General features: G+C 45.9%; 3 protein-coding genes, 1 long non-coding RNA gene and 1 pseudogene across 11 annotated transcripts; 4 read left to right on the top strand and 1 right to left on the bottom strand.

The window, feature by feature from the left end:
* Nucleotides 1-2,230: 2,230 nt before the first annotated feature.
* Nucleotides 2,231-20,389, top strand: LOC149915680 (uncharacterized). Of its 8 annotated transcripts, none has more exons than XR_016471626.1 (9): nucleotides 2,231-2,481; nucleotides 2,582-3,164; nucleotides 3,956-4,101; nucleotides 4,606-5,818; nucleotides 8,835-9,952; nucleotides 10,047-10,182; nucleotides 10,255-10,346; nucleotides 18,132-18,226; nucleotides 18,798-20,389. It is a non-coding gene; the product is annotated as an uncharacterized LOC149915680 (long non-coding RNA). The 8 variants fall into 8 exon arrangements; XR_016471621.1 differs by having other exon boundaries at nucleotides 8,835-10,182; nucleotides 18,798-18,868; nucleotides 18,969-20,389; XR_016471625.1 differs by having other exon boundaries at nucleotides 8,835-10,182; nucleotides 19,860-20,389.
* A 3,643-nt stretch (nucleotides 20,390-24,032) lies between these two features.
* Nucleotides 24,033-26,245, top strand: LOC149915679 (uncharacterized). The gene is made up of 2 exons (XM_090151364.1): nucleotides 24,033-24,425; nucleotides 25,098-26,245. Exon 2 carries the CDS (start codon nucleotides 25,103-25,105, stop codon nucleotides 25,907-25,909), a length of 807 nt encoding a protein of 268 aa, XP_090007490.1. The 5' UTR covers nucleotides 24,033-24,425; nucleotides 25,098-25,102; the 3' UTR covers nucleotides 25,910-26,245.
* A 4-nt stretch (nucleotides 26,246-26,249) lies between these two features.
* Nucleotides 26,250-28,874, top strand: LOC149915678 (olfactory receptor 14J1-like; annotated as a pseudogene).
* A 7,418-nt stretch (nucleotides 28,875-36,292) lies between these two features.
* LOC149915677 (olfactory receptor 14J1-like) lies at nucleotides 36,293-37,252 on the bottom strand. Its single transcript, XM_090151750.1, has one exon. It carries the CDS (start codon nucleotides 37,250-37,252, stop codon nucleotides 36,293-36,295), a length of 960 nt encoding a protein of 319 aa, XP_090007876.1.
* An 8,157-nt stretch (nucleotides 37,253-45,409) lies between these two features.
* On the top strand, nucleotides 45,410-46,024 carry LOC116241167 (olfactory receptor 14J1-like). The gene has a single exon (XM_031611782.2). The coding sequence runs from the start codon at nucleotides 45,410-45,412 to the stop codon at nucleotides 46,022-46,024; it is 615 nt and encodes a 204-aa protein (XP_031467642.2).
* The last annotated feature ends 7,337 nt before the right edge of the window (nucleotides 46,025-53,361 follow it).

Raw genomic sequence — 53,361 nt, 5'->3', positions numbered from 1 at the left:
GTGCGCTCGATCCCGCTGGTGATGTCACTGACGAAGATATCGAAAAATCTCAGCCCCGGCACGGACCCCTTTGAGATGCCATTCATCACCGATCGCCATCCGGACACGGAGCCATCGGCTCCTGCACTCCCTCCTGCAGCCGGGTCTTTGTCCATTGAACAGTCCACCCATCGAATCCGTGTCCTTCCAATTTGGAAAAAAGGATGTTGCGGGGTATTGTGTCAAAGGCCTTACTGAAGTCCTGGTAGATGATATCAGTGGCTCTTCGCTTGTCTATTGATGTCTAGGGACACCATCACAGACAGCCAATGGATTAGTCAAGCAGGATTTACCCTTGGTCCTCTGGATGCTCCAACAGGTCCATGTCTTTTCTGCACTAAGGACTCTACATCTGGACACGATCCCTAGATATGGGATTATGTAGAATATGGTCTCAGATAAGGGAAACCACTTTACTTCAAGTCCTACAAGAGCTAATGAGAACTTTAGAAATCAAGTGGGAGTTCCATACTTGCTGGCACCCTCCTTCTTCAGGGAAAGTAGAATGAATCAATCAGATGCTGACAAAGCACTTGTCAAAATGCATTTTAGAGACCAAATGACCATGGACAAAGCGTTTACCTTTAGCCCTTCTCAGAATACGAACCGCTCCCAGAAAAGACTTAGGAGTATCACCATATAACATGCTGTTTGGGTTGCCATACTTGAGAGGGAGGGGTGAGATGCTCACTCTCAAGACCAAGGATAAGTTTCTTAAGAACTCTTGGAAATCTGGCCCTCGTATCTCCATGGAGAAGTACAAAACATACCGAAAAACAACAGGTTGGTAATGGACCTCATTGGAAATGTATCATAGCAACAGCATCGGGGAGATTGCAAGCCTGAGATGCTCAACCAGTGAGCGAGTGCCAGGAGAGCATTACCTGCGTTCAGTTTAGAGTATAGAACGGAATGAATTTCGCTGACTGGTGCACAGTTTCTCCCTTGCTAATGGGGCATATGAGCCCAGTATTGCAATAACAAATAAACTTTGCTGCTATCATTAAGTTTCTTGCCTAACCCGAAATTTTTGAGTATTTCTCACATGGTCTTGTTCAATATGTTTGTCAGCTCCCTTGCTGAGGGGGATAGTGTCCACCCGTAGTAAGTACACTGATGAGACAAAGCGGGTGAAGTGGTTGGCACGCCAAAAGGCTGTGCTGCTAGACCTGGACAGGCTGGAGAGCTGGGTAGTATCAAACCAGATGAGCTGTAACGAAAGCAAGTGGTGAGTCTTGCACCTGGGAAGGAATATCCACAAGTATCAGTACAGGCTGGGATATGACATGCTGGAGAGGAGCTCTGCAGAGAAGAATCTGGGTGTCCTGGTGGATGACAGGTTGGCCATGAGTCAGCAGTGTGCCTTGGCAGCCAAGAAGGCCAATGGAATCCTGGGGTGCATTAAAAAGAGCAAGGGAGCTGATCCTCCCCTTTTGCTCCTCTCTGGTCAGGCCTCACCTGGAGTACTGCATCCAGTTGTGGGTTCCCTGATACAAAAATGACAGGGTTCTCCTTGAGAGAGTCGAGCAGAAGGCCACGAAGGTGATAAAGGGCCTGGAGCATCTCCCCAATGTGGAAAGGCTGAGTGACCTGGGTCTGTTCAGCCTTGAGGAAAGAAGACTAAAAGGGGATCTGGATTAATGCTTATTATATTAAGTGTGGGAGTCAAAAGGACGTGGCCAACCACTTTTTAGAGGTCTCTGGGGACAGAAGAAGGGGATATGGCCATAAACTGGAACACAAGAAGTTCCGCACCAAAACGAAAGGAACTTCTTCACAGTAAGGATGATGGAGCACTGGAGCAGGGAGGCTGTAGATTTTCCTTCTCTGGAGATATTTCGCCTGGATGCCCACCTGTGCAGCCTGTGGTAGGGAACCCATTTTGCAGGGGGGGTTGGACTCAGTGATCTCTGGAGCTCCCTTGCAACCCCAGTTTTGTGATTCTGTGATTTTATTCATTGCTTCTTGCAGCAATGCAGCGTTTCAGAAGAGAGAAAAGCACGGCGGGCGTAAACTGGGTTTCTGTGGTTGGTAAAGCTGTGCTGAGAACTGGGCTGACTACTGCACCTGGAAATGTGTGCAAAGTCTGCAGACACAGAAGAATTACTTTTCCTTGCAGGTTGAGCTTGTCTAAGGTAGGTGATTGCTAGGTGAGCTTGTGCTTTAAAGCATCAAGTTGTATAAATAAGGAAACTTTAAAAGCAAGTTTGCCAGTTCTTTTTTACCTAGGTGATTTTTTGCAAGGAGAGATTTGAAATGCTGCTTGCTAATGGAAGATGGAGAGAGGAGAATCAAGTCAAAGGCATGCTGTGCATAGCCACCACGTAGCATCTGCGCCGCTCTCCCCCTGCACAAAGGAGGAGCAGCTCAGCAAGCTTGGCCTGGGCCATGGAAGGGAGCATACAAACATCTGGACCAACCCCAACGGAGCGGGTTCTGCAGGTTGGTTGTCTTCTGCTGTTTGTCTCCCATCCTGTTGCTCAGGGGTAGATGTGTTCTTGATCAGTGCTAATAGGAAACTTTCATGACATTTTTGTTTCAGCTGTCCCAATGCTTTGATCCCTTGCTGCTGGGATGGGGCGTTTGCAGAATGACAATGTCCAGTCAGATTCTGGGGATGAGTCTACGCACCGGGGTATGTCTGGCAGGACTGAGGCTTGGGGACCAGGCCAGGTCCTATGAATTTGAGATCTGAGTTCAAGCCTGTGGGCATCGTCCAGGAGTTGGGGAAGAGTACGAGGCAAGGAAAGTTGGGTAAGAGGATGAGGCTTCGGACCAGGAACCTCTTCCATCGGTATTAAATCTTGTTGTTCTCTTTTTGGATTAGGAATCCATGTGGGTCTTTTTATGAAGAATAGCCTCGTTGTGCAGCTTATGAATTAATTCATTCACACCTGTTAGCTGGTTTTCTTTCCTACATGAAGCTGCAATTGAAATGGACACTTTGTGATCTGATCCCCTCTGGCATGCTCAGATCAGCCAAGTTGGCAAGGTCTGGCACAGGCTCATAGGCGAGGCCACAGCAGCTCTTCCGTTGTGACACAGAGCAGGGACATAGAAGTGGAAGAAGGCCCCACAGCTGTACAGGGGAAATTCCACACAATCATCAACTTTCCATCTGAAAGGTAAAGAGGACTTTGTTTTCCAGCAACCATCATCATTGTTTGGGTGGGTTGTGTTGTTGTTTTTTTTTCCCCCATTATTTCTTGCGCCAAAACATGCGGAAACTAAATTAAAGTAATGGTGCCTGAAGTGAATTGTTGCAGTGAATCTCCGCTCCCTTTGGACTCTGAGATTCAACTAACATATTCGGTTTAGCCACACGAGGCTGCCATTCCTTCCTTGCTGGGCACGCAGTCACGAGATGTATAAAGCCATGCTGACGTCTACCCTGGCCTGAGCTGGCTCTACCTTGAAACGTTGGGGTTTTCCAGCTGTCGGGGCCACATGCCTGAAACCAGTTCCGGTTCTCCTCTAAGCAGAGCTGTTGGTCAGACCTGCTGGCACTAGAAACTAAACTTGGCGGTGAGATGGGGCCGACGAGGTGTTGATGTCAGAGTCAGAGGTGCTTTTGAATTTCCTTTATGGCTGCACGGTTCCTCAGAAAGCAGTTACGCCTGCTGGCTCCAGAAGAGCCATCCCTTAGATGCTGTCCTGTACAGCCGCGGAGCCTTTGCTCACGTGCTCTGCATCTTGCTTGACACAGTTTAGGGGAATTTAGCCAGCAAGACTTCAGGGCTGAGCTATAGGAGCGGAACCATCCTCAACTGCTTGAAAGAGAGCGAGTTTCTAAGTTGTGCTTCAGCAGAAACCAGGCGGTGCCAGGAACAAGCAACTGTTGGCAAGAGCTCAGTGCAGCTCTTCCCTCACCCCGCACCACGCACGACTCACACCAGTCACTGTTTTCTCTCTCCAGACAACGTCCACCCAGCAAGACGAAGGAATCACCAGCTGGCAGTTGGCGTTCCTGCTTCAGCCTGCGGAAACCATCCTCTGTGGCCAAACGCCGACTGCAGCGCAGTCCCAGGGAGCCCTCAGAGACAGAAGTCGTGGTGCTGGCAGGTAAGGGTGCGAATCCAGCTTTCAAAGCCTTGCTTTTCAGCAACATAGAATTCATGCAATACAAGTGGACTTGTACCTCCTTCTAGCATTCAAGCCCGTGCCTAACAACAACTTCGGTTAACTCCTGTCTTTCCCAAATGAGTCTCTTGTTAAGTCAAGATCTGGACCTGCACAAGGATTGCTGTCAAGACAGTGGCACTGTTGCTGGAAGCCTATTTGCTTCTTTCCGCCATCACTACCTAACCAAATGTCAACGACCGCTTTCATAATTCAGCCTGTCAGTGTCTCGGTTTTGTTTCCCTAGGGGGGACGAGGAGACCACGGGATTCTTTGCTCAGCTGACAGCGCAGACTTAATTAACAGCTATTGCTAACTCCATTCTTTGTTGTTGTTGTTTAGAGCTGGCCAGGGAGCATCTAGCATGCTGCTTAAAGCTACCTGACAGACAACACCAAGACATTGGACAGTGAAAGTTTGACACTAACCCTTGTGTATCCTTCCTAGGTGAATCGAGCCCTTGTCTACCCAGAAGAGCCAGGGCAAGCAGCGATGATGCGCTGTGTGCTTCCATCAATGGAGAGCTCTTAGGAAGCACAAACTGCTGCTGTTCAGATGACAGCCTTCCACATAACAACAGCGATGGAGAGAAGGAGCTCATCTGAGTTCATGCCCTCATTTTTCCCGGCTGTGCTGAAGATGCTGACCTGAGCCTGCCAGACACCAGCCTGGTCACCAGCCTGGACTGTGACCCAGTGCCTTTGCAGAGCAGCCCAGCCCAAGCACAGTCCGAGTGCCCCAGCAGCAGCACCTCCATGCAGGAGCAGGTCAGCATCGCTGAGGAGAAGCCGAGCCTCTTGGAGGGGGACTTAGAATCACGCCTCCAGCTCCAGGCACCAGGCAGCAGCACTGAGAGCTCTGAGCCACTCTCTCTGTGACAAGAGAGGATGAGTCCCATCTTTACCCTGGACCTCTCATGCCCTCCTGTCTTTTACATAATAATAAAAGCACGCTCGTGCTCAATCAACGCCTTGACTGCCTTCCGAGTCTTCATTCACAGAGACTGGGACGAATGCAACGAAGAGCAAGGCACTCCAGCTTGCAACGCGATGGCTGTGGGGTGCGCGCAGCAGAGCTTTGGGTTTGTTCCCGTTCTGTCTGGCTTTGGGACGTCTGCAGCGAGAGCTCAGCTACCATCTGGTATGGTAGCAAATGATGTTTAGCATCCTGGATGCTGCTCGTGATAATCCCGAGCTTCCTGGCTGTGGCTTTGTGATGCTTTTCAGGGCTTTTTGATGCATTTCGAAGCCTCGGCTGCTCCCTAACGCCTCTCTCCTCCTGCCGTGTCCATTCCTGGCTCCCGACCTAGGAGCTGGCCGTGCAGACCTGTCGTCATCACGCTGCGGCAGGAGGAGCTCACCTTGAGCAGCATCTCCCTTGCCCCGCCCCCTGCCTCTGATTGGGCAGCGGCGGCGCCGCCCCGCCCCCGGGGTCTCCTTGGTCCGCGGTAGCTCCGCCGGCTGCCGTTGGCCGAGCCGCCGTGCGCGGGAGCGAGCGTTGGGAGCCGGCTGTCGGAGGCGCGGCTCTCCTCGCAGTGCGCCGCTCCTGCCGCCTGGGCCGCCCCGCAGGACAGCGCGGCGGCAGCCGGAGCTGTCCGGGCAGCACCGAGAGGGAAGCCGCGGCGCGACGGGAGCGAGTGCTGAGGACAGCTGTGCCGGAGGTGTGCGGGAGAACGGTCCCGGGACGGGGAGGGGGGCCGTGCGGGGCTCCAGGAAGCTGCAGGGAGGCGACGGGGGGGGCTCTAGCGAGATCCGAGGCTGTAGGCGGCTGCGAGGGGGTGTGGGGGTTCTGGGGAGCTGGATGATCGTTGTGGTCCTTTTCTGCCCCCCTGCCGTTCTGTGGTTCTGGTAAATGCTGTGGAAAGTGAAAGTGGTGTTTCTGCATTGGATATTGAAAGGGGCAGTTGATCTAAAGAATGAAGCTGTAGCATGTCCTTAGAAATAGCTGATGTGAAAAGTAAGATTACCATATACGTATTAGTGACATATTTTAGAGACATAGTTACCGAATTACGTGACAAATTCTTTCTCCCAAAGCTGCAACAGACTTCAAATGTTCTAAACAATGTGGGTATAGTATTCTGACCTGGGAAACGTACTGTAACGTTGTTCATTAGGCCAGCAGAAGTGAAGTCCATTGAACAGACTCTCAAGGAGTCGGGGCCTTTACACAAAGCAGAACTGTCCCACTCTGTGGGAACGTTAGGATGCCGTAGGCAGGCTCCAAGATACTGCCCTCTGTCCTCTTTCCAAGCTTATCTCTAAGCAAGGACAGACGGATGACCTGAACAATGACCCAGTGTAAACGGCACAAATGCTAGGGGGTAATGAAGCAGTTAAGAGGTTATGTTTATGTTGTAAAGTAGACATCCAAAACTTACGACCAGATGTTTGTTAAGAAAGCAGTTGTTAGAAGGCAATTGATCAACTAAGATATTTGTGGTTGGGTGGTAAGGATTTGTGCTTTCTTGGTATTCGTACAATTAGTGAAGTGTCGCGAAAGAGTGTGAACCTGCAGTACTCAGCCAGTGAGGAGCCGGGGAGAAAGAGATAAGGGTCGGGCAGTAGGGGATAAAAGACGTAACACTGTTTTCTCTGCGCTCTCCTGCTTGCAGGAGGCCCGCCATTGCAGTTGGGAATAAAGATAGATATAACGATCAGAGATACTGTCCTGGAAAATTATTTGGCTATTTCCAACAATGCTTATAAATATCTTAGAGAAAGCCTATTGCATACTTGTCCAAGGTACTAGACCCTGTATCTCGAGGTTGGCCTGAATGTGTCCAGGTGGTAGCAGCAAGTGCCCTATTGGTAGAAGAGAGTATGTGTGTACACTTTGGGGGTGTAAGGAGTAAATTGTTGGGACTTTGATAGTATGTGTTTGTCCCCCCCAAAGAGATTGCTCCTCATTTTGAGGCATGATCATTAACAAAAAAAAAAAAAAAAAAAAAAAAAGCAAATTAAAAAAAAAAAAAAGGAATGAGGGCAGGAATCCACTCCTTGACCTCTTAGAAAAGCACGGTGCCAAATTCTCCCCCACGGAGATGAATTGGGCACAGAATAATTGGCCCAACTTAGAGGGAGTTGTGGATCATATAGATTCCCTCCACAAGCAAACTCGTATGGTGGAGGAAAAGGGAAAATCAATCACTTGTGCAGTTTCAGGAGCTGCTCTTACTGCTGCCGTAGAGATCCACAATGAACAGCACACGGCAGAAACCCAAATTATTCAGTCCTTGCAGGAATTGGTTACAAAGACAAATCAGAAAACCTGGTGATCCTTCTCTGCCTTCCGATAGAAACTGGGCATGCATATGAAGAGACTGAAAGTGGGTATTCTGATGTTCATATCGAGGAGGTCTCCCTATTCTGCTACAGAACTAGCCAAATAAAGGAATGTTTTTGGTTACACACCTAGGAAATCAGTATGTGTGGAAAGTGCCACTAACAGCGGGAGATGAGATCCTGTTGATTGAAAAGGAATCAGAGGGTTACTGGGGACCACCACTGGCAACCACTGTGCCCCGTGGTCCCTTACTCAAAGAGCTGATTATTGGGATGATTACTCCCCAGGACAACTAGTGTTGATTGATTTGCCCCACCCTGGTCCTGTCCCTTTAACCCTCAGGGAGACTCTTAACAAATACATCTGAAAGGCTCAAGATGATCAGGAGGAAATGTACAAAATTAGCTATCTGGATTTCACCTACCTTCTAACTTTGGTTCACTTGGGACCAGGAAGTTTTATGTTTGTTTTGTTTTCTTTTCCAGTTATGCTTCCTCTAACCTTGGTTCCTTTGGAACCGGGAAGTTCTCTCTTGTTTTCCAAATGCTAATGAATGCTGATCCTATTTCTGTGCCTCACATGTTCCCTTCTCGCTCTGTTCCTTTCTCTGGGATCCCCATGGTATCATTAGTCACTGTTTTGGACAGGAATCTTCTTCAGATTAATTTTTGTAATTGCTTATGATGACCTTACCACAGTCACTGGCTGCTCATGGAGCCATGCCCATATTGGCCGTACTGGGCATATGGGACTGAATTCTAATTCTAACAGAGGCTTAACCCTTTCAACCATGGTTAAACACAGTGATTAAATGCATTCAGGAAATGAATAGGGCCAGGATAGCACTGGCCGATTGCCCCCAACTCCGGAGAGATGCAGGATAAAGAATAAAACTAGGGTGTCAGATTAACAAGTGATCTTGTGCATTGCTACACCCCTGCAGTTTTCCCTATCAGCACTGGGAACAAATCAGCAGTTATTATGTAGTGTATTATCTCAGTGGGAAAGAACTAATATAAAAAGTCCACCAGTTAATTGTAGATGCACTTGCCATAATTCAAATAATGTCTCCCTAGCTCTAAGTTGTGGAAGGTAAAAGAAATGCTTTACCCACTGAATTTTGAAAGGTGATTTGGGACAATGCATACAAATTTCAAAGAGAATTTTAATCTTGGTGACATCTAGTTAATTTTACTTGTGATCCTCTCACTAACTATGCCACAGCTTTTGTCCTAACAATATGCAATGCTTTGGTACATATCATATACCTAATAATTGTGCTGGGACTGAATCACAATGGGGTTGGGTTTTTTTTCCTGCAAAGAAGAAAGAATCCCAAATGCTTGTGGAGAAAGAAGATTCAGGGATTTCCTTTTCTTTCTCGCTAGCAGATCTTGACGCTCTCCTGTTCCTGCCTGTGGGCTGCTTGTCATGCCAGAGTCCTGCAGTCTCCAGAAGCTACCCCACATGGTACCAAAAGAGATCATGGACCTGGATTCAGGCATTCCTCATTCTCCCACTGCATGAGCTCTCATGGAGCAGCATGCTCCTCAAAAGTGGTCATGGTCATTTTGTGCAATTACACAGTGTTTGTGTACTTATGTAGGAATGGAATGTTGTTTCTGCATTAGAACTAATAACGTGAGTATTTTATGTCGTTGTTTCTGCTCCCATCTTGTGTTGTTTGTCAGTACTAATAGCTCTTCTGTCTCTCCCAAATAGCATGGGTTTGTTCTTTTCTTTTTGGGTTCAGTATCATTTCTTGCCATTATGGAGTGTTTCTCTTCCTTTCCTTTGTTTTCCATGCTGTTAATTGACGCCTCATTGGAGCTACAATGACCCAAACACAGACTACTATGCACTGACCAAGTGAGATGCAAAAAGAAGAGGTAGGCTCCAAAACAGGCTTCGGGTGAGTGCTGTGTATGACTTGTGGTTTCTAGAATGACACCTAAGTCTTACTAACCCGTGTTGTTTAGTATCTCGTGTGGAGGTTTCTTTTCTCCTTCCAGGACTGGAGACTCCAGATGCTATTGCCCTTCCTGATCTCTTTGGGTTGCAGTGTTAGACATGCCCACATGCTTGGAAAGGGGTGATTCCTTCATCCTTATTAGAAAATCTTGTCTTGTGTTCAACAGGTGGCATTGGAGAACTGTGGCCCTCTGAGCCGTGCGAGGACGGTACTGAGGCTCTTGGTGGTTACAGCAGGAAACCAGAGCCATAGATGGGTGCCAAGATGCACTCCTTATTTTGTCCGACAAGCTATGTTGACCCCTGAGGCCACTCCCATGCTTGTAGAGGTCCTATATTCATGGCATTGGTTGTCCCTCGTGCTCACTTTGTGTTCACCAGATGTTCTTATTTTACACCATCTTCCCCACCATATACTTACAAGCAAGTGTTCCTCTTGGTCTCCATATCTCGCTCTGGCCAGGCAGATGCGGTGTGCCAACAAAACAAAGCATGCAGACCCTGAGAAGAAAAAAAAACAGGAGAGAAGCTGTCCTGGGTGAGACAGGAGAAGTGTCCCTTGAAGGGATGCTCCACTGGCACTGCCTCTCACATCCGCCGCCTGCACGTTCCTTCTCTCTCTTGTCTTCTAGGGCTCACAAAGTTCAAATGTACCCTGATGGAGTTCAACTCTAGCTTGACCAACACTCACCACGTCCACAGTAGCTGGCTTAGGCTCCCAATTACCAATGGGATGTCTGCGGCTTCTGTCACTCCTACCAAACACAGGTTTGTTCTTTTCTTTTTGGGTTCAATATCATTTCTTGCCATTATGCAATGTTTCTTGTTTCTCTTTCCTAGTGTTTCATGTTGTCAATCTGTGCCTCATTGGAGCTACAGCGACCCAAATGCTGACTGCTCTGCTTTGACCAAGTGAGATGCAAAAAGAAGAGGTAGGCTCCAAAACAGGCTTCCAGTGAGGGCCATGTATGACTTGGGGTTTCTAGAGTTAACTTCTTCTTTTTCAGTTCCCTTTCCAGTTCTCTTTTGTTTCTTTTTTTTTATTTCCCCCCCTTTTTCTAATTTATTTTCATTTTCTAATTCACTTTCTAATTGTAATGCTTTCCTTTTCTCCGATTCCTTTTCCAGTTCCTTTTATTTTTTTCATTGCTGTTTCTGAATAATTTTCTAATCTGTTTTTTCCCTTTCTTTTCCTTTTTACCTTTTTCTTTTTTCTCCTTTTCATTTTCTAATTCTTTTACATCCTTTTCTACTTCCTTTTATTTTTCTTTCTAATTTATTTTAAAAGTCTTTTTCCAATTCTTTTTTGTTTTGAATTCTTTTTCTACTCCTCTAATTCTTTCTTTTGCTAATTCTGTTTCCAATTCTGTTTCCGTTTCCAATTGTTTCTTTCTCTTTTTCTTCATTATGTTCCTTTTCTTTGTCATATTCCTTTCCATATTTTTTTCTTCATCATATTACAATTCCCATTCCAATTCTCATTCAATTTCTTTTTCCTTTACCAATTATTTTTCCATTCCTTTTTCTAAATCTCTCTTTTTCTCTTTCTAAATCTGTTTTTTCTTTCCTGTTTCTAATCTATTTTGTTTTTCTATTTTTTTTCTAATTCTTTTCCTATTTCTTTTTCCTGTTGCAAGTCTTTTTCCTTTTTCTATTTCCTTTTTTTTCTTTTTTGAATCCCAGTTCTTTTTCTAATTGTAGTTCTTGTGTTCTCTTTTTCTGGATAATTTTCCATTTTTTTTTTTTCCTATTTCTTTGTCTAATTCTAATTATTTGTCTAATTTTTTTTTTAATTTTCATTTTTTTTCATTGTTTTTCCAATTCCTTTTCGTTTCCTTTTTCCACTTCTCATTCTAACTTTAATTCTTCGTTTTCTTTTTATAATACTTTCTGTTTTTTCTAATACTTGTTTCATTTTCTTTTTTCCTTTTCTAATGATTTCTCTAATTCTTTTTCTAATTCTTATTCTACTCTTGTTTTTTTCTTTTTCTAATTCTTTTTCCAAGTCTTTTTTTCTTTTTTTCTATTTCGTTTTTTTTTCTAACTCCAACTCTTTTTCTAATTGTAGTTCTTTTTCTTTTCCCCATTCCAAATCTTTTCCCCAATCCACATCCTTTTCATTTTTTCTATTTCAGTTTTTTTCTTTTACATTTTCTAATTCTTTTCTGATTCTTCTTTTTAATTCGTTTTCGATTTTTTTCTGTCCTTTTTCTGAATCAGTTTCTTTTCTTTTTCTGATTCTAAATCTTTTTCTACTTCTCATTGTAATTCTTGATACTTTTCTATTTTTTTTCTTTATATTTTTCCTTTTTCTAATTCATTTTATTTTTTCTCAATCTTTTTCTAATTATTTTTGTTTCCAGGTTTTTCTTTTTGCATTTTTAGTTTTTGCAGTTTTTTCCTTTTCCAATTATCATTCTAATTCTTTTTCTTTATCCATTGGTTTTTCTTTTTCTAATTCCTTTTCTTTTCATATTCTTTCTCTTGCTCTAGTGCTTTTGTTTCCTTTCTCTTCTTTTTCATTTTCCAATTCTTTTTTCAGTTTTGATTCCATTTCCAGTTCTGTTTCCAATTCTTCATCTATTTTGTTTTCCACTTATTTTCTCAGTTCATTTTGTCCAATTCCTTTTCTTTTCATTTTCTTTTCCATATTCTTGTTTTTCTAATTCTATTTTTTCTAATTCTTTTCTTTTTTCTTACTCTTTTATTTTTCATGTTCTATTTTTATCTTTTTCTAGACTTTTTCTCACTCATTTTCTAATGGTTTTTTATTTTTTCACTCTTTTTTCATTTTCTAATTCTAGTTCTTTTTCCAATTCTTTTTCTAATATTTTTTTCTAATTTTTTCTCATTTCCCAATTCTTTTTCCAGTTTTTTCTTTTTCCAATTCTAATCCTAATTCTTCTTCATTTTTCTTTTTCTAATTATTTTTCTCTTTCGTTTTCTAATTCTAATTATTTTCTTTTTCTGTTTCTAATTCTAATAATTTTTATAATTAGAATTCATTCTTTCCCCTTTTCTTGTTTTTTTTTTCTATTTCTTACTCTAATTCTTTTTCATTCTTTTACTTTTTATCTTTTTCTAATTCTTAATTGTTATCCTTTTCTAATGCTTTTTTCCCTAATTAGTTTTCTTTTCCTTTTTCTTTTTGTAATTCTAATTCCAGTTCTTTTTTTCCTAATTCCAGTTCTTTTTCCACAGCCTTTCCCAATTCTTCTTCTAGTTTATTTCCAATTCGTTTTCTATTTATTTTCCTAATTCCAATTATTTTGTCTTTTTCCTATTCCCGTTCTAATTTAATTCTTCTTTTTTCTTTTTCTAATAATTTTTCTTTTTATAATTCTAATTATTTCATTTTCTATTTCCTCTTATTATTCTTTTTCTATTTCTTTTTCTACATCTTTCTTTTACTCTTTCCTTTTCCCTTTTTTCTTTTTTTTTCCCCCTATTTTCTTTTTTTTGTTGTTTCATTTTCGTCTTTTGTGAACCTGAAGTACTCAGGCAATGAGAAACCAGGGGAGGAGAAGGTAAGAGTCAGGTAATAGGGCATGAACAATGTCCTACTGATTCAGATTTCATTATTTGTGAAGAAAATACTACCAGTCTACAAGGGACTTATCCAGTTGGGTTGCATTGCCAGAATTCCAAACCCAAATAAACCAAAGGATGCCCAATTTTGTGGGTTTTCACTTGGTGTACTTGTATTGTCTGTGCGGATTCATGGTATTTTTGTACAGGTTTGTGGGTCTTCACTGGGCTTTGCAGAAGTCCGCCCTGGTTCACTGAAGACTTTTCAGGATCACTGGTCTTCACTGAGGTTCCATGAAGTTCACGTGGTTTTGTAAAATTTTGCATGGCTTCACTTCTGTTCACACTAGTTCACATATCTTCACTTTGGTTCAGTCAAGTCTGCACAATTTTGCTGGTCTTTGCTGCCTTAAAATTTTACTTCTTTTCTTAGTCCCTGACAGTTTGCAGGTGGAATCTCAATTTCTGAGTCATCTAGTGCTGCTGCCACTTCCCCCACCTTTCCAGGGTATGTGCCTGCAATTAAAATATCTACACACGGATACAATTTCACATTCTAAGGCAGTGAAACTTTCTGTCAAAGTTCAGTGAGGTGGCTTGAACAACAGTGGGAGTCTGCTGAAGGTATATCGTATCCCCTCCTGTGTAAAAGCAGAGTTTCTTTATCCTCTTCCTGCAAGGAAACTGTAAAGAACATGTTTTTTACATTGAAAACTGCCATCCAAATAGGCTCCAAAGCCTATTTCACCTCATACTCCAGCCCCAAACCATCAGTATTTCAGACCAAACTCCAGGTTCAAGTCCTTGCTAATTCACCCCAAATTGAGCTCCCAAAACCTCATTATTTCATCCCAAGTATCAGCCCCAAATCCTTACTATTTTCCCCCAAACTCTACTCCCAAGCCCTACCTATTTCACCCCAAACATCAGCCCCCAACACCCCCTGATGTCACCCCCCAAGGATGCTCCAGAATAACTCCCCCAGCGTTATTCCTTAATATCATCCCCCTATCATCCCAACGTCACCCACCAGCATCAACCCAACAGTGTCACCCCCCAACATCACCACAGTATCAACCCTCAGTGTCACTCCAACATTGTCATACCCCAACGCTCTCACCCCAGCATCAGTCATTCATGTTAAATCCCAGTGGTACTCCAACATCACCCCAATGGTGTCACCCCAGTGCTACTTGCTGATGTCAACCCTATTGATATCCCAACATCACTTCACCACAACCACAGTGTCACTTCCTCCAGTGTCGCTCTCTGAAATGTTAGATAATTCCATTAAGTGGGAAGCAGAATCTCCCTAAGCAAGTGTGCTATTACTATCTGACCCTTGAGAGATGGCAAGCCACCGAAGAGGAGAGAGAAGGAACATGCCAGAGGTAGATTCGATTGGCAGCACCAACACAGCATCCCCCACTTCAAAGTGCACTTCCGTGCTTTCTCCCGCTTTCATTCTCCCCAGGGTCTGTAGGGTTTGTTCTACTTGCATGCTGTACTCATGCGGTCAGCGTGTGATACAGAGCCCAAGTGGAACATCAACTTGCAAAACAAGTCTTTGCAAGAACAAGACCAAATACCAAGGACAGCTCTCTCCACAAAACATTTGCAGCCACAGCCACAAATATCAACTCTGTTAAAACTGCCAAAATACCTTATTCAATTCCAGGATCATTCTTCAGTCAGGGGCCTTTAGATCCCCAACAGTATCACCACCCAGCATTCACTCCCTGATGTCACTCCCTCCAGAAAAGCCCCAACATCACCCTTGTCACTAGAATGACACACCAGAATCATTCTCCAGTATCCCCAATGTCAGCCCCCAGTAATACTACAACATCACCCCAGTGTCACCCCCCTGTTGAACCCCCCCAGCAATAACCCAACCTCATCCCCCCAACATTACTCCCTAATATCACCCCACTGTCACAGCAGTGCCACCCCAGTGTCATTCCTTGTATCACCCCAACAATGTTCCCCCAGCATCACCCCCTGATGTCACCCCCAGTCATACTCATTACCTCTCAGTGTCACTCCCCAAAATAAACCCAGTGTCACCCCAACAATTTCACCCCAGTAATGTCTCCCCCAATGTCACACTTAACATCACCCCAGTGTCACCCCCACGTTCCCCCCAAAACATCACTCCTTGATGTTAAACCCTAGTAATACCCCAACATCAACCCACAACTTCATTCCCCGACATCAACCCAACATCACTTCCTCCAGTGATAACCCAACATCGCCCCCAGTGTCACCCCCTAATATCACCCCTGTATCACCCCAATTTCACTCCAGTGTCACCCCCCAGCTTCACTTCCTGATGTCAATCCCAGCCACACCCCACCAGGACTCCCCAGAGTCATTTCCAAACATCACCGCAGCGTCACTCCCTGTTGAAACCCCCTTAAGATAGGGATAGCCCAATATCCTTCCTAGTAACATCACCCCAACAATATCATTCCTTGATGTTACCCCAAGCGATAGCCCAACGTCACCACCCAATGTCTCTTCCTTGTCACCCCAACGTCATTTCCTGATTCCTCCCTCAGTGATACCCCAACATCACTTCCCTTCCAGCATCACCTCAATAATATCACCCCCCCAACAACATCACTCCTTCATCTCATCCCCCAGAGAAACTCCAACATCACCCTACAGCATCACTGCACAACCTCGACCCAGTTTCACCCCAGTATCACACCAGTGTGCCCCCATCAGTGTCACCCCAACAATGTAACCCCAATATCACTCCCTGATGTTACCCCCTAGTGAAACTCCAGCAGCATCCTAGTCTTATCTCAGTGTAACCTCCCAGCTTCACTCCAACAATGCTACTCAAAAAAAAACCCCAACATCACCCCCACCAGTAATTACCGCCTGTAATACTGCAATGTGGTGGAAAATGCAACAACAATAGCATTAATAGGTTGCAATAAGTGAGGACTTGCTCAAACACAGCAGCTGTGAACACAAAAACAAGGAACAAAATCTGCTTAACTTTAGAAGATCTCAAGCAAGCAGGGACCTCTAGCAAAAGCCTCCCATTCCCACTGCCAACACTTAAATAAGGCCTGGGAGGAGGGTGGAGCCAGGATCCACCCCTTCCATCACTCAGGTGCGTTTCATGAACCTGAGCTCCTCTGGTTTGTCCCTTCTCAATCATTGTTTCAAGCCACAACTTAGGGTTTCCACTACATTCCCCCCAACAATATCACTCCAACATCACTCCCTGATGTCCCCCCCTGTGATAGTCCAACATCACCCCCCAGCATCACCCCCCCACATCATCCCAGCCCAATGTCAGCCCTATGTCACCCCAGTGTCACCCGCAGAGTCACCAATTTTAGAAAGTCAGGCAATTTTACCAATTGCCTTTGAGGACAGACTTGAATCAAAATATGTGTGCCATTGTTGCTCATCCACTGATAACACTCCCCTTGCCGGACAGGCAGATCCAATCGCCTGCTTGTTATTTGTCTTTTTTTTTTTGCTTCAGGCCTTATAGGAACTGTTAGGTTACAGTCAGAAGCAGTGATTGAGCACGTGGTGAGGGGTGTAGCCAGCCCTGTGAGCACAGGTGGAAGCAATTCACCTATGGGAGCGGATAGGGCTGACCTTGGCTCCACCCCCTCCCTGACCACATTTAAGGGCTGGGAACAGTAAGGGCAGCATCCCTACCTGGGGGTTGCCTCCTTGGGAGTGAGTGCAGACCTTTGGAAAATGGTGATTGTTGGCTCTTGCTGCTTGTTGTTGTTACGTTGGCTCTTGCTGCTTGTTGTTGTTACGTTGGCTCTTGCTGCTTGTTGTTGTTACGTTGGCTCTTGCTGCTTGTTGTTGTTACGTTGGCTCTTGCTGCTTGTTGTTGTTACGTTGGCTCTTGCTGCTTGTTGTTGTTACGTTGGCTCTTGCTGCTTGTTGTTGTTACGTTGGCTCTTGCTGCTTGTTGTTGTTACGTTGGCTCTTGCTGCTTGTTGTTGTTACGTTGGCTCTTGCTGCTTGTTGTTGTTACGTTGGCTCTTGCTGCTTGTTGTTGTTACGTTGGCTCTTGCTGCTTGTTGTTGTTACGTTGGCTCTTGCTGCTTGTTGTTGTTACGTTGGCTCTTGCTGCTTGTTGTTGTTACGTTGGCTCTTGCTGCTTGTTGTTGTTACGTTGGCTCTTGCTGCTTGTTGTTGTTACGTTGGCTCTTGCTGCTTGTTGTTGTTACGTTGGCTCTTGCTGCTTGTTGTTGTTACGTTGGCTCTTGCTGCTTGTTGTTGTTACGTTGGCTCTTGCTGCTTGTTGTTGTTACGTTGGCTCTTGCTGCTTGTTGTTGTTACGTTGGCTCTTGCTGCTTGTTGTTGTTACGTTGGCTCTTGCTGCTTGTTGTTGTTACGTTGGCTCTTGCTGCTTGTTGTTGTTACGTTGGCTCTTGCTTCAATCTTTCCCTTTTTTGGGGTTCCTGACCACTTTCAAGGGCTGGAGACCATAAGGGCAGTACTTCTCTATGGAGACTTCTTCCTTTGGGGTGTGGGGTGAGTGTGTTTGGAATGGGGTAATTGGTTCCTTCTTTATTGCTAGATTGTAATCTCCCTTTCTGGGGGGCTCCTGATCACATTTAAAGTCTGGCATCAGAATGAGCAGCTACTGTACCTGGAGAATGTTTCCTTTAGAGCATAGAGTGAACCCTTAGAACAGAATGATTCATTCTTTATTTCAGGGTTGCAATCTCTCCTTTTTTGGTAGATCTTGACCCCACTTAAGGGCTGTAGCAGCCTTAAAGGTGGTATCTGTCTTCAGAGACTGCCTCCTTGGGAGTATGGGGCGAGGTCTGGTCCTTGAGAAAGGGTGAGTGATTCCTTCTTATTTTAGGGCTGTGATTTTTCCTGTTTTTGGGGCATCCTGACCACATTTAAGTGCTGGCACCTGTAAGGGCAGCGTTTATCTCTGTAGGCTGTCTCCTGTGGAGCATGGGCAAGTGTTGGTCCTTGGGAAGGGGGTAAGTGGTTTCTTTATTTCAGGGCTGTAATCTCTCTCTCTCTCTTTTTTTTTTTTTTTTTTTTTTTTTTAGTATCCTGACCACATTTAAGGGGTGGAAGCCACAAGGGCAGCATCTCTACCTGGAGACTGCTTCCTTGGCAGTGTGGGCTGAGTGTTCATCCTTGGAATGGGATAACTTTTATTCTTTTTTTTATTTCAGGGCTGTGATATCCCCTTCTGGGGTATCCTGACTACATTTAAGGGCTGGTGGCCATAGATGCAGCATCCTGGTGGCAGCTTCCCTTGGAGAGTGGGGTGAGTATTTGGAACGGGGCATGTAATTCTTTATTTCAGGGCTGTGAGCTCCACCTTTTTGGGGGGATTCCAAACTGGATTAGAGCAGCTGTATTTGCATGTTTGTCATCATGATGCCCTTTTTTCTTCTCTAAGGGAGATGAAGGTGTTATCTCCCTTTCTCTGATATGGTGATTGAAGGACTAACATGTTTCTTTTTTTCATTGCTCCCTCATTTCTGGAATGCTTCTATCAGCCTCAGGATAATGCTGGTTAGCTGACTGAGCATTGCTGTTGTGGGAATGCCCAGAGCTAACATCCTTTTCCATAAAGAGGTTCTTCATTCTCCAGGTCTTCTAAGCAAATCTTTGAGCTCGTTATCTTCTGGTTCCACCTCTGTTCACCATTTCATGGTTCTTACAGCATGATCTCCAACCTGGGGCTCCAAACATGGTTTGTGTGCACCTCCATCATCCCATTTCATGACTGTAGTTAAGAGTGTCATGCACTGTTCGAAACCTACAGAGTTGTTTAAGGGCATTCTGTGCGCCCTTACATGTAATAAATCAGCTGATCTCTTTTTTTTTTTTAGCTTGATGGGGTTTAGGGATTGCTGGAGTTTGTCTCATCAGGGGTGTAAGCACTCTGAGATCTACTGGGCAGGTAACAGAGCATTCCAAGCCCCGTGTTTGTGCACTAGCTTGTATGCAGGCAGGTTTCTGATAGCTGTGGGAAGCTCACTTAGGGATCAAATGGGTTGCAGGTGGCTCACTTTTCTCCATGGGGTCTATTCTCCCAGCCTGCTGCGCTACACGGCTGATGATAGAGTGAGGTGCTTCGACCAGGACATGAAGAACACTCCCAGAACATAGTGGCCATCTGCTTCATCCTCACTGAGCGTAATATGGTCTGCACCACTTGAGCATAGTGGTAACAAGTATTCTGTTCCTATTTTGTCTAGTTCTCTCCCATATCTCCCTTACAAATTTGTCAATGGTAATGGATCCCAAGGCATTGTTCTCAGAGCACATCGTGACTGATCACCTTGGGATCCTACAGTCCTTTCTGTTTGAACAGCAGATCTGACTTCATCTTTATAGAAGGCCAAGGATTATCCTCTTCTGGACCAATGTACTCAGCATCACCCCAGATATCTTCATCCTAATTGTCTGGAGATCCTATTAGTTTCCTAATCTCTATGACACCCAAACCCCCATCCCTCTTCCTTCCATCCCCTGTCCCCCATTCAATAGCTCTACAGCTCTGGTTCCCAACAGTGTGATGAAGTGAGGTCCCTGGTCTGCTGAATACTGGGACTGGTCCAGAGAGGCTCTGTGACGCATGCAGATTATCCCAGCTGGAGTACTTGGTACCATCTGTAATGATCTAGTCCAACTGCCACACAATAAACAGGAACATTCACAGCTAGATCAGGTTGCCCAGAGCCTGTCCCAGCCTCACCTTGGAAGGGACAGGGCATCCATCATGTGTCTGGGTAACCTGTTCCACTGTGTCACCACCCTCACAAGATTTTCTTGATATCTAACTTAAATTTTTTCTCATTCTTCCCTTTAGGTATTGAAAGGCTGTTACCAGGTCACCTCAGAGCCTTCAATTCTCCAGGCTGAACAGCCCCAATTTTCTCTCTTTATAGGAAAGGCATTCCACCCCTCAGTTCATATTTGTGGCCATTCTCTGGATGTACTCCAACAGCTCTATGCCTGTGTCCTACACTGCAGCCATCCAAATCCAGACACAGCACTCCAGGTGAGGCCTCACCAGCGTAGAGCAGAGGGGCAGGATCATCTCCCTTCACCTACTGACAACGCATCTTTGGATGGAACCCAGCATACAGTTGGCTTTCTGGGCTGGGAAGGTACATTGCTGAATGCCCACTACTCAGCCTGTTGAGGTCCCTCTGGATGGTGTCCTGTCCCTCTGGTGTGTCACTGCACCCCACAGCTTGGTGTCATTAGGGTGCACTTGACCCTCACTGTCAATGTCACTGATGAAGAGGCAATCCTGGATGTTTATACAAACTTGGCAAAGAACCCCTTGAGAGCAGCCCTGCAGAGAAGGACTTGTGGATCCCAGTGGATAAGAAGCTGGATGTGAGCTAGCAGTGTGCACTTGCATCCTGGAAAGACAACTATATCCTGGGCTGCATTAAAAGAAGAACGGCCAGCAGAGAGGGAGGTTGTTTGTATTTTTTTTTTCCTCCTCTACTCGGCTCTCGTGAGGCACCATCTGCTTAACTGCGTCTGGGCCTGGAGCCCCCAGCACAGGAAGGACTTGGAACTCTCAGAGCGGGTCCAGAGGAGGGCACTAAGATGATCAGAGGCCTGGAGCACCTCTCCTATTAGGAAAGGTTGAGGGAACTGGGCTTGTTTAGACTGGAGAAGAGAAGGCTCTGGAGAGACCTCATTGTGGCCTTCCAGTACTTGAGGGAGTGGATAAACAGGAGGGGAAACAGCTGTTTATGAGGGTGGATCATGATAGGACAAGGGGGAGTGGTTTTAAACTAAGACAGGAGAAGGTTAGGTTGGATATTAGGAGGAAGTTTTTCACTCAGGGTGGTGATGCACTGGAACATGTGCTTTAGAGTCACTTCCAGGAGGATCTGTTCTGCGATCATTCACAGCACAGAGGTGAGACTGACATGTTGGTAGTTCCTAGGGTCATCCTTTTTATCCGTAATAACAGGTGTGCTGTTGCCTTTTTTCTACTCACCAGGGATTTCACCTGACTGCCACAACTTCTCAAATACCATTGAGAATGGCTTGTTGACTGCATCAGCGAATACCCTCGTGACTCTGGGATGCATCTCATTGGGACCCATAGACTCCTGGATGTTCAGGTTCCTCAGGTGATCCCAAACCCTATCTTGACTCACAGTGTGGGGCAGGGAGGTTGTTGGTGGGGGTGGCATTGCTTTCTCAATCTCCACCTGCACAGCCAAAGGTGAGGGCTGGGTATAATGAGCAGTTATCAGAGAAGATGGAAGCAAAAGTGTTGTTGGGTATTTGAGCCTTTTCCTTGTGCGTTGTTCTCAGCTACAGTGCTGCTGGTGAGCAGCATCATGCACAGAATGCAGCCCCCCAATGTATGCAGGGTAGTGCTTTCATTACTGTGCAGCATTACTGGGAGCTGTGGTTCTCCCAGGTGCTGTAACGACTGCATGGAGTGATGTGTGGATCTTCATGAGAAGAGCTAGGAATGGAAAGCTGGATTTCCGGGAATGCCCCAGAATCCCACTTTGCTGACTGGTAATTGTCTGCCCAGCAGGTAAGGGCAGTGTACGCACACCAATGTTTACCCATTATGTAGCGTGGCACAACGTAGCACTCCCAGAGCTCTTTATTGCATTTTAGGGTACCCCAAAGGCTGCCTGTCCTTCCCACATTCTATTTGTCTCTGGCCTTTCACTGCAGTGTTCTCCTTCTCTTTACCCTAGACATTCTCTACTGCATTTTCTTGCTCTCTTGTTTTGGTGTTCTGTGCCCCATTGTCTTGGCCATTGTACTTGGCTTTCTTTGCTGCATTCTCTTCAGTGTTTGGTTTTGGTGTTTCTTGCCATGTTCTCTTGGCCTCGTGTTTTGGCATTTCTTGCCATGTTATCTTGGCTGTTGTCCTCAGCATTTCCTGCCATCTCACAGCCATTGCCTGGGCGTTCCCTGTGACATCCTCCTCAGTGTCCTGTTTTGGCATTCCCTGTGGCATTCTCCTTGGCCTCCTGTTTTGGCCTACCCAGCCACCTTTTCTTGGCCTTGTGCATGGGCTTTTTTTGCCATGTTCTCTCTGGCCACTTGTTCTGGCGTTCCCTGCTACATCCTCTTGGCTTCCTGTTTTGGCACTTCCTGCCATGTTCTCTTAGCCCTTGCCTAGGCATTTACTGCTGTGTTCTCTTAGCCTTCTGTTTTGGTATTTCTTGCCATGTTCTCTTGCCCGTTGTCCTCGGCATTTCCTGCCATCTCATAGCCCTTGCCCGGGCGTTCCCTGTGATGTCCTCCTGGGCGCCCTGTTTTGGCATTCCCTTCCCTGTGGCATTCTCCTTGGCCTCCTGTTTTGGCCTACCCAGCCACCTTCTCTTGACCTTCTGTATTGGCTTTCTTTGCCATGTTCTCTTTGGCCGCTTGTTCTGGCGTTCCCTGCCACGTCCTCTCGGCCTCCTGTTTTGGCATTTCTTGCCATGTTCTCTTAGCTCTTGCATAGGCATTTCTTGCCATGTTCTCTTGGCCTTCTGTTTTGGTGTTTCTTGCTGTGTTCTCTTGCCCTTTGCTGTTGGCCTTCCCTGCTGCACTCTCATTGCCCTCACCATAGCTTTTTGTTGTCTATTTTCCTTGTTTTTGCCCTTCCCTTAGCCTTAGCTGTTTGCTTTGCCTTTACCTTGGATTTCCCTTTGCTTGTCCTGGGAGTTTGGCTCGCCTTTGCCTTTGGCTCTCTGGGATTGGCTGGGAGGCAGTGTTAATTGTAATCTTGACCTGAACCCCTAGCTTACTGAGAGCTCTAACGATAATTACATTTACCTGCAATGTGTCTGTCACCCTAACCCTTAGCCTGATGTAAAAAATGTCTCTAACCCGAAATGCAGCAATAAAAATAACACCCCTTCTTTTCTGTCAAAGTAACCTTCATCCTAATTGTAGTGCAGAAAAGAAGTCATAGTTAGTTTAACAATTCAAGCCAACAAATAGCATTAATTATATCCCTAATGCTCCTTTGTGACATCATTAGAGCAGTGTGCACAGGGTGCAGCCCCCACATATGTGGAGCAGTGCCTTAATTACTGTATTGTGTCCAACAGGTGGCAGCGGAGAGCTGTGGCACTCCTGAGCGCCATAACAACTGCACAGAGCGATCTGTGGCTCTTCATGAGAACAGCCAGGAACAGAAATCTACATTTCCTGTGATGCCCCGGAAGCCAACTTTGCTGACGGTAATAATCTGCCCAAGAGGTAAGGGCAATGTTTACCCATTACTTAGTAAGACACAAGGTAGAGTACCTGGAGTTCATTTCTGCATTTCAGCGTGCCTTACAGGCTGTCTGTTGTCTTCTTTCTGCGTTCCCCTTGCCTCTCCTCTTTGCCTGATTATTTCTTGCAGCATTCTCTTTGGTCTCTGTTTTGGTGTCTGTGGTGGCGTGGTGTCTGTGGTGGCCCTGCCCTCCGTTTTGGCGTTCCCTGCATTTTTCTCTTGGGCCCTGCCCTCCGTTTTGGCGTTCCCTGCATTTTTCTCTTGGGCCTTGCCCTTCGTTTTGGCGTTCCTGGCGGTGTTTTCTTGGGCCTTGCCCTTCGTTTTGGCGTTCCTGGCGGTGTTTTCTTGGGCCTTGCCCTTCGTTTTGGCGTTCCTGGCGGTGTTTTCTTGGGCCTTGCCCTCCGTTTTGGTGTTCTATGTAATGGTCTCATCAGTCTTGTGCTGTTTTGGCATTCCCTGACGCGGCCTTCTCTTTGGGCCCGGCCCCTGACGCGGCCTTCTCTTTGGGCCCGGCCCCTGACGCGGCCTTCTCTTTGGGCCCGGCCCCTGACGCGGCCTTCTCTTTGGGCCCGGCCCCTGACGCGGCCTTCTCTTTGGGCCCGGCCCCTGACGCGGCCTTCTCTTTGGGCCCGGCCCCTGACGCGGCCTTCTCTTTGGGCCCGGCCCCTGACGCGGCCTTCTCTTTGGGCCCGGCCCCTGACGCGGCCTTCTCTTTGGGCCCGGCCCCTGACGCGGCCTTCTCTTTGGGCCCGGCCCCTGACGCGGCCTTCTCTTTGGGCCCGGCCCCTGACGCGGCCTTCTCTTTGGGCCCGGCCCCTGACGCGGCCTTCTCTTTGGGCCCGGCCCCTGACGCGGCCTTCTCTTTGTTGTTTTCCATGACTTAGCCTTGCCTTTGATGTGTTCAGCCGTAGGCTGAAGAGCCTATCAGGAGCTCGGGCTTTGCAATGTGTATGAGCTTCATTAGCGCCAACATAAATGCACGCAACCTTCTGATTAAAGTTGAGACTTTCTGATCAATTCTGTGGTCGTGTGTTTGTCTCCCGCCGAGCTCCGCCAAATGGTGACCCTGACGTGATAACCCGTTGGATAGAACCAGACGAGCGGCGTAGGAAGTTCGGGTCCCTAAGCAGCGGGGATGGCAAAAGCACTCCAAGAAAGAAGAGGTGCCATGCCTCAGGACACTCTGTGAGACCTGACCGATACGGGCTGCCGGACCTTGCAAGGCTGCAACAGCGCTGAAACTTAGGTATGGAAAGACAAGCAGCTTATCAATTATTTACTCGCTTTTTAGAAAAGCACGGGATAAAAGGAATAGATCTTAATAAAGAGCTCCCTGGATTATTGGCCTATGGTCAGAGCTGGGGTTTGCTTGCTAACCCTTATTCAGTTCATGAGCTGAGTGAGTGGCGGAAGTTTGGAGATGTGTTGTGGGAGGCTATGATAGAGGACGATAAAGTGACAAGGAAACTGGGGAAATTATGGAAGGCAGTTCATAATGAATTGCTTCAGTGTCAGGGAGAGAAAAGGGCAGCTCAACAAGCTGTGGGGGCACACCAGCGAAATGAGGGTTACTGGAATTGGCCGCCAGCAGTTCCTCCTGCCGTAAGCACAATCGTTATCCCAGCTGAACGGGCTACGGGCTCAGAGCCTGTAAATGCTCCAGCCGCGGGCTCGGAGCCAATGACTATTCCAACTGCGCCACTTGTGGAACCATTAACCCCTTCAGCAACTGCCCTAGAAAAGCAAGGCGATGAGCCGGTCCCTGGGGCAGAAAGTGCCCTGGCGGAGGCAATCGCAAGAGAGCGCAGAGAGGCGTGGGCGAGCATAGCGAAAGCATGCATGGAGCAGGGGGATGGTGAAGGCGCGGCGGCGGTGCAGGAATTGGCGTGCCCTGTGACCTATACTCCTTTGGCTGCAGGAGGAATGCAGGCAACCATATCAGCATTAGATTGGAAATTATTGTCACAGCTGAGGGCTACAGTTAGCCAGTGTGGAGTCATGGGTGAGCCGGTGAAGCAAATGTTGGATTTTATCTGGGGTTCACAAATATTGCTACAAGCAGACATAAGGGGAGTAGCAAAGTTGATATTTACTCAGCATCAGTTATTGCTGTTTAATGCTCACTGGCATGATCTGTGCCAGCAGAGTGTGATGATTCAGAGGCAGCCAGGAGATCCGCTGCATGGGGTAACACTTGATGAACTATTAGGGCTGGGACCATACGTGAGGATGGAGACTCAAGCCCTCTTAGGTCCAGACAAATTGAGGGAATCTATGCGATTGGCTAGGCATGCCATGTCCAGAATTAAGGCACCAGGTGGACTCCCCTCATACATGGGAATCCAGCAAGGAAGGAGTGAGGATTTCGGGAGCTTTATTGTTAGGGTAGCGACAGCTATAGAGGCTGCAGGGGTACCTGAATACATGAAGGGAGCTATGTTAAAACAATGTGCATTACAAAATTGCAATTCTACAACTCGTGGAGTTTTAAACACATTGAGTAGTGGATGGACAATAGAAGAAGCACTACAGCGAATATCAAATATACCTAGTGGTCCACAAGCATTATTAGTGAAGGCAATCGCAGATCTGGGTGAGGGATTAAAAGCCCAGGCACAAGCTAGTCAGCCACAGGAATGGCAGCTCTTGCACCTTTGCGAGCGTCAGAAGTCCACACACACTGAGCAACAGATGACACTCCTGCATGAAACACTGGCAGCAAAGGACTAGTGATAGCACCGGAAAAGATCCAGCATACACCCCCCTGGAAATATCTCGGACTGATATTAAACAACACAATCGTCACGCCATGCTTACTTAACAAACTGACCACTACTGTCTTGCTTGCACAAAAGGAAAAAGGGGAAATGGTTGTGCGTACTCCCATTGCAGCTCACGGAACCCACAAAAAGAACGGTGTCAGGATGTGAAATGATGAGAAAGACTGAAACCAGGCTTGAAACGACCATGAACTCATAGTGATTGGGATTATGTGCTTCTTATTATTTGGTTTTGCTTTGTAACTTGTTGTATTGCAAATAGCAGAGTAGTAACCTTTGTTGTGTGGTTTTTATTTTTATTTTTTAATTTTTTTTTTTTTTTTTTAGTAATAGATTGAATGTGAATTAACAGGATTTAATGTTACTAATGCTGAAATCTATGGAGATAGCTATTTTAATGTATTAGTAGCGCTAAGACAAAACCTGGAAAGGAATCCCAAGCAAAGGATGACCTTATATTATAGAATGATTAACTCTCTTTCATCCCACTATTTGGGAATTTAAAATATGATCATGAAGCACCTGAGACAAAGGCACACGCTAAGAGAGTTAACCTTGATAGTTCATTCTGCAAGCAGATGTTCCATTTGGCCTCTGTATCACGCATTGGCCATGCGGATGCAGTGTACAAATGGAAAATACTCTTTGGACCCTGAGAAGAACAAAAGAAAGAGAGAATCTGTGGTGGGTGAGAGAGGAAAAGTGCGCCTTGAAGCAGGGGACGCCCTGCTGGCACTGCCTATCGCATTCACCACCCTTTTTCTGCAGGTTGTTGTTTCTCAAGGGTCAGTACGTAATAATGCCCCTAGTTCTATCTGGCATGTAAAGTTCCTCAACTGTTAATTTTCTATTAGCCCAAAGGCACAATCATGAGCACTCTAAAAGCATCTGTTGTACAAATCTTAGTGATTTTTCAAAATCAATATATCAGAATATATAAAAGTTGAAGACTTCTTTCAAAGCAGTTAGAGATTAGCACAGAATGGGGCCCTTGGGGATTTATTTCCAGGTTGCAGAAAGTTGGGCTGCAGACCAAACACGTGTTTGTTCTTTTTAGTAGGTTAACAGTATTTCTTGTCATGATGTTATGTTTGCCTTGTTTCCTTTCTCACACTTATAGCATTGTCAATCGAGGCCTTGATTGAGTTATAATGATTGTATTATTAATATAATTAGTGTTATTACTTTATAGCATGGTAGAAGTTTGCTAATAAACAAAAAAAGGGGAAATATGGGAACGTAAGAAAAACTGCACGGAGCAGCAGCTGTGCAGCAAGATAAGTGGCATGAGAACCAAGGACACCTTCAGAAGAAGAAAGAACATCTCACGGCTCTGATTGGCTAAGCAGACAAATGCCACTTCAAGGGTATTAGAGGAATTGTTGGTAGATACAGATTCAGTCAGGCATGCCACGCTGCAAAATCGTGCCGCTATAGACTTTTTACTGCTGGCTCATGGGCACGGATGTGAGGACTTTGATGGAATGTGCTGCATGAACCTCATGGAACACTCGTCATCAATACACCAACAAATAGCTAAGCTACAGACCCTCACCAGCCATTTGCAGGAAGAGGGTTTGGGGTTAGAGGACTGGCTCCGTGGGCTAGGAATTGGTCCCTGGTTTCGAGACATCATCTGATTCATGCTTATGATACTGGGGGTGTTAATTGTGTTACTGTTGGTGGTGCCATGTGTGTTCTCTTGTCTACATCACTTAATACACTGAGCAATTGATAAGGTAGTAGGAGTTAGCCTAGTTGTCCAAAAAGAAAACAAGGGAAGTGTGGAGAGTGTGATTGAGACCTGGCTGGTTGAGAAAGGCCACACAGACAGTATTCGGCTAATGAGACGAGAGTCCTTGAGCAATGTAACAGGATGTGTAGGAAGGCAGGAGAATGTAGAAATAAGAAAGATGTATGGCATGGTCTAATCACAAAAAGTACAAAGAAGGGCTGGGGCAACAAGTAGCTGAAGAGCCTAGCAGGAGCTCGGGCTTTGCAATGTGTATGAGCTTCATTAGCGCCAACATAAATGCACGCAACCTTCTGATTAAAGTTGAGACTTTCTGATCAATTCTGTGGTCGTGTGTTTGTCTCCCGCTGAGCTCCGACAATGGCCAATGCCCTCTGGGGCACCAGGCACATCTCCTACGCAGGATGTGCTGCACAAGTCTTTTTCTTTTTCTTTTTGTTATTAGCAGAATATTTCCTTCTCACCATCATGTCCTATGACTGCTACGTTGCCATCTGCAAGCCCCTGCACTACGGGACCTTGATGGACTGCAGAGCTTGTGCTACCATGGCAGCAGCTGCCTGGGGCACTGGGGCTCTCTTTGCTCTGCTGCACACTGCCAATACATTTTCTCTGCCTCTCTGCCAAGGCAATGCTGTGGATCAGTTCTTCTGTGAAATCCCCCAGATACTCAAGCTCGCCTGCTCAGAATCCTACCTCCGGGAAGTTGGACTTATCATGGCTGCTGTCCTTGTCTTATTTGGGTGTTTTTTATTCATAGTGCTGTCCTACATGCAGATCTTCAGGGCCGTGCTGAGGATGCCTTCTGAGCAGGGATAGCACAAAGCCTTCTCCACATGCCTCCCTCACATGGCCGTGGTCTCCCTGTTTCTCAGCACTGCTTTTTTTGCCCATCTGAGGCCTGCCTCCCTCTCCTCCCCATCCCTGGACCTGGTGTTTTCATTTCTGTACTCGGTGGTGCCTCCAGCAGTGAACCCCCTCATTTACAGCATGAGGAACCAGGAGCTCAAGGGTGCCATCAGGAAAGTTATCCATTATACATTGTTTCTCCATCAAAACGATGTTCATCATACCCTCAAGACTGCAAAGAAGTTAAGCAAAGTGTGATCGATTTTATGTGATGTTTCCATTTTTTCTTCATATTTCTTTGTCATACTTAAAATAAATTTAATTCCAATTAAATAATATTCATCATCAGTCTTTTTGTTTACTTATTTTTACTTCCATGTGTTGAACCTATTGTACTTAAGGAACCAGGTTCTATGAATAGATAAAGAAATCAACACAGGATCATTTTTTTTGCCTCCCATCCAGTATGGATCATCAGCAGAAGGTCATGAACTAAGACACAAATGCCACAAGGAGCAGCAGTGTCCCTGAGGGATGTTCATCACAGCCTGGAGGGGACTTTCTGCTGCCTTTGAATTGTGCTGCTGCTTCCCTGGAGCCACGGCCATGGGCAGCAGCAGGATGTGGCCTTTTCAGTGCTGCTCTCTTTATGTTCCCAACTGCTATCTTGTGTCCATGCATTTGTGTCAGCTCTCAGTTCTGGTGCAATTGGTGGCAGTGCTGTTGTCTCTATGGTGGCATCCCTTTGGCTGCAGGCAGGCAGGCAGTGTGCAGGAGTGTGCCACAGCTGGCCACCCTGCTGAGACCATCATAACAGAAGGGGCTGCTCAGGGCAGGGTCAGAGGGCTGAACACCCCTTCCAAATCTGTGCCAGGAATACAGCCAAGGAGTTGCCCTCGGGAAAGTCCTCTTGCTTTCCAGGGGTTCTGCATGGTTCAAAGTCCCAGGGTGATCAATGAGGACCAAAGGATGGATGAGAGCTCCCTTCTTGGTTGTACATGGCCCAGCAAATGGTAACGGGTCTTGAACATGTCTCTGTGGGACTGTCCCTACTGCGGTGGGACTAATGGCAGATGCTGTCCTGGACAGGAATCTGAAGCATCCTGGAGATGCCAGGGGATCTCCAGGGACAGTGTAAGAGACTGTGTCAGTGTAAGGCAAAGAATAGTTCCTTATGCAATAACAGACCACTGATTCAAAGGAACAGGGGAGTCTGAGGAGCCCACAGGCAAATGAAGGCTCTGCAGTGGTGCTGCTGAGCCAACTGGGCAGATGGAGAGAGACTCAACAATAGAGATCCCATCCAGTTGGGACTGCCTCCACCCTGAGCAGCACAGGGTCAGCCCGGTGTCCCAGGGCACCACAGCTCCCTCACTCTGCAGAGCAGCTCCACCAGCTCAGGGCCCTGCACAGAGCATGGGGAGGGAAGCAGGAGGGAACAGGGAGCTTCTGCCAGGCCAGCAAGGACACACTGCCCTGGACAAGGATCTGTGGGAGTAGGGCTGGTCCTGGAGAAGCGCTATGGAGAATTGCTGTGAGTTAGAGGATGGATGAGAAGGAACATGCTCTGCTTGCCCTCCTGCTGCAGGTGGCTGCACCAGAGAGGACTCGCAGCCAGCACCTGGATGGAGCTCTGCCACCCGCCTTGCCCTCCCCCCTCTCCAGTGCTGTCACTGCTGATGCACTCCATGACCTCCCAGTGCTGCCGGCCGGCACATCTTCCAGGGGCCATTCAGGTGCTGCAGTGACAGTGAGCTCACATCACCACTCCAGCCACCTGTCCTCAGCCTGCCTCTCCCTTGCTCCTCTGCCCTGTCCTGTCCCTGCTGGGATGAGTGCTGTAGGGATGTGCTTCCTGTCCCCACGTTGACTCTTCCCAGCTGCCAGCCTGGTGGGCTCCTGGGGGTACTGATAGTAGGCTTGATGGTGTGGAGCAGAGTCCAGAGAGAAAAGGTGATGTGAAGCAGCATTTTTTCAGTGGAGGCCTCCATGTTCATTTGGCAAGTGAGGACTTGTGCTCAGTGTGCTTGTGGCCCGGAGCTTCTACTCCAGCGCTATCTGCATTGGTCATGGCACAGGAACAACGTTTCATAGACCAGCCACCTCCTTTCTTCCTCACGTTATGTCATAAACCAGTGTCCTTCACTCTGACAGTGTTTGTATCAGCTCATGGATTAAATGAATTAGACCTCTTTTAGTTCTTTGAGTCACAATCCAATGCCTTTTGCTCTCCGCCTCTGTAGCAGATAAATTTTACATACCCTTCATCTGAGGACTGACCTGATAGTTCTTTTCACACTGTTCTTTTTCAACTTCCATAGTTTGGTGGGACTTTTCCCAATGTGATGGGTTTCACCGCAGTGACTGTGACCTATACTTGAGTCTTTTAGGCTGAGTTTGACACCAATGACCCACAATGGTTCATGAATGTTTCTGTTTATTGAGAATAAATCAGAGTTTCTTGGCATCCTAGTGGCCATTTCAGTGCTGGGTCACCCCCAGGGCTCCACTAAGTTGTCTGGGGGGCATTGAGTGTGCTGGGTTGGGCTGCAGCTACAGGGACAAAGACAACAGTTGGCAGTTACTGCCCTGAGACCCTCTTCCCAAGTTCCATCTGCAGCTTCTAGAGGGCTCTGGTCTCCTGCAGGTCCTCTCGGAAAGCTGCCTGTCCCAGACAGGACCTCTGGGGCCTCTGGAGATGGCATGGAATGCTTGTGATCACACAGTGGAGCTTTGCTCCTTGTCATTTATCCTTCAATTAATATGCATTTCCTATTAATATTTATTGTTTCCTGTCTACCTATGTAAAGTACTTATTCTTTTGGGAAGTGAACCATGCTGGTGGGATACGGCTGAGGAGTGTGTCTTGTTTTAGTGAAATTGTATCATGCTTTACTGTTGTTTGTTTTAAAGTAGGAAGCAACGCCCTGTGTTTGTGTGCAGACAGTTCTCTAAGGAAAGCAGGTGAAGGAACGGTGTAAAGGAACTGTAATGTCCAGCTGTAGATTTCAGTGGAGGATTCTGCTGTCGGGAAAAGTGATGCAAGTGCCAGGTGGCATACAGCAGACACGTCAGGCCTGGGGAGGTGAGCAGTCAGGTTGTCTGTACAGTGTCAGGCCTCAAGCAATTGCTTTTCCTGTCTATGCAGATCTCCTTCAGAGACAGTCTGAATCAATATCAAATGGTGAATGATTCCCCAAAAGCAACAAGTTGCACTAATTTAAATCAGAAAACATTTATATTGGGTGCCCTTTAAAGTCTTTCTTTCCTATAGTAAAGAGTACTAAAAGTGTGGAGTAAAGTGTGAGTAAATCCCAGAGGAAGGATTGAGTTCACGCGGAGTAGAGTAAGTTCAAACACACAGTAAAGGGTGGGCAAGCCTGGTGCAAAGTGTAAGTAAAACCTGGAGAAAACTGAGTAAACTCGGAGTCAAGTGTGAGAAACACCCAGAGTAAAGTGTGGGTAGGCCTAGAAGAGAGGGTGTACACACCCAAAATAGGGTATCAGTAAAACCCGGAGAATAGCCTGAGTAAAGCCAGAGGAAAGTGTGAGTAAAGTTGAAGAAAAGTTTGAAGAAACCTTGAGTAAAGTATGAGTCAACAACACTCAAAAAAGAAGTGTGAGTAAACCCAGAGTAAAGTGCGAGTAAGCTTGGACTAAAGTGAGAGGTAAGCCCAAGTGAAGTGTGAGAAAACCCGGAGTAAAGTGTAAGTTAAGACAGAGTAAGGTGTGAGTTAAACACAGAGAAAGGAAACCCGGAATAGAGCAAGAGTAATCCCTGAGGAAAGAGTCTGCAAGCCTGGTGCAAAGTGTGAGTAAAACCTAGAGAAAACGGTGAGAAGACCAGGCATAAAGTGTGTGTAAACTCCGAGTAAAGTGTGAGAAACACTTGGAGTAAAGTGTGGGTAGGCCCAGAAAAGAGAGCGTACACACCCGGAGTAGGGTGTCAGTAAAACCCTGAGAAAAGTGTGAGTGAAAGGTGAGAAGGGTCCCATAAGTGGAAGTAAAAAGGCAAGAAGGCTTCAAAGTGAATGAGAATAAGGGGAGTGAAGGGAAATAATTAAAGATAGCTTCTAGAAGCAAGAATGTAGAGCTTGTTAGAAAATAAGGGATGTCAGACACTGGGTCTGGGATAGTGAGGGGGTGTAGAAGGCCATACCAATAAGGTCTGAGAACAGCCCGAGGACATTTCACAGAGAGATGATTAGACGTCCACAGAGCAAGAAGAAACCAGTTTGGGGCGATGCCCTCACTTTGGGTCAGAAGTTTACAGCAAGAAAGGGCAGAAGCCTTTGTGAGGAAGTCAAGAAATCTTCATCCCTTGACCCACTACCCATGCACAAGATGAGAGGGTCTGCATGCTAATGAAGTCACGGGATTGTAATGAATATGTATCCGAGTTCCAGGAAAGCTGTTGATGATGTATTAGTTTGGCCTATATCTGTTCCACAAGTATTCCTGATGTGGTGCAAGCTTGGAGGAATGATACCCCCTGCACCAGGGCTTTTGTGCAATTGCCAATAAAAAATAACTTCTCTATATCCTTACAGGCTATAGGGATTGATTTCCACACGTCAAAACCTTCAGTAAAGTTTGAGTAAAACACACACACAAAAAAAGAAGTGTGAGTAAACCCAGAAAGAAGAGTGAGCAAACTTGGCATAAAGTGTGAGGTAAGCCCAAGTCAAGTGTGAGAAAACCCGGAGTAAAGTGTTAGTAAATGAGGAGTAAAGTGTGAGTACAACTCAGAGTAAGGTGTGAGTCCACCCAGAGTAGAGCAAGTGCAAACCCAGAGTAAAAAGTGTGCAAGCCTTGTGCAAAGTGTGTGTAAAACCGGTAGAAAGCTGTGAGCAAACCAGGAGTAAAGTGTGACCAAACCCGGAGTCCAGTGTGAGAAACACCTAGAGTAAAGTGTGTGTAGGCCCAGAAGAGAGAGTGTACACACCCAGAGTATGGTGTCAGTAAAACCCAGAGAAAAGTGTGAATAAAACCAGAGTTAAGTGCAGACATGCGGAATCAAGCTCTGTAACCCAAGTAAGGTTGCAAAACAGGTACGGTTTATTCAGTGCTGCGCAGACACTGGGTGCAAAGGGGTAGATCCACCTAACTTGCACACCATCCAGAAAAATGGTGCTACAGATATAGGCCAAACAAATGCATAATCAATAGTTTTCCTGGAATTCAGATACATATTCATTACACCCCCGAGAGTTCATTAGCATGCAGACCCTCCCCTCTTGCACGTGCGTTGTGGGTCATGGGATGAAGATTTGTTGTCTTCCTCACAAAAGCTTTTGACTTTTCTTGCTGTAAACTTCTGATCTTTCAGGAGGACATCCCCCCAAACCTGTTTCTTCTTGCCCTGTGGACATCTCATCACCTTCCTGCCAAATGTTCTTGGGTTGTTCTCAAGCCTTATCAGTATGGCCTTCATCCCCTTCACTATCCCAGACCCAGTGTCTGCCATCCCTTATTTCTTTAACAATCTCTACATTCTTGCTTCTATAAGCTATCTCTAACTACCCCTATCCTCAGTCCCTGTGAAGCCCTTTTCTCACCTTCTACTCTTTTACTGTGGGGCCCTTTTCTCACCCTTCAAACAAGGTGAGAGAACAAAACTGAAATACAAACACAGCAAATCACTTTAATTACAGTAAATAGGTAAGGAATATGAAGGATGTGAAATCCTAACTGACTGTGAGCAGATTTCTGTCTTGGAAATGATTTAAATTATGTAAACTATTAGTCAAATGTGTTGTGGGTTAGGCGTTGTTTCAATTAATATATTAAGGTGAAAGGGACGCTGAATTCATCAGCTGTTCCAAAGTTTGCAGGAAAAAGCCTGCATTTGATATGTAGCCATAAACACTCACAGTTTATTGTCACTGGGTTTTAAGCAAGGAAAGAAGAAAGCACCTTTTCCCTCAACCCAGGAATTGTTGAGTTGTGTTTTCTCCCCTGTCCTGTTGAGGAGGGGCACCTGGGAGCCAGGCAAGGTGAGCACAGCGCAGCTGGGTGCTGAGTTCCAGGGTGATTTTGGGGTCCCAGCCCCGCAGCATGAGGCTCCATATGCCTTCCCCTCTGCAGAATAGCCCTCCCCCACCGCCCCACAGGGAGCTCAGTGCAGGCACTGTGTGGGGCAGCATGCGTGCAGTGGTACAGAGATGTGCCCCCAGCATAGCCCCTGTCAGCATGCACTGACCTTCTGCTCCAGCAGCCTCCCCCACAGGCTGTTCCCTGCCCAGCTCCAACATATCCTATACAGCTCACAGCCATCCCTGTTCTGAGCTCCGTTGAGCTCTGGGCTGGGAGAGGGTGCGGCCAGGCTGCCCACTCCCCAGTGAAGGCACTGAACCCAGGGAGAATGTGGAATGGTCCCATTTCAGCCCTCAGCCCTCAGCAGATTACAGTGAAAAGTGCTGCTGGAAATCACTGGCATGAGGTCTGGATCTGCTGCTAGCTTCCTTGGGCAGTGTCTCCTTTCTGTTCACACAACAGGAAGCTTTGCTGGATCTGTGCCCTGAGGCACCCTGCTTCATGGCCCCACAGGCATGGGGTGGTCTCCAGGGCTCCAGGATCACCTCTGCCAGCTCCCTCCTCTTGTGGGCTCTCAGAGGCTGACGTCCTTGCATGGACTGAGCAGAGGGATTACCCTTTGAATGGTCACAACCAGACTCTGATGTTCCATCTGTCCCCCAGCACACTCATCTTGTACCACGGTTGACTTTGGGGTAATGGCCAGCTTGAGGGTTGGGAGACTGTCACAAGGACTTCTGCCTGGGACAGAGACTGAGCAACAGCAGCAAGGTCATGGGGTCCTGGTCGTACTTGATTCTTCAGGGAGATTTTATGAGCACATCAACTCCCATCAGACTCCATCCCTCCTCTGATCTGATCTGATGATGACACTGTGCTGGCCATGCTGATCAGAGTGGGCAGCAGACCCAGGTCGACAGGGATGAGTGCTGATAAATCCTCTCCCTGAGAGTCTGCGGGTGTGCAAAATGCTTGGAATGACAATGGAACATTTCCAAAGGCACTGTGTGTGCACAGGTATGCCTGAGGAATCTTCCTTCAGCCTCCTGTCCTGGGTCTGCTGCATCCCCACTGCCTCCACAGTGCCTGCTGGCATCTTATTTGCCTACAGATACAGAAAGATAACACAGAGGCTGTGGTAGAGTCAGCACTGACCCAGAGTTCATATGGGCTCCAGGAGAAAGAGAGCACGGTGATGCCTCAGTACAAGTGGAAGGAAGCCAAACACTTGTATAGGACCATGATAACCACTACTGATACTCACACACACACACACGAACAGCAGAGAAAAACGTATCTATTAATATAAATAAATATTATAAACATTAAAAATCATAATGTAGGCCTGTTACTGGACAGACTTAGAATTATTTGTAGAGACAGATGAGAAGTTTATCCCTGGTGGATGTGGGAATACAAGATAGACTATTTAGAGCAGAAGTGGTGGAGCAAGACAAGCAGCATGAGAAAGCAAGGCTGAGAACACAGGATATATCTAGAAGAAAAGTAAAAGGAATGGTGCACAGCTCTGATTGGGTTACTGCCTGTCTGCACGGAAAAGGAATGTTTGTGGAATACATTGTCAACATGAAAAGGCAAATGGGAAAGTTGTAAAGGCTGATAGGAAAGGTAAAAAAGGAAACTTGTGAGTGTATATAAGTGATGTGAGAACCTGTAAAAAACAATTTGTATCATTCACATTAGAGTCTGAGCCTGTTTGCCATAGATGGAATTTGTCCATGACATCATTTTCCTCACTGCATCCTTGAGCTCCTGGTTCCTCATGCTGTAGATGTGGGGGTTCAGTGTTGGAGGCACCACTGAGTATAGAAATGACACCACCAGGTTCAGTGAAAGGGACAACAGAGAGGGTGACTTCAGGTAGGCAAAAAAATCAGTGCTGAGAAAGAGGGAGACCACGGCCAGGTGAGGGAGGCACGTGGAGAAGGCTTTGTGCCGTCCCTGCTCAGAGGGCATCCTCAGCAAAGCCCTGAAGATCTGCACATAGGACACAACAATGCATATAAAACAACCAAAAAAGGCAAGAACACTAAGGACAGTAAGTCCAATTTCCCTGAGGTAGTCTGATTCTGAGCAGGAGAGCTTGAGGATCTGGGGGATTTCACAGAAGAACTGATCCACTACACTGCCTTGGCAGAGAGGCAGTGAAAATGAATTGGCAGTGTGCAGCAGAGCAAAAAGAACCCCAGTGCCCCAGGCAGCTGCTGCCATGGTGGCACAAGCTCTGCTGTCCATCAAGGTCCCGTAGTGCAGGGGCTTGCAGATGGCAACGTAGCGGTCATAGGACATGATGGTGAGAATGCAATACCCTGCTGAAAACAAAAACAAAAAGAAAAAGACCTGAGCAGCACATCCAGCATAGGAGATGTGCCTGGTGCCCCAGAGGGCATTGGCCATGGCTTTGGGGAGAGTGGTGGAGATGCAGCCCAGGTCGAGGAGGGCGAGGTTGAGGAGGAAGAAGTCCATGGGGGTGTGCAGGCGGTGGTGGCAGGCTACGGCTGTGCTGATGAGGCCGTTGCCCAGGAGGGCAGCCAGGTAGATGCCCAGCAAGAGCCAGAAGTGCAGGAGCTGCAGCTGCCGCGTGTCTGCCAACGTCAGCAGGAGGAACTCGCTGATGGAGCTGCTGTTGGGCATCTGCTGCCTCTTGCCACAAGAACCTGTCCAAGGAGTACAAAAGTTAAAGACAGAGATTTCAGTGTGGAAAATTTTCAGTTAACCCCAGTTATGTGAGCCACATTTCTTGACGTTGAGTTTGTCTTGAGGGCTTCTGCACTTTTTCTCTCCAGGAAGCAGTCTTGTCCCCATAGGGACAGGGAAATGTGGTCGTGTAGGGAAAGGTTTTCTTTCCAAAATGTATCACATGAAGTAAATTCTAATAGAGAAGTGCTTGTCAGCATCTGTGGACTCAAAGCCAGAAATATGTGGGTTACAAATGGAAGTTGCAGTGATAGTTTTTTCTGCACTCCATCCTCTCACTCAGTGTGTCCATGGAGGGTTTGCTGAATTGAGAAATTCGGAGCACTTCTGCTGTACTCAGTATGAATGCCTATGAGACCTGAGAGGCAAAAGGATTCATGTCTGCTTAGTGTGGAGAAAGGGCAGCTGGTTGGGCTTGTTTCTAATTGTTCTGAGCTTGTCAGTTTTGAAGAGGGAGATGGATTACACTCCCAGAACACTGTGAAAAGAAGGCAGACCCAGCTGAGAGCAGAGGAATCCACTGCCCATCACGGAATATTCATCATTTCTCAACATACTTCAGCAGTGCCTCATCAGCACATGTATTGCAAAGGAAACCTAACATTCATTCCCTGCTGCAGCAGGGAAGACCTCATCTGGAACAGCTCTTATTCTATGATAAAGAAACATAGAGTGTATGCAGCCTGATCTGCACTGGGATGTGCCAGATTTGGTGATCCCTCTTGGAAAAGTGTTTGCATTACCTATGGTGAGAGACTTACTGTGTCAATGGCTGAAAGCAATGCTCCTGCAGTGAGGTTGCAGCCTGCTCACACCCCACACATCCTGTAATCCCTCTCTCCTTTCTCTTCTATCTTCATGTCACCTCAGAACATGCTGCTAGTACTGATGCAGAGTACACGGGAGCTGCTCTTAGTCAGAGCTGTGTCTCTGCAGCACTGCCCACTTGTAGGAGCTCCCTGTGTCCCAGGAGCCCAGACCAGCTCAGCAGCAGAGGATGTGATTTCTATCCTCCCGATGATCTCTCCTGAGATGTCCCTGGGTCTCTGTGGCCAACAGCTCCTAAAAGACAGCAGTGTCATGATTGTACTCTGAAATCTGCTGCATTAACCACCAAATGCCCACTGGACAAGGACCAATTCCAGACATACGGTTAGCCCTTCAGTGAGTGTTGCTGTATCAAAAAGTGCACACAGGCAAGGACAGGGAGGGGTGGACTTGCCCTGGGCAGGGCAGTGATCCAGCTGAGGTAGTGCTGGCATCTCATCCCTAGATGGAAACTCTATGGTGGAAATGGGTTTGGGATTTCTCTGGTTCAGTTCAGATGTGCACAAGGAGTTGCCTGCATGTGAGCTCCTGCTCTGAGTCCTTGGTCCTCCAGTGGAGAGTCAGTTGCTCACACACAGACCCTGGGTGATGACCAAGGTGCCTGCGATGCTCCTGGATGTGTGCTAGTGCTTGTGAAGTGTGTGGGAAATCCCTGAGATAGACACCTCCTTCCTGAGCATCAGCTGAGGGCCAGAGAGGGGTTAGAGCTATTCTTGGCCATCCTAAATGACAACAGACCACTGCGTTTAGGGCACTGGAGTATGTCTTTTTTACTCATCTCCGTGGAGCAGGCAGAGTTATTCAGCTGACTAAATGGATGAGCTCACAAAAGAAGAGGCAGATCTTCCTCTGTTCTCCATCTGTTGCCTATTCTGGAGCTCAAGGCACTACAGAGCTGACGCACATCTTTGTTCTTCGTCTGAAGAAGCCTCAGTTTTCTATGTGCTCTCATGTGAATGACATCAGAAGCAGCCTAGTGTCATGCCAGTTCCCTGGGCTGTCCAGCACACTCACATGCAGCTGCAAATGCAGCACAGGGCCTTCAGGAAAGACATGTCCAGGAGTATCCATGCTGCTTGGATAACTTAGCTACCCATAATGGGTCCAATGATTATGTGCCACCTTCATAGATACCATGGATGCACTGAATCCAATAATGCCTCCTGAATAGGATGTTTTCTTATGTGATTTTACACTGATGAGAACACCAGTATGTGCTGGGCTACATAGCTTTGTACACTTGCAGGCCTGAGCTCTTGTTTGGATCACAGGAACACAACTGGACTGTAGCATGAGTCTTCATGATAGATGGGAGAGGAGACAAAAAAGAGCAACTGCCCTCTGTGGGTGTGCCCTGAGCTCTTCCTTGGGATGGCAGAGCAGCCAGGTGAGAGTGAATGGCAATGGCAAATAGAGGAGACCAACAGTGTCTGTTCCTGGCTTCCTGATCATGAGGAGGAAGTGGAAGGTGCCCAATGCAGACAGATAGGAGCCTGATGTTTCAGGCCCTTGTCCCCTTTGGGGGCCTTTTCCACTGCAGTATCTGCTGCAGGGACAGCACAGCAGGGCATACAAGATCCAGGATATCCCTGGAGAGCACAGCTGACAGTTTGTTCACCAAGCCTTAGAGAAACCAAAGAGGAGAGGTGCTCTGCTGCATCTCATACTCACTGGCAAGGAAGGGCTGGTGGAGAATTTGAAGGTCCAAGTGAACCTGGTCTGCAGTGGCCATGGGATGGTGGAGCTGTGGAGTCTGAAGGGAGGGCAAAAGTCAAGTTCACACCTTGGGTTTCAGGAGAGCACACCTTGGCTTCTTCAAGTGTCTGTGGTGCCCAGTACAGAAAGAATGCAGATATAGGAATTGGAAACAAGAAGTGGTCAGCTGGGAGCAATGCAGAGTGTTTGTCCTAGTGTACCTGCTGAGATTAGTTTAGAAAGTCTAAAGCTCACACAGAGTTGAACCTGCCCAGGCATATCAAAGACAGAAGGGCTTTTAGAAATATATACACAACAAAAGGAAATCTAGGGTGAATGTGAGCTCACAGTGAAATGGGGCATGCTACCTGGCATGAAGGGCGTGAAGCCTCCTGTGCTGCATGTGACCTTCTAAAACAAGGTCTGAGAACGTGAGAAGATCTCAGTACCACAGTGTGACTCAATTAGTGGAAACACTGAGAGCTGCCATGGACAATTCTCAGCAGGGAAATTCTGGGGAGTGCCAGGCTCTGTTCAAAGCAGAGATGGATTTTCTCTTATTTTTGAAGCTGTAAGTCTGAAAGATGTTCCTGTCAATAAAACTGAAGCAATTGAACTAAATTGAATTGAATTGAATTGAATTGGATGGATTGAAGACCAAGATGGAAATCAGTGAAAATGAGTTAACACACCTCTCAAGTTCTGAAATACTCATGAGATCTGTTTTTTTTTTTAAGTTGAAAATTCAAGAGTTCTAGGGGATTTTGTGTCCTTTCTATTTTATTCAAAAAAGAACAACATTTTGCAGAACTGTGTTAGCAGGAAACACATGCCTTCAGATACGGGGACACAGACTGTGTTTCATTGTTCATCATGAAGGAATTCTGTTTGTTGGAAAAAAGAGAAATCTTTCATTGCCCATGTGCAGCTGGTTCTCTGAGGAATTGGTGCCAGTGCCAATGCCCTGTGACCAATGCCCAGCGTCCACCGCTGCTCTACCCTGCTGTGTATTTGATGTCCCTCATCCTCCAGCTGTCTCCAGCTCTCCTAAATCAATGACCATGATTCAGGACAAGTTTTCAGCAGGCCATCTGGACACATGCTCTTCCCACTGCTCTACAATCTTTTCCTTCCCTTGCTCTTTGTTCACTCAGATACCTCCCAACTATCTGGCTGATCTGTGAACTTCAGGGAGATTATTGGAACTTGCAACATTTCTGCAAAGTCTGATGGACTCCTTGATCAACTCCTTAACTGTGATTCTATCTATGCCTTCCTATCTCTGCCTAACATATTTCTTGCACAAATATTCCCAAGACAAACCTCATTAGGTGTGGCTTGGACAAGGCATGCAGTTGATTACATTGCTCTACAGTTCGTTCAATTGCATCATGTTTACAATTATTGGGAAAAAAAAAAAAAAAAGAGAGAGAGAAATCTTTCATTACCCATGTGCAGCTGGTTCTCTGAGGAAAGCCAGTGGGAGATGGTGCAAACAAGGTTTAGCACTGAGCAGGTGACTGCAGAGGAGAAAAGTGATGTGAGGAAAACTGATGCAAGTCCCATGGGGCCAATGGGAGTAGAAATGGGGTGGGGTAGCTGCAGAGGACATTTGTCCACACAGTGACGAGGCAAAGGTCGTTAGGGGACATCCTGGATCAATATCATTTACAAAGTGCTGCTTCATCTTCTTGTTTAAACCCAACTATAAATAAATAAATAAATAGTCTTCATAAATACCCATCATTCTCTTCAAATTTTAACTCTCTCCCGATACCTGTCCAGTTTGCTGCACAAGTTCTGAACACCTGAAGAAGATGACAGGAAGGCACAAGGCACAGGAAGGCTCTTCAGGTTGTAATGGGTCCCAGGGAGCATTTGCTGCTGAGTCCATCAACCTCCAGTGCACAGAGAAGATTGCATGAAGTGCTCAAGAAGACAAAGTCTGAAGGAACAGTGAAGTTTCCTGGAGTATTAATGGGCCCCACTGAGGACCATTCACAAGCCAGCTTCCCCAGGGACTTGTTAGAGCAGATAATTGGAAGCCATGATTGCAGGCAGACCAAGGCACTGGGATGGCGGCTGTGATGCTGAGCAAAGCCTCCTTTGTCTTCTGAAGCAGAAAGGCCAAGGCCTGATCCCCAGAGCCTTGGCAGGGAGATCGTGTCCCTCCTGCTGGCTCAGGGCCCTTCCTGGGGCAGTGGGATGGAGGTTTGTCTGATGTCACATGGAAGACTGTGGGACAGCAGCTGCCACTCTGCATGGGGTGCAGGGATACCGTGAGGCCCAAATCCCATATGAGCAGTGTGTCTCATGCCAGGATGTGGGATGTGGGAATGGCCCAGTCTGAACAAGCAGTCAATCCCAATGAAACTTTGAACTTCAGATCACTCAGTTCTAGTGCCCTCCTTTAGATAGTATCCCATAGTTGTATGTCCTTTATGTTCTTTATGTTCTGACCCATTCTCCAGCGGCTTATCCATCAAATTATGTTTCTGTGTAGCCCTGTGCAGAACATTTTGCCCAGAAGGATACTGTGAGAAATAGTCAAACTATTCTCTCTATACTCTATTGAAATCTTAAAGGATAACCTCAACTGGTTTCTCTTGGTCAACTCAGTGGGTGATGCTGTCATAAAGGGACATTAAGTTAAACAGGACCTTCCCCTCATGAGCTTGTGTTGGGTGTGACCAACGAGAGAATTATCCTTCAGGTGTTTTTAAGTAACTCTTAGCACCATTTTCTCCATAAATTTACCAGGCACTGAAGTGAGAATGACAGTTCTGTAATTACTGATGTCCTCTTACTTCCTCATGTTTAAAATAAGGACAATGTTTGCCATCTTTCTCTGTATGGGATCTGACATTACCCTAAACTACTTCTGATGCCATCCACATGAGAGCTCAGAGCAAACTAATAAGGAGTCATGAGTGAAATAATGTAGATGTTTCATAGCTTTGTAATGCCTTCAACTCCAGACTATGCCACAGATGGAGCAGAGAGGAAGGTCTGTCTGTTCTTTTGTGAGCATCCATTTGGTCAGCAAAATAACACAACATGCTCCATGGGGACAGGTGCAAAAGGCACAGTGGGTGCCCCAAGCACAGGGCTGTGGTGGCATTTAGGATGGCCAAGAATACCTCCCTTCTGGCCCTCAGCTGATGCTCAGGAAGGAGCTGTCTGTCTCACAGATTTTCCACCACAGTTTACAAGCACGAGCACACAGCTAGGATCACTCCAGGCACCTTGGTCATCCCTGAGTGTCTATGTGTGAGCAGTGCAGTCCCTGTTAAATAAAGAGCAAGGATTCAGATGAGGGGCTCACACACAGACACCTCACTGTGTACATCTGAACTCAGCTAAGAGGACTCCCTGCTCTCACGGTTCTGTGAGGAACTGATCCCATTTCAGCCTCAGGTTTTCCATCAGCGGATGAGATGAATAACTCTAGGGTTAGGATGAGAGGGTCTGATATTAACAGGACATATGGAAATGGCTTTAAAATAAAAAGGGGTGACTAAGGTTTGATATTGGAAAGGCATTTTTTACACACAGGCACTGGAAAATGTTGCCAAGAGTAGTTGTGGAGGCCCATACCTGCAGGCATTCAAGGTCAGGTTGGTTGGGATCCTGGGCAGCCTGTTCTGGTAGATGGCAACCCTTTCCATGGCTGGGGGGCTAGAACTAGGTGATTTTTCAAGTCTCCTCCACACTATGCCGTTCTATGATTCTGTAATGTTATGACTTAGAGCTTTTTAGCGGCTGTTTCCAGATTTGGCATTTGCTTCTCTCATGGTCAAACATCTTTTTCTAGGAACAACCATGCTTGTGGAATCCAGTGGACATGTGGTAATTAACTGAGCTGACTGTGTAGGACGTTCTGCAGTGATGACCCTGCTGTCCCTGAGGAGATGTCATCTCTGGAGACCAATGGAGGTCTCCATGGAGAGAAGGAAATCCCATCCTGTGCTGCTGAGCTGGGCCAGGCTCCTGGGACACAGGGATCTCATACAAGTGGGCAGCACTGCAGAGGAACAACTCCTCTGCACAGCACAGCCAAGCAAGGTTAGGGGCATGATCTGCAGGTAACAGAGAGAGGAGAGAAGAAAGAGAGCTTACACGCTGTGTGGCACATTAGCAGACTGTGTGCTCACGGAAGAAGCATTTCTCACAGCCCTTGACAAGGTAAGTCTCTGGCTGCAGCAAATGAAGAGGCTTTTCCTGCAGGGATCACTAAATTTGGGACATCCCAGTGCAGCTCAGGCTGCATAAACTGTTTCTTTATTATGGATAAAGAACTGCTCCAGCTGAGGGTTTCCATGCTGCAGGATCAGAGCACAGCCCAGGGGCTGCAGCCGGGTGCCCAGGGCTGTCCTGCAGAGCAGGTCCCTGCTGTGCCTCAGGGGCTGTGTGCCAGGGCAGGGACTCTGCTGCCTGCCAGGCTCAGCACTGAGCACTGAGCACTCAGCATTCAACCTGCCAAGGGAGCTGCCCAGGGCGCTGCGGGGTGATGTGTGGGGGAAGGAGCCCCCCAGAAGGGCAGGGCTGGGCAGGGGCCTTCTGCTGCCACAGCTGCTGCCTGGGGCAACGGGATCACGGCTTCTTTGCATCCCAGAGAGTTTCCAAGGGCACTTTGCAAGAGGAGAGACAAGACAGGGATTTTCCCATACCTGTCCTTAGGGAAAGATAATGAGTTGGACACAGAATTCTGAAAGGAGTTGTGAAATATGAACACATCTCTGAGAATCTTAAACTATCTGTTTCTCAGTCTGCAGTTATATGAACAACCTCCCCATGTGCTTTCAGCCTCTTTTCTCCCAAAGGACAGCACCAGCTGAAATTATCGTAATTCTCTGCAGACATGTATAAAGCACTTATCCTGAAAACAGGCAGCTTTCTCTAACAGAAAGTGAAGTGCATAGAGTTTGGGATGGGCACTCTGAGTGCAGAAGGGGTAAAGACATGAGACATGGAAATCACTTGTAAGAGTAAAATATCCTGGATATGATTAGGGAATGAGAGGAAAGTAAGAGCTCTTTCAGCTTCTACTTCTTAAGGTGCAGTAAAGCTCATTAAAATAAACTCATGCTATGGAGATAAATGAACATTTTCCATACACATAGAAAAACTTCTATATAATGGTGGGAAGAGTTTCTGTGTGAATGGTCTTGACTTGTCATTATTTTCTGCACTGTGAACAGGACTCCAGGCCCAGGAACTGCAGATGCCCAACAGCAGCTCCATCAGCGAGTTCCTCCTGCTGGCGTTGGCAGACACGCGGCAGCTGCAGCTCCTGCACTTCTGGCTCTTGCTGGGCATCTACCTGGCTGCCCTCCTGGGCAATGGCCTCATCAGCACAGGCGTAGCCTGCCACCACTGCCTGCACACCCCCATGGACTTCTTCCTCCTCAACCTCGCCCTCCTCGACCTGGGCTGCATCTCCACCACTCTCCCCAAAGCCATGGCCAATGCCCTCTGGGACATCAGGCACATTTCCTATGCTGGATGCGCTGCTCAGGTCTTTTTTTCTTTCTCTTCTTCATCTCAGCAGAATATTGCATTCTCACCATCATGTCGTATGACCGCTACGTTGCCATCTGCAAGCCCCTGCACTATGGGACCTTGATGGACAGCAGAGCTTGTGCCACCATGGCAGCAGCTGCCTGGGGCACTGGGGTCCTTAATTCCCTGCTGCACACTGCCAATACATTTTCACTGCCTCTTTGCCAAGGCAGTGCAGTGGATCAGTTCTTCTGTGAAATCCCCCAGTTTCTCAAGCTCTCCTGCTCACAGTCCTACCTCAAAGAAATTTGTCTTCTTGTGATCAGTGCCTCTTTAGCATCTGGGTGCTTTGTATTCATTGTTTTGTCCTATGTGCAGATCTTCAGGGCCATGCTGAGGATGCCCTCTGAGCAGGGACGGCACAAAGGCTTCTCCAAGTGCCTCCCTCACCTGGCCGTGGTCTCCCTGTTTCTCAGCACTGCTTTTTTTGCCCATCTGAGGCCTGCCTCCCTCTCCTCCCCATCCCTGGACCTGGTAGTGTCATTTCTGTACTCGGTGGTGCCTCCAGCAGTGAACCCCCTCGTCTACAGCATGAAGAACCAGGAGCTCAGGGATGCAGTGAGGAAAATGATGTCACGGTCACATTTCAGTGGGGATAAATTTATCCTCTGTCATAACAAATGATTCCCAGTCTGTCCCCTAACACACCTATGTTATTTTTTTTTAATGTTTAAAATATTTAATTATATTAATAGATACATTTTTCTTTGCTGTTCATATATATGCGTAATTATCATTAGTGGTTATTGTGTTCCTAAACATGTGTTTGGATTCCAATCACTTCTCTGAGGCATCATCCTGCTTTCTTTCTCCTGGAGCCCACAGGAACTCGGGGTCAGTGCTGACTCTCTCACAGCCTCTGTGTTCCATCTCTGTATCTGCAGGCAAATGAGAGGCCAGCAGGTTCAGTGGTCATGATATGGGCTGGATTAGCAAAAGGATCAATGTATTAGTATAAGGATCAATATATTACATTAGCAGAACGAATCAGTGTGTACTCATCTTAAATGTTACCAGTTTAGCTTTGCTTCGTGTGTGAACAGCCCTGTTTTTATCACTTCTGTTTCACAGAAGCACTGCAATCACATTTGTTTGCCTCCGCCAGGTGCAAGGACTTGTTCTTGAGTTTGGTATGAACTGTTGGCAGTTATAGTGCACCAAGACAGAAAGCTGCTGATTGTGCAAAACAAGCAATGGAAATTTGCCAAACTGGGGGAAAGGAGCTAAAAGGTGAGCCAGGGTGCACCATGATGAAGAGGAAGATGAACTAAAGGGGAGGAAGTAGGTGCTGTGAGAAGGAGGACGTGCGGTATCAGGGGCTGTGCTGGGGGCACATCTATGTACCACTGCACGCATGCTGCCACACAGTGCCTGCACTGAGCTGCCACGGGCTGCCTGTGGGGTGATGGGGCCGGGCTGTCCTGCAGAGGGGAAGGCACACGGAGCCTCCTGCTGCAGGGCTGGGACCCCAAAATCAGCCTGGAACTCAGCGCCCAGCTGTGCTGTGCTCACCTTGCCTGGCTCCCAGGTGCCTCCTATGCTGCTCTGTCACTGCCCCTCCCCTACAGGATGGGAGAGAAAACAGAATTCAACAATTCCTGGTTTGAGGGAAAAGGTGCTTTATTCTTTCCTTGCTTAAAACCCATGAGAACAAATTGTGTGTATTAATGGCTACATATCAAATGCAATGTTTTCTGCACACTTTGGAACAGCTATTGCATTTAGCGTCCTTTCCACCTTAATATATTATTTGAAACCATACGTAACCCACAACACATGACTAATTGTTTATATAATTTAAATGATTTCCAACACAGAAATCTGCTCACAGTCAGTTAGGATTTCACATCCCTCTTGTTCCTTTACCTACTTACTCTAATTAAAATGATATGCCACTTTTGTATTTCTCTGTCCTCTCACATCCTGAGCTTTCTTTTTCTTTTCTTTTCTTTTCTTTTCTTTTCTTTTCTTTTCTTTTCTTTTCTTTTCTTTTCTTTTCTTTTCTTTTCTTTTCTTTTCTTTTCTTTTCTTTTCTTTTCTTTTCTTTTCTTTTCTTTTCTTTTCTTTTCTTTTCTTTTCTTTTCTTTTCTTTTCTTTTCTTTTCTTTTCTTTTCTTTTCTCTTCTCTTTCTTTCTTTCTTTCTTTCTTTCTTTCTTTCTTTCTTTCTTTCTTTCTTTCTTTCTTTCTTTCTTTCTTTCTTTCTTTCTTTCTTTCTTTCTTTCTTTCTTTCTTTCTTTCTTTCTTTCTTTCTTTCTTTCTTTCTTTCTTTCTTTCTTTCTTTCTTTCTTTCTTTCTTTCTTTCTTTCTTTCTTTTCCCCTAATATTTACCAATAATTCCCTAAAGTAACCCCGTGTACCCCTTAGTTATTTCTGTTCTTGCTGTCAGACCCAGTCTGTTGTGTCAGTGCAGTTCAGGTAATGATTCACTTCTGAATGCTTTGGTCATTTGCAGAACTCTGGACCATTCCAATAACAGCTCTCTGGATCCCAAAGTAAAGGTTGCTACGTTACAGAAACACACGCATCTATCAGGTGCCACTTGTAAGCAAAGAATCAATCTTACGAACAATTTCTTTGTGTGTGCTGTAAAAAGATGTGTTTTACTATAACACAACCACTGTCCTGAGATTCACAATGCTTTGTTTAGCTCAATATTTTAAGGATATAAATGAGAAATGAGTGCTTTCCCAAAGCTTCATTAAATGCTGTGGTTCTTTACGGTCAGAATGATAATGTGGATGCTTTGACAGTACATCAGTTACACAGACCGGTACAAAAATCTAGCTGGACTGTTGAAAGTCCTTTGGCATGATCCCACATCACATCCTTATCTCTGTGGAGAGATATGTGAGATGGATTTGAAGGGTTGCTTCCCTCTCTGCCCCGAGGAGCCGCGCTGGGCCGAGATTGGAGAGCAGTGGGGAAGTGACCTGAGTCCAGGGCCTGGGACTCAGGGCCGCAGCCTCCCCCCGCCGTGCAGAAGGGTTCTTCTCCCGGGGTCCCATTTTGGGACTGGCAGAGCGGTGATCTCTTCAGTTTGACGGGAAGGCGGTGGGACCAGATGCACTTGAGGAAGGCTGACAAGGGCTGAACTGGGGAATGGAACTGATGTGAGGAAATCAAACTCTATAACCACTGAGTAGTTCTAAAGCAGGTGTGTTTAATCAGGGCTGCATGCACGCCAGATGCAGAGGGGATATTGCCACCTAGCCTGCATACTGGAGGGCAAGAAATGCACATACTTAAAGAGCAGGCTGCTTACATATGCATTAGATGTCCACAAATAGGCTGGTTTATTACACTGACTCCCAAAAATGATTGATACCCCCCCTCAACCCTGAGTCTCAGTTATTTTACACATACCGTCTTTGCGATGAAAGTCATTGTGTTACTTTCTTAAGCTTGGGTTAGGATGGAGGACGCTTGGCTGCTTCTGGTTGGTCATCTCATCGACCACAACTCCATTCACCAATCTGCTACTTCTTCATTAATTTGTGGTTTTACTGTCTGAGCCTGCAACCTTGCATTCCAGAGATAGGATAGTTAGCATCGTTATTGCGAAAAATGAGAGAATGACTGTCAGTGCTAATTGCCTGTAGAAAATGATGCTGTAGAAAAGCATGTTACTGGCAGCGAAAACTTGGCTAAGCAAAGTCAAATCTGCAGCTGCCAATTCAACACTATGAAGGCAAAAAACTTTTGACTTAAATTATTTTCTACAATTAATTAAACCTGGGGTAAAGGGTGAGTAACGGCAGGAGAAAAGTGTGAGTAAACTCAGAGTAAAGTGATAGTAAAACCCATAGTACAGATTAAACCTGGAGGGAAGTGTGGGTAAACCCTGGAGTAAGGCATGAGTACACCCAGTGTAGAGTAGGAGTAAATGTGTAGTGAAGTGTGTGTAAACAAGGAGTGAAGTGTGGGTGGAACCGGAGTAAAATGTGGGAAGACATGGAGTTAACTGAGACAAAAACCAGACTAAAGTATGTGTAAACCCAGAGAAAAGTGTGAGTAAATGTTGTCTAAAATGTGAGTAAACCCTGAGTAAAACGAGTGTGAGTAAAACTTTGGTACAGGGTGAGAAAAAGCAGGAGTAAAGTGTGAGTAAACCTAGAGTAAATTTTGAGTAAGCTTGAAGAATGAGTAAACCTGGAGTAAAATGTGAGTAAAAGCCAGATAAAAAGCCAGTGTGAGTAATACCAGTGCAAGTGTCAGTAAAAACAAAGTGTGAATAAACCTGGAATAAAATGTGAGCAAACCTGGAGAAAAGTGTGAGTAAACCCAGAGAAAGAGTAAACCCAGAGTAAAGTGTGAGTAGAACCCATAATAAGTTGGAACTACAATCCTGAGTAAAGTGTGGGAAGACACAAAGTAAAATGTAAGTCCAGCAAGAGTAAAGTGTGAGTAAACCTGAAGTTTGAATGCACCAGGAGTAGAGTGAGTGAACCTTGAGTAAGGTTTGAGTAGGACTGATTTCAATTGTGAGTGAACCTGGAGTCAAGTACCCTGATCCCAGGGTAAAGTGTGAGTAAAAGCCACAGAAAAGACAGGGTAAAGCAAGAGAATGTGGTAACCTGGGGAAAATTGTGAGTAAACCTGGAGTAAAGTGTAAGTAAACTTGGAGTAAACTGTATGTAAACCCAAAGTAAAATGTGAGTAGACCTGGAGTAGAGAGAGAGTAAACCCTGAGTAAGGTCTGAATAAACCCAAAGTAAAGTGTGATTAAACCCAGAGTTACTTGTGAGTGAACCTGGAGTCAAGTGTAAGTGAAACCTGAAGAAAAGACATAGTAAACCACGAGTTAAGCGAGAGAAAAACTTGAGTAAAGTGTGAGTAAAATCCAGAGTAAAGTGTAAGTAAAACCAGAAGTAAGGGGTGAGCAAAACCAACAGAAAGGTGTCAGTACAACCTGAGTAGAGTAAGAGTAAACCCGGAGTAAAGGGAAGGTAAACCTAAGATAAAGTGTCCATTAACCTGGTTCAAAGTGTGAGTAAAACCAGGAGAAAAAGTAAGGGTAAAGATGGAGAAATGTGTGAGACAACCCAAAGTAAAGTATAAGTAAACCCAGAGTAAGGTGATAGTAAATGTGGGGTAAACTGTGTGAAGATACAGAGTAAATTGTGAGTTCACCTGATGTAGAGAATGAATAAGCTCTGAGTAAGGTTTGCGTAAACCTGATGAAAAGTGTGAGTAAACCATTGTAAAGTGTTAGTGAAACAGGAGTGGTGTGAGTAAAAACCAGAGAAAAGAGTGAACCACGAGTAAAGTGAGAGTAAACCTTGAGCACAGTTGCAGTAAACCAGTAGTAAGAGGGGAGTCCACATGGAGTAGAGTAAGAGTAAACCCGGAGTAAAGTGAGAGTTAAACCAGGTGTTAAGTGTTTGTAAAGCCGGTGTAAAACGTGAGTAAAACCAGGAGAAAACTAAGGTTAAACCCGGAGTAATGTTTGAGATTACCTGTAGTAAAGTATGAGTAAAACCCAGAGTAGACACAAAGTAGAGAGTGAGTAAACCCTGAGTAAGGTCTGAAATTAGCAGAAGAAAAGTGTGAGTAATCCTGGATTAGATTGTGAGCACAACTGGAATAGAGAGTGAGTAAAACCTGAGTAAGATCTGAATAAACCCGAAATAAAGTGTGAGTAAATTTGGAGTGAACAGTGAGTGATCCCAGGTTAAAGTGTGAGTGATCCCAGTGTAAGCTGGGAGAAAAGTAAGAGTAAAGCCAGAGTAATGTGTGAGTAAGACTTGAATAAAAAGTGAGTAAAAACCAGAGGAAGTTGCAAGTAAAACCCTGAATAAAGTCTGGGCACATCTAGTAAGTGAGTAAGAGTAAACCTGGAGTGAATTGTAAGTAAAACACGAAGGTGAGAGTACACCTGGAGTATGGTGTGAGTAAAACCTGGAGAAAAGTAAGAATAAACAAGGAGTGAGAAAAAAAGGACTAAAAAAGGAGTAAAAAAGGAGTGAAAGTGTGAGAAAACTTGAATTAAAGTTTGAGTATACCTGGAGTGCCAGGAGAGGCTATACCTGTGTCAGATCCTTGGTACATAACAGAAAGAATTACACTGGTAGTTGTGCAATTTCTCCCTTGTCAATAGGGGGTGTGCACCCATCACTGCATTAATGAATAAAATGCCCTTCCCAAACATCTTTGCCTGATGAGAACTTTTTATCCTGAGCGTGTTTCTCACATTCTCAATTCACATCGAGTTTTCTCTTAATTTGCTGTGTTTGCCTCACTCATTACTCCCAGTTTTATACAGTTACATCTAGGCTTTTTTTAGACTTTACTCCAAGATTTACTCACGTTTTACTCTAGGTTTTCCCTCAATTTAATCCAGGTTCTACACACACGCTACACCGAATTTTATTCACATTCTACTCTGGGTGTACTCACAGCCTACTCAGGTTTACTCATATCTACTCTGGTTTTTACTCACAGTTTACACCATGTTTACTCACACCTTACTTTGTGTTACCGCACACTTTACACCGAGTTTACTCACACTTTACTCCGGTTTTATTCACACATTTTTATCTTTTATTCACATTTTACTCAAGGCTTACTTGAACTTTTCTTCAATTTTACTCATACTTTACTCTGGATTTACTCAAAATTTCTCCAGATTTTACCAACAGGTCTTTATCACACTTTACACCAGGTCTTTCTCACACTTTATTCTGAGTTTACTTACACTTTACTGCAGGTTACTGACACTTCTACATGGGTCTTACCTTCCACTCTGGCTTTTGTGCACACTACCTCAGGTTTACTCTCAATTTGTAAAGGGTTTTCTCTTACCTTTCTGCAGATTTTACTCACTCTCTACTCTGGATTTTACTCACTCTTTACTCTATGTTTTCTCTGACTTTGGGTTTTACTCACACTTTAAACTGGGTTTGCTCACACTCTATGTTTTCTCACACTTTATTTCAGGTTTACGCAGACTTGACTCTAGGTTTTACGCTTTACTCTGTTTTTTTTTCTGACACTTTACTTAAGGTTTATTCACACTTTACTCAGTGTTTACCCCAAATTTACAACTTTTACTGACTCTTTACTCCGGGCTTTACTTGCACTTCACTCCTGGTCTACTCACACTTTCATGCAGGTTTACTCACACTTTATTGCATTTTTCTCACACTCTACTCCAGGCTTACTCAAACTTTTCTTCAAGTGTTGCAAAGTTCAAACTTTACTCTGGGTTTACTCAAACCATTCACAGTATATATTTACATTTTAGTTCGGGTTTTACTCACCGTTTTTCTGGTTTGACTCACACTATTTTTTCTGGGTTTACTCACAATTTACTCCAGTTTTCATCCAAAACTTTCATCCAAGTTTTCTCATGCTTTTCTTTGGATTTACTCACATTCTTCTTTGTGATTACTCACACTTTAGTTCTGGTTTTCTCACACTCTGCACTGGGTGCATTCACAATATGGTTTTTCTCACACTTGATTTCATGTTTACTCAGTTACTTCAGGATCACACACACTCCACTCCCAGTGTACACACACTTCAGGTTTACTCCAACTTTTCTTCAGGCTTACTCACACTTTTATCTGTGTTTACTCAAACATTATTCCAGGTTTATTTTGAATTTACTCTGTGTAAACTCACACTTTACTCTGGGTTTACTCTTACTTTTCTCTGGTTTTTATTTTAGGGTTTTTTTTTTTTTTTTTTTTCCTACAGGTTTATTCACACTTTTCTTTGGATTTCCTCATACGATACTCCAGGTGTATTCACACACTACTCAGAGTGTTCTCACACCTTACACTGGATCTTATTCTAACTTTACTCCACGTTTACTCACACTGAACTTCGGCTATACTCACACTTCATACTGTGTTCCCACACCTTACACTGGATTTTACTCACACTTTATTCCAGGTTTACTCACTCTTTACTCTGGGTTTACTCTCAATTTACTTTGGGTTTGCTCACACGCTTCTCCT

The sequence above is a fragment of the Phasianus colchicus genome, chromosome 16, assembly GCF_987193195.1.
Source record: "Phasianus colchicus chromosome 16, bPhaCol1.hap1.1, whole genome shotgun sequence".
Lineage (NCBI taxonomy): Eukaryota > Metazoa > Chordata > Aves > Galliformes > Phasianidae > Phasianus > Phasianus colchicus.
Note: the sequence above shows the minus strand (reverse complement) of the source record. Positions and strands in the feature narration are given on the sequence as shown.

Coding starts and splice junctions, on each gene's coding strand:
- LOC149915679 (XM_090151364.1), top strand. CDS start 25,103: ATGCAGGCAACCATATCAGCATTAGATTGGAAATTATTGTCACAGCTG.
- LOC149915677 (XM_090151750.1), bottom strand. CDS start 37,252: ATGCCCAACAGCAGCTCCATCAGCGAGTTCCTCCTGCTGACGTTGGCA.
- LOC116241167 (XM_031611782.2), top strand. CDS start 45,410: ATGTCGTATGACCGCTACGTTGCCATCTGCAAGCCCCTGCACTATGGG.